The sequence below is a fragment of the Ornithodoros turicata genome, chromosome 1 (assembly GCF_037126465.1).
Source record: "Ornithodoros turicata isolate Travis chromosome 1, ASM3712646v1, whole genome shotgun sequence".
NCBI classification, from domain to species: Eukaryota; Metazoa; Arthropoda; class Arachnida; order Ixodida; family Argasidae; genus Ornithodoros; species Ornithodoros turicata.
Window position 1 is genome coordinate 71,248,896 of NC_088201.1, and position 72,089 is coordinate 71,320,984.

Sequence of the window (72,089 nt, forward strand, 5' to 3'; positions counted from 1 at the left end):
AGCTACGTCTTTGTTGCGTACTCCCAGCAAATTTGGCATATGACTACTCAAAGTATCGAGCAAAAGAGGAACAAAATGACGCACAGCAGAGAACAGATTATATAAAAGATGTCGGAAACTCCTAATAGATCTATCACCGTTGTCGCACAACTTAAACTCCCGAATTATTATTAGTATGACATTACTTTAAAGCAGCACTTGTATCTCTATTTCTTATTATGCCACTGTGGGAGGTAAACATGAAGAAGTCTTCTGCGGGTAGATTGGCAAAGGAAAAAAAGTGGATATGCTAGTCCAAAAAGTCTCGGGACTGATTACTTCAGGACGCGATATTGTGGTCTTCTGGGCAAGACAATATTCCGAATGGTTTTCTTAGAAGGTACGCCGAGTAAGCTGTGCAATTCCTCAAAATGATTTTCCACATATCGCTGGACGAAGGGACTGTCCCGAACGAATGGAAATGCGCTCGTATAAAACCGATACGTAAGGCAGGAGTCCCGACTTTCGTTTCGAATTTTCTCTTCTTTCCAGCTTTTGTGAATTGCTAAAGCACATCTTTTCCAAACAATTAACATCATGATCAAGTAACAGCATTCCTTGCAGCATATCTTCCGAGGGGGCTACTCCGCTGTCATGGCCCTGTTTGATTTCATCCACGACTTTGCATTTGCTTTATATAATAACATACAAATTGAAATATTGGTTTTGCATCTCTCCAAGGCATTTGACCGTGTACGTACCCAATAGAAAGCTGACACATAATACCAAGATCATGGATTGGCTTCGGGACTGATTCCCTGTCTGATTGAACCCCATACACCTGGGGTATACGACAGAAGTCAGTCTTGAGACTTTTGCTGTTTCTTGTCTATGTGCACGATATGTTAAGTAACATTAATTGTAAAGCATGTTTATTCGCTGATGACTGCGTAACATATCGCGCGATATATTCCGAAAAACATAGGGATGTCTGAACGTGCGTCCTCAATATGCCGATCGTTCTCTCTCTCTTTTTCTTTCTTTTTTTTTGTGTGCTTTGCTTATGGCTCACCTTGCTCGCCTTATATTACGCACCTTTGCAAAGCAGTTTAGAACACATCAACGAGTGGTGTTACAAATTGCAAATCAATTTGAACACCGACAAAACTGTGTCTATGTTGTTATATGTAGAACAAAGACTTTGCCAACATCATAGTATACTTGCAAGGGAGCTTAGTACAAATATCTTGGGGTCGCCGTCCCGTCCGATTTTAGATGGAATTTTCACGTGCGCTTAATAGGCATCACAGTCAAGAGAAAGCCTCTGCTATCTCAGAAGAACACTTCATTATGCTACTGCTTAGGTCAGACTACCGGTACATAGAACACTCGTGCTACCGATCGTCACGTTCGCGAAGGTAACTTGGGACCCCTTTGCTGCGTCTCTTTTGCGGGTTTCTTTCGAATTGTCGCCACTATACGAGTGTATTATGTGTATATATTATATAATTAACGTACGTTCCCTACTCCTTCCCAGGTTCCTTCTGGGACCAGTATTATGAAATAAATGTATAAATCGTTATATCTTCGTGTCGTCCCCTTTGTCTTCCGGATTCCTTCCCTCTACTGACTGCTCATATGCAGACTGTAATCAGCAATTATATCGCTTCCGTTGGTTAGCTGCAGTTAACTTATATCTCACGCTTTTTCTATCACAATCCCCCGTCACCGGACTTCGCAACCTGGAAGGTAAAGGTCGCTCAGGTAAGGGGAACGATGAGCACATATCACTACCCAAAGGCAGAACCTGCTGCTCAAACACGTCTTTATCGTTATCAAAGTACACGTGTCCCAGACCCGAGGGCTGATAGGGACGCGCCGACGAATGTCAGCACTGATATCTGGGTGTGCCATTCGTTTGCTCCTGCAGGTGACACTCAAGGGGCATTTTGCATGCAGAGCAAAGAAAAGGCACGTTCATGGGTTATCGGCAGGTGTGTAATCACGTGACGAGTAGCACTGAAATGAGCCGCGAGAGGCGATTAGATCGCATAGCGCCGAGATACGATTGGCGCCATCTCTCGGCAGGAACATCGGCGGGTACATATGAAAACCGCCGAACGGCAAACCAGTCCTTCTAGCCCACCATATCCCCGTCGCCCTCGCTGTGAGTATCGAATGTGTCCGGCAGTGTTCCCGAAACTTTCGAGGAATTCCGACATTTTTATTCCGACAAGTGCTATTTCTTCTTGTGGTATTCCTCGCATTGAGAAACGTTACTCATAGATGCTTTTCAACATGAATGACACCGTACTAGAAGGCTTCTCTCGAAACTTAGCAGCGCAGCATCACATAGTTTCGATTTCAGTGATCCATTGTGGTTTTTGCGTTGCTTTTAGGATAATGGACTACGTTTTGGTGAAAATATGGTCCAGTAAAGTGTGGAATCGTGTGTATTGTGTATTTCACATCCAATATATAACCATTTCTCAGGACGACTGCGTGCTGCAGCTGTGCTTTCCAACTCCTGCGTGCCTACAAAACTGGAATGCTGGAGGTCTTCAGCTCAAGGTTCGTTTTTGTAGTCATTCTAAATAAAAAGAAAAAAAAAACTTCCGAAGTGAATAAATTATTGTGCTTTAATCCGTTTGCATAATATGATCGACGCATGATATGTCAATTTGTTTCAAATTGTGGGTGAGTGAAAGCTAGCTATCCTGATCTTTTATTCAGAATGTCATGCTGGACCACTACCAGAGCGTGCTTAAAGAAATCAAGGCCTTTATGGGGGTATCACTGAAGTGTCCACCACCAGATCTCTGCCTCAGAGCCAGTGATGATGGTCAAGATTTCTCTAGCGGATCTTGTCACGTCATACTGACAACTGTAAGTTTAGCTATTTGGTCCGTATTGAATAACGTATGCGTCTTGTGGTGTGGTGTACTTTTCTCAGTGTAACCCTGACCTCAAGCTATCTTCCACTTTCAGAAGCCACCCCGCACTTCGGTTACAACACTATGAACCTATCGCGCTGTGATGTCTGCTTGAAAGGAATACAATCTGGTATGCTGTGTTGTTTTTCTTTTAAAAGGACTTCGGGCGTCCATAATGAGAGGCCTTCATAGCAAGAAAGCCAATGTATAAGAAAAGGCATATTCTTGATAAATTAATATTTTTCACAGTTCTCTTAAAGACAAAGGTACGAGTCACACTATATGTGCCATACTGATTCTCGAATTGTATGTATATTGCACTTGTATTAGCAAAGGTGCACACGTATTTTCCTCTATTTTCTTAAAGAAGATTAGACTAGAAGATTAGAAGAAAGAAAGATTATGACACATGTCATACGGATTCTCAAGTTGTTCATGTGTTCCATGTTGTTGGGGGTAACTCGTTACCAGTAACTCGATAGTGTAACTAAGGTACCCAGCTTAGCCAATTTCAGTAACTTTTTGGTTAGCTCTTTCCTTTTGAGCTGCAGTAACTTCTTGAGGAGTTCGTTCATTTCTCTTTCTTTTTTCTTTTTTTTTTTGGGGGGGGGGTAAGTTTGTCAGAGTAACTTGGAGAAAGTTCCAAGTTCCTTTTGTTCGATTCTCGTCTACAAACATCGCAGGCTGAGTCCCCCCCATGACTTGAGATGAGAGATGACACGCGCACGGCGCGTTGTTGGTACACGGTGAACGTTACAGATTATGTTTTATCCGTGCATTAGGAAGCTCAGGTGTCGTGCACCTTAACGATAAGCAGTGTATTCATAATGATAGAGGGCATTGTGTAGTATAGGGTTAAAACGTGGCACGGTTCTACGATATGTGCGTAGGGCACAACTCATAGAGGACTTGCTTTGTGCTCCTTTCATGTACCTTATTACGAGATCAAAATCATCAAATCCCTCCCTCAAGAAGCCTATAAATGTAGGCTTCTTTCGTCGTAGCAGATATTGACATCGCTTTTGTATATCAAGACTATTGTGAACCGTCTTGAATCGCCCATTGTGACAGCAAGGTTTGAATTAACCATATACACGGGTCAAGAACTAAAAAGTATATATATTGAGTAGCAAGTAACTTGAGGGTAACTTGTTACGTTTCTAAAGTAGCTTAGGAACTTCACGTCAATTTTCATTACGTTTCATTACGTGTAACTGCGTTTGAAATATAGTTACAGGCCGGTTTCACGTCAGCTCAGGCAGGGAGGCCCCATCGACCTCCTGGGTTTTCAGTATTTTTTTATATTTATAAGCTCATCGTATATTATGATCAACAGCTGTAAAATGAATAATTTTTACCGAGTAGCTTTCGTGCAAAAAAATCGAGAAAACCCGGCCCTGAATTCGAATGTTTCACTTTTGCCGTGTTCGCACGCGTATATCTCCCGGGTGTTCAAAGATATTGTAGTGAAATTTTTTTATGCTTTAGTATGCCTACAGGCCAGCTGTCAGAGCGCAAATTTTGGCGCGCAGATGCAACGCTGTGTACTATAAAAAATGGCGAACATGCTCTCTCGCGCAGTTTTGTCCCAATTTCGACGCGTGATTTCTGTGGCTATAGATGTTCCTCATTGCCATACTTGGTATCAGCTCACTCAGCTTTTAATGCTCTTTCATCTGATATATCTATCGTGCGTATATCTCTTACAGGCATGTGCTGAAACAGGCAAATGTTTAGGCATAATTCGAAAAAACAAGGATTTTGCGCGTCCGTTTCTCAAAAAGGCCCCTTTTCATTTCATTTATTTTTTGTCGGGACATGGCCCGATGTTAGAACTTCCATCTGACTTGAAAAAATTCTGCTTCAAAAGGCGTACAGTGGCGATTAGAGCGTTAAAATGCGGACGTACGGGCCGGAGCCCGGCAGGCGGCACAGCCGGATGGCGTGCCTCCTGTCGTTGCGTCCCTTGTTTGGGCAAATCTGCCTGGCCTTAGCTTCACCTGAGCTATTCGTCGGTAAACTTTTGACGTCCTGCTCAAGAAAGAATCCGCACCTCGTACATGAAAGAACTGATGTTCTGAGGCTGGAACAACATAGAAGGGACAAATACATACAAAACATACATACAAAGCCTCAATTTGCCTAAGTGACTTTCAGTGACTTTCATCTTTCACCGCACCTCGGAGTTTGTTATTTCCCACAACGCATCTGAATAAAATCCCACGTTGGCGAAAAGCGGTCTTTCAACGACTAAATTGTCAGCAAAAGCCAGCGTACACGGCGGTACGCATACTGTACAAATAAATATCGAGTTAGGAGTTCTCTTTCTTCAGGGTTCCTAGAAGTTCCTGCGAAGCTTGCCTTACTTCATTTTTAAGTTATGCAGAGGGCTTTCAGCACAAAATGCGTGGTATATGTGCTGAAGTTTCCTCTCAGAGCTAAGGACGTGCGCGGGTTCTCACACTTGTCATAATATTAGAGACATTCAGAGCAACTTCCATCTTTCAACAGTCTAACTTAACTGGCAACGAGTTCCAACTTCTATCTCTGTTCCATATAACCTCTGTTAAGTGAATATATGTGTGAAGTAAATAGTACATATGCGGGACTGGTGATTGTATACTTTCAATGTAACACTCATTTTTTCATTGCTGGTGAAGTGATGCCATAAAGAACCCATGTAGCTGGTGACTATGATGCAATAAAGAGCTTTCTATAATGGCATATTGATTTTGTTGTTAAAAATCGCGGAAATTAACTTTCGTGTGGGGGAAGGAGGTACCCGTAAGTGTGCATTGGCTGCACCTCGGGAAATGTTGGGATACAGGCTGCCGACAACGGACCATTAACATCCCCGTGTTGCAAACCGTATGCCGGACCATGGTCGGGTCGGTCTCCGCCGGCGCACCGACGTTGGGTCGTCGCGCTGTGCTGCCTGGGACACATTCGAGTGCTGCTATGCGTTGCAGATATTCTGAATTGTTTAAACACGTATGGAGATATCGGTAACATCTCATTACGGCCGAAAGTCTCATTACGGCCGAAAATCCTTTCATTCCCAAGTGTCTCATTACGACCAAGATCTCATTTCGGCCGAAGATGTTTCATCACGACAAAAAAACAAAACAAAAAAGAAGCATCCACCATATTAGCAATCACTGTGCTTATGCTTCCCAAAGTGTGTCGCAATGGTTCATGCACACAATACTGCGACAGTGTTTTACGCATCCTTCGTGAAAAATGTTTTATCCCCATACTGTGTCATACGATATTTGTATCTGTTACGCCATTTTCGATGAAGTATTTGAGCAACATCCTACTTATTGGTTCTGTGAGCAAACTGTTTGTGTGTGTTCTGAAAAGGTTACTCCACAAGGGCATGTACCAGGAGCCACATGTCCTATGACCATGATCTTTTCCCCCACTAGCTGCCTTCTACAATTTACGTCCACCTGAAGTTTAAAAAAGTACATAAGGTGCTGAACAAAACGACATATCCTCTTGTTTGATGATGACCATAAGACATATGTTGTCAACCAGATTTTTGTTTCATATATTCAAGACATATTCAAAAAATTATGGACAATGACAATTACATCATAATGATGCAGTTGCATGGCCAGAAAGGTATTTCAGGAAGTGTTTTATGTGGCTTTACATGGGGTGGAGGAGTCCCCCTCGTTCATTTTTGGGGGCACTACATTAGTGCTTATGCCACTGCAGTGATGTCACAACGTTATAAGCGCGTGTCACTCTGGGCATTCAGAATTACTCCAAGCTACAATATGTAAAATCAGAAATAGTATATCACAAAGGTAAGAAGCAGATATTACCTGCAGGCTTCATGCTGAAAGGCGTGTGCGAAAAACACTACCGCCGTGGTGGGCGACGTCGTTAGTTTAATCATACACGCAGGACAATTGCGGGCACATGGAGCAGTGGCAGCAACCTGAAAACGATACATTTTCTCATTATATATGAGTAATCAAAAATATACCTTCCCACATGTTTGGTTTTGTCGTTTGTAGGAAGCCCTAGTAGGGGAACAGCGCTTGGTTGGTCACATGCAAGCCACAACTCGAGAGGTGCCGATATTCCGATCACGCGATCAAAAATAAAAAGTCTAGAACCATGCACACTAACCGATGCAAATACTTACCCAGCATCGCGGCACACCATACCCATGTATCCACGTAGAGTGTAATGTGAAATGATATGCAGGAATGAAAAAGATGCCAACATACCTGTAATCCAGTGTCTCATAAGATTGCTTCGATTTTCTGACAGCTACCATGAAGTGCAATGCACGATTCACAAGTTTCGTTTTGCCATTCTCATTGCTGCCCATTTCGCAAGCGTCACGCAAATCGTCCTTTTGATCAGTGAAAATTACTCGTAGAGGGGGGATATATTTATTAGATCAAAGAAAAAAAAAGGGGGGGGGGAAAGGTCAGCCAAACGGGACGTCGGCTTGCTATTCCGGAAAGAAAAAAGAAAAATAAATGAAAGAATCACCTCAGCGCTAGTCACGCGTCACGCAATTTTGCATGCTATAGAAGGACGGGTGATGAATACTCTTCCTTCCGTGTTTCGACATCTTGTTGTTTTGCTACTCTCACTTCGGATGGCGTCTAGCAACGATGAGTATCTCGTTTCTCGTGTCAGCCAGCAGTTGCAGTTTACGACGTGTTTATCTATCGATTTGTGGTGGTGTAGTGTGCAAATTAGCGACGTTAGGGGCTCTTTATTTTCCGTCGTAGTCTTTGGAGCAGCGCGTGTTTTTCCTTTGAAAATTGAGTTGAATGAATCGTCACAGCCCAACGTATATCGCGCAGTGTTGACCAAGGCCAAGTCAACCAAGAATTCTCTTGAGTTATGCTTTCGTACACTGTCTGGCTTAGCAGTGTGCTATCCACACATAGTTACATTCTCATACGAGTAATTTGACTGAATGAAAACAGCCGAAGTGCCTGTAATAGATGTATCTGGGTATCTGTTCGTAGATTTGCGCCGTTTGTAGTTGGTTGCACGTTTAGGAACAACAAATTTATTCGAAGTTAAGACGTTAAGATACCGATAATGCATCACCGTACAGCAGCATTTAACCTTGTGGGTAGTAGCTCATAAGCACCAAACTCTCATAACCTCCAAACGCTCAAAACCTCCAAACACCCATATGCACCGAACACAAGTTGGTGGTTTTGAGCGTTTGGAGGTTATGAGCAGGAGGGGAGAAGCTGCTCATAAGCACCAAACGTTCAGAACATCCGAGTGCTCATATGCACCGAAAGGCGGGCGACCACAAAGGACGGGTCTTCCTCTCCCGCATTTTAAACAAGGCCTTAGGGTGAGAAAGGTACAATGAATGGAGACTACCAAGGCCACTTGATTTGTCTGAACGTACGTGTGAGTTTCAATGGGGTTATCGCGAGTCAATGGGTGTTTGAACGTGACGAACACATCCGCCGTCACTCTTCTCTTGTCATGCGCATGCAGCATGTTCCTAATTGGCAGTGATGGCCAGTAGTTAACTACATGTAGTTAGACTACAAGTTAAACTACCTGAATGTAGTTAAAAAGTAGTTATACTTGCAGAAATGTAGCGTGCAACTACTAGTTACACTACTGTTTCGAGTAGTTAACTACAGTAGTTATGTTACTGCAGGCGCCAACTACTTCCGATTTTGCCGCAAGTTTTACGGCAGGATTGTGCTTTCCGACTTTTACCTTGAGCTACTAGTTTGTTGAGAACGGAGGTGCAGAGCAATTGTGCCGTGCATGTGTACTAAATCTTCACTTTTATTACTGCTTATGATTCATATTTAGGTGTCCAAGAACACTAGAGAATGGGATTGGTGTTGATGGACAAAGTTAGGTAGTTAGAGATGCAGTTAAAATACATTGCAGTAGTTAAAGAAGTAGTTTTAACTACCTCCCCTGAAATGTAGTTGAACTACCAGTTAAACTACTCCATCGCGAACTAGTTAGTAATTGTAGTTAAACTACTGTAGAAGTAGTTAGTGGCCATCACTGCTAATTGGTGCACTTACGTCGCGAGACAACTGTGATCTGACGATGCCACAGCTCGCGTGGCTCAGTAGTTAGCGTGCTGGTCATGTCACGTTCCCGGTTCATGTACCCGGGTTCGAATCCCGGTGCCGGCTGTGCTATCTGGGGTTTTTCCTGGGTTTTCCTCAGACGCTCTCAGACATATGTCCGCACAGTTCCTTTAGAAGTCGGCCCAGGATGCACATTCCCCCAGGCCGTCAGTCGTGACGTTGCCCGCCTCTGTGAGGCCGACAACGGAGAGACCTTTCATCATCACCACAGTGTACTAAATTCGCCTACCTGAGGTAGAGTGTGGCTGACAAAACGTCTAAGAGAAAATGTGGCCGATGGACAGATAATATAATCAACATTTGGCAGGCGTAATGCACCAGTTAATACATCAATTTTGTTTACTAATATTATGAGTATCATGCCCAAGCGAGAGCAACTTTGTAGTGTGATGAATGACTGCTCATGTGATATTATTGTTTTAACAGAAACATGGTTAAAACCTGACGTTGCCAAAGCCGAAATTTTCCCTCTTTGTCCTTTATATAACATTTATCGTAACGACCGTTCCTGTCAACGTGGCGGCGCCGTTTTGCTGGGTGTCAGACAAACGATACCTTCACGCCCGATACTTTTAACTAGTAGTGGCCTTGAGATGTGCTGGGTTTGCGCAAAACTGAGGGGTGTTGACGTTATTCTTGGGGTGTTTCACCGACCGCCAGCTTTTTCCGGTTTTGTTCCTCTATTTTCTGATACTGTGCACGAAATGTTCTGCAAATTTCCGAACAACCCAATAATTACCTGTGGTGATTTTAATTTTCCCACCATTGACTGGTCAGCTCCTCATGCTAATCAATCGGAGCAAAAAGATTTCCTTGATACGTGTCTAAAGTTCGGCCTTTGCCAAATGGTATGCGAACCTACCCGTATAACTGCTACAATTTGAAACATTTGATATTTTGTACTGATCCAAATCTTTTTGAATCTGTATCTTGCATTGCTTCTCTTAGTGATCATGAGGTCGTTTTTGCCCCCTTGACCATTTCTTGTCCTCAGAGGAAGACTGTTCAAAAAAGGATTCTGCTGTACGATAAAGGTAACTTTGAGGCTATAAACACAGAGCTAGCTAGTTTTTACACAGACTTCATGGTGGGGTTTTCCGTGCGTTCTGTCGATGAAAATTGGTTGCTATACAAGGCAAAACTAATGTCGCTTATTAACTCACATATGCCATCAATTGTCATACGATCTTCCAAGAATAATTCATGGTTCAACAGTTCACTCAGGAAACTCTCTAGAAAAAAAAGCGCCTTTTTTGCCAGGCTAGAAAGACCAAAAGCGCCGACACCATTCTAAAATACCATAACTGCGTGAGGGAGTACAAGGCCGAACTCAGGACAGCCAAACATGATTTCTTTTCTGATGAGCTTCCCAGATTGTTGTCCACTGACCCGAGAAAGTTCTGGAGGATAATCAACCCCAAAAGCACAGAACCAATTTCTTTGACGGATGAGCACGGCACACCTTTACCAGACGACATAAGTTGCGACCTTTTCAATCGTGCTTTTGTCAATGTTTTCGTCAACGATGCTGGTGTACAACCTTCAAGACTGTCCCACTATGACCTTGTTCCAATGCACAACATCACCATATCTGTTGAAGGCATTGTTAACATTATCGACAAACTGAAGATATCATCATCATGTGGACTAGATGGAATTAACTCCAAAATCCTTAAAAATACCAAGTTTACATCAGCCATCTTTCTATCACAAATATTTACACAGTCCCTAAATTCAGGTGTCGTACCTCATGACTGGCACCTGGCTAAGATTATTCCTATCTTCAAGGAAGGTGACAGGTCGTCTCCGCTCAATTACCGTCCTATTTCATTGACTAGTGTGCCTTGTAAGGTACTTGAACACGTCATTTTCTCTGCGTTGTCTTCCCACCTCGAATCTAATCACTTCTTCTACGACTACCAACACGGGTTTCGGAAGAACTTCTCGTGTGACACGCAGCTATCATCCTTCCTTCATGACCTACAGATCAACATGGATTCCAACATCGAAACAGACGCCATCTTTCTAGATATCTCGAAAGCGTTCGATACTGTGAGTCACTCATCGTTGCTTTACAAACTAACTTTACTCAACTTAGACCCAAATGTATTTGCGTGGATTAGAAGCTACCTGACTGGTCGCTCGCAAGCTACGTTAATTAACAACTCTCTCTCTTCTCTTCAACCTGTGTCCTCTGGCGTACCTCAAGGGTCCGTCATAGGTCTCCTCCTTTTTCTCATATTTATTAGTGATATGCCTAATAATATATCGTCATGCGTTCGACTCTTCGCCGATGACTGTGTCATTTATCGCGCCATTTCTTCCTCTGCCGATACTGTCCTCCTACAGCATGACTTAGACGCAATTAACGCATGGTGCTCGACCTGGCTTCTCTCATTAAATGTCTCCAAATGTGCTCATATCACATTCACACGGTCTCAACCACACTTGGTTCGTAGTTACCTCCTAGGGACGTAGCCAGTCAGTAAACTTTTCTCGTATAAATATCTCGGCGTACACGTCACTAGCAACCTCTCTTGGTCGCACCATATTAACGCTATTACTAATGAAGCGAACCGATGTCTCGGGTACCTTCGTCGTAACTTGAAGTCAGCACCTAGTTCGGTTAAACACCAGGCGTTTACTACATGGTCAGGCCGAAGCTCGAATATTGCTCATCTGTCTGGGATCCTCACTACGCCAAATTAACCAGTCTTCTTGAATCCGTACAAAACCGAGCCGCTCGATTCATTACAAATACTTATTCGTTTCCTTCCAGTGTATCATCCCTTAAACACTCTCTCCAAATTGCCGGAACTCTCTACACGCCGAAGATATTTCCGTCTTTGTCTCTTTTTCAAATTCTTCCACAATCCCCAATTGCACCCTAACTTCATACCACCTGCCTCATACATTTCCGCCAGAGTCGACCATACCTTAAAAGTCACCCGACTCCGGTGTAGAACCCTTCATTTCTCGTATTCGTTTTTCCCATGGACCATAACCGAATGGAACTCTCTTCCCCAGGCGCTGGTCACCATTACACATTTTGAAACCTTCAAGAATACACTTTTTCAATACCTAGGTTTGTAAACGTTGAAGTTCATTTTTTGTGATTTCTCATATTGTAGCACATTGCTCTCATTGTACTCACTGTAAATGTCTTGTTGCTTTGATGTGATTTTCTTCTTTTTTGCCTTCCCTCCCTCATGTAACGCCCGCAGGGCCTTTGAGGTACAACCATAAATACATAAATAAATAAATAAACACAGAACGCCGTCTACTCCATAGCGGCCAAAGCTACAAATATGCTAAAGCAAACGAGTAAGCATAAGAGAAAACGAGCAGTAGGAATGAACTGAAATAAGATTAAACTGAATATATGTTAGAGGACCAACGATAGACCCAGTTCGCAAGAACTAGCGGTGCAGGAAGGAGGCTTCGCGCTGCACGGCGTCGCAGTCAGCCACTGGCGACATCGAATGGTTCTATAGCATTCAGTTCCACAGTATAAAGTTTGTGTCGTGAAGCGTACATTAGAAGTAGTGTTGGCATGTGTTACAACGTGTCTGCTTTTGCATGTTCTTGCCTATTTAGGTGTTTTTGAGGGCCTAAGTGGTTTTAGCGCGTAAATTTCCGAGTTCTACTTATAAGAGAAAGTAACGTTGTTTTTGAATGCCTAAAACGGTGGGCAAACAGAAATGAGTTGAAAACCAATCATCTAAAGAACCAATCTAGTCATCTTCCAGACCGAAGATGGAAGAGCTATAGGAGCGAGAATGTGTAGAGCATGTTCGATGGAGTTCCGAAAAAAAAAGTCCCGGAAAAGTTGGTCCCGGAAAAAATGGTCCCGCGCGGTTCTGTGCGCCCAAAAATACAGGAGCGTCGTTGTGGACATCTGATGAACCGGATCATAGTCAACCAAGTGCTATCATTCGCCCTCCTAATTTGTTAGAAATTGGAAGACATGCTTTTTTAATTAACGTTAATCTTAATGAGCAATAAATGATGCACGCACATAAAAGTGGTTCCATTTGCTGCACCACTTGTGTTGTACGAATTGCGTCTATTCTTTCTGTGCCTCTCTTTATCTTGAGGAGTGTAGACAACACGACAAGATCAGGAAGCAATTCTGCAATGTCTGCTACATTCTCCTAAAAGTGACAAAAAAAAAAACAAGTAAGAGTCGTCTTTCTTCAGAACGAACATTCAAATCGCAGTTCTTTCTTATTCTCACTGATCAGGCCATATCTTCTGTTTCGTCGACCAACTCGTGGAGTGGCAAAAGTTGTTTGGATTTCTGTAAACGCTAACAGCTTGGAACAGTGTCAATGAGAACTTGAACTGGAGAATCACAGCAAAAATTTTGAAGTAAAAATGGTAGGCATTGATGCCAACGAACTCATAATGGAATATCGTTTTTTGTCATTGAGAAAAAAGAGGACGCCAAACAAACAGACCCCAAACAATTTTGAACGTACATACAAGAAAGCCTTCAGGAGATATATCATAATCCTTGAATTTGCGTCAGCATTCTATTTTCTGACCACACCAGTTGCTGTCGCTGATGTTGAAAGAAGCCACAACACAATGAAACTGATCGATCAAGAATATCCTGCGCTCAACGATAAGGGATGTCATGCTTTCTGAGTTTGTATAGTCAACCGAAAAGAAGATTATCATATCTCTAGACTATGACGCACTGATTAACCAACTTGCCAAGAACAAGGCTCGAAATAAGGGTTTTGCGTAAATGTTCATGTAAATAGGCCTATGTATGCATAATATGAACCCTACATAAATACCGCAGGTAAATACCTGCCCATACCTACCGTATGGGCAGGCAAGTAAACAACACAGCCCACCTTTTGCTATGTGCGAGTCCACGTCTAGTTCTCCGCGCTTTAACCGTCCAGGGTCCAAACACGTCGAGTGTTGTCGGTGAGTCCAGCTTCTGCATTGCAAGTGAGCCCGGACATATGTTCGGAGGGGGCCACGTTCTTTGTTGCTACAGCCCTGGCAGCCGAGTGCCTTTCGCGCTAGAATCCACTGCTCTTTTGTCCTAGGATGCCTCCATGTCTATGAAAATAAAGCTCAAATTGAAATCCATAAACGAGAAGGCGTTCTGGCTGCATGCAAGCAGGACCAAGCTGTTACATCAACTTCAAACGGACACATTAAGCGGCCTTGATAGTCTCCATTCATTCCACCTTTCTCACACTATGACCTTGTTCCAAATGCGGGAAAGGAAGACCCGTCCTTTGTGGTCTCCCGCCTTTCGGTGCATATGAGCATTCGGATGTTCTTGACGTTTGGTGCTTATGAGCAGCTTCTCCCCTCCTGCTTATTTCCACCAAACGCTCAAAACCACCAACGTTTTTTCGGTGCATATGGGCGTTTGGAGGTTTTGAGCGTTTGGAGGTTATGAGCATTTGGTGCATATGAGCCGCAACCATCATTGTGAGCCATATTTCCTTTGTTCAAAGATAAAAGTAAAAGTCTGCGTACTTGACCTTGACCTACTCCTTGAATTGCTTACGGCGAACATCTGCAAATGTTGTGCTTATGTGCCTTCGCGCACCATACTAGGCGCAAAAGCATATCTCATCAGAATAAATATTTCAAGAGGAAGTCATTTAAATACATTGTTATTTATAGCTATTTTTCCATTCCAGTCATGTTATGTGGCTACACGAAGGATTCCGAAAAAGAAAAACAAACACAACATGGCTAATAGGATGTTGCTGCCCAGGGAGTCCTGACCAAAGAGGTGAGCTGTTAAGATTACAAATGTATCACAGGGTTCTGTTGTAAAGTGAGAAATTGTGAAGTAGTGCACGAATGTTAATTCGTGCAAAAAAGAAACCATACAATGAAAGTCATGCATGCATCATTTCATGAATTGTAATGGTCACTATTTCATATTCACATGTTTCCATTACGTGAATGAACTAGCGAAACAATATTCATTTCATGGCAATGCCTCTGTGTTTATCTGGAAGCCACATTTTTAAGGCTTGTCGTATGTTTGTCTAGATGAAGATTTATGTTGTGTGTATGAAATAACGAACACATACATATCAACACGTATGCAGCTTGTGCAAATTAAAACCAGCCATGTAGAGTCAAATGCCTGTTTCTTTATATATATATATATATATATATATGAATGTATAACTGAGTACAGATGGACGCGAAAACAAATATACTACAAGTAATGAAGAGACTTGGGAGGCCGTATAAGGGTTAAAAACACTTGCTACTTTTATTACATTAATAATTAAGGGGGGCTAGGAATAGATTTACAGTTAGGGGTCGACGTTTCGGCAGTCAGCGCTGCCTTCAACAGAACTAAACTTGGAAATAGGTGACAAGGGCTTATATACAAGGGAAAGGGGGAAAATGAGAGGGGAACAGTGCACGTGGAGCGGAGTTGGTGATGTTGCAGGAGCATTGTTGCTAATGGTCCATTGAGCACTTGCAGGAGCGTTGGCTGTCTTCCAGGAGAGTTCTCCTTGGTCGTCTGATAAACCTGAAATGATAACAGAGAGACGGCAGAAAGAACGAAAGAGGGTCGGGGGACTTGGTCTAGGAGCTAAGGCTGCGAACTGTAGACAATACGCCGGGGTCTTCGTTATATATATATATATATATATTCTGATCTCAATGAGGACGTTCGTTAGTTGCACACATTTAATCAGAAGGCTAAACCATACATAACAAAGTACGGTAAAAAAATAGTCATCATACACGGGACGGAAGCCACGTCGGCTTCGCTCCATGCATCAGCACAATAATCACTATTCCAAAATGAAAAGGAAGACGACCGCCGCGTACTAATCTGCGAAGGGGCGCTACCAAATATACTCAATTAACTAACACAAGCCTGTAGAGGCAGCACACTCCCCGTCTGGTATCTGAAGATACCACGAATTCCCCAGCAACGACATAAAGTTCACAGTTCATGATCACTTAATAAAAGGAAAATTTCACAAATGGGTCTCTGGAGAACCTTCACTAGTCCGTTCTTGTGGATCTTAAGCTCTACCTTACGTACCCTCCCGTCAGAACTGGGTAGAGTCTTGATAACGCGACCCATAGGCCACTCATTTCGCTCAGCATCCTTGTCCTTCAGCAAGAGAATGTCACTCTCTCGGATGTCTCGTTGAGCTGTCTGCCACCTGCGACGACCGTGCAATGTTGGAAGATATTGTTTCCTCCAGCGGTCCCAAAAAGGTGTTGGCCATTGATTGCACTTGTCTCCAGTGCCTTCGGTAGACATTGTCATACCCAAATTCTCCACGAGGTGGAGGGTTTCTACCAGTCTTCTGAGCGAGAATCATACTTGGAGTCAAAATCGTTGGGTTTTCCGGATCTGTTGACACCGGAGTCAAAGGTCTGTTATTTACGATCGCTGCGATCTCCGCAAAGAGTGTGACAAGCACATCGTGTGAAAGCACTGACTTGTTCGTGCCCAGAAGCACAGAGTCCAAGATGCGACGAATAATGCCCATCATGCGCTCTCAAACACCACCCATGTGAGAGGCGTGAGGGGGATTGAAAACCCACGTGCATCCTTGATTTTGCAGATATTTGCCAACATCGTTATGGCCAGGCGAAGCAGTGTTGACCTTCAACTCTTTGCACGCACCGACGAAATTGGTTCCGCAATCGGACCGCAGCAGTTTAACCGGACCTCTAATAGATATCTGAGAGCGTTGACGAAGCTCGAAGAATCCATCGACTCAATGACTTCAATGCGTATTGCACGTATGGGCAGGCAAGTAAACAACACAGCCCACCTTTTGCTATGTGCGAGTCCACCTCTAGTTCTGCGCGCTTTAACCGTCCAGGGTCCAAACACGTCGAGTGTTGTCGGTGGGTCCATGCTAAGTCTGTCGCTTGGCAAGTCAGCCATGATTTGCTTCTGAGGTCTGCACCTCAGTTTGTGGCATTTGACGTACTTGTGAATCATCGAGCCGATGCAGCTTTTTGCTCCCACAATTCACAATCCTGCCGCTCTGACTGCACCTTCAGTGAGCTGGCGGCCTTGATGCTCAACCCTTTCGTGATATTGTCGGACCAGTAGTGTTGCAACATGATGCCGAAGAGGCATGATGACAGGGTGCCGTTCGTCTTGTGTCGAGTTGTGAAGTCGTTCTCCAATTCTCATGACGCCATCCTCGTACCTCGAACCAGAGGAACCATAGGTAGTCCCTGTCCTCTTCACGAACAATGAAGCAGTAAAACGTTTGTTGAATGTCTGCGGTGATGGCGAAGGGTTCCTTACGGAACCGAATTAGTACTCCTAAAAGACTGTTTCCAAGATTAGGTCCAGTAAGAAGGACGTCCTTTAGGGATGACCCTTGAAACTTGGCGCTCGAGTCGAAGACAACACGTATCTGTCAAGGCTTCTTCGGGTGATATACGCCGAAAATAGGAAGGTACCACACTTCTTTTCCTTCTTGCCGTTCCGGGGCTAACTCAGCATGTCCGTTGGCAAATATGTTGCCCACAAACGTAAAGAAGTGTTCTTTCATATCCGGTCTTTTGTCCTAGGTACGGCAGAGCGAGGCAAACCGAGTTCGTGCTTGTTCCCTGTTGTCTAGTAGTTGACTACTCCTTGTGCGAAAGGGAAGCGGAGCAACCCAACTGCTTTCTTCATCCTTGGTGAATGCCTTGTTCATTATTTCCAGGACCTGCTTGTCCTCAATCGAAGGAGCGAGCTTGTTGTCGTCCTTCGACGTCTCAAACACAGAGTCACCCAGCCCTTGGATGTACGACAAGGTATCGCATGACCCCGCTGTCATCGGCATCACGTTGGCCATCGCATCACCTTGTGCGACATTCTCTTTGATGTACATGTGACTTGGACACGAAGTAAAAGTGCTCGTGCGGCCGTTCTCTAGTAGTGTAGTGGTGAATGTACTGATACGGTCTGGCTTCCGCATCCCATTGATGCGCACGATACCTACTATCACCCAGCCGAGATCTAGCCTTTGGGCATACGGAGCATTGTTGGGACCATTCAGTTGTTGCCGTACTTTGTGCACCTGCAAAACGTCCCTGCCGAGTAGAAGCAGTATATCAGAGTCGTCCGTCAGAGGTGGGATTAAACTAGCTATTTTCTTCAAGTATGGATGATGGTGCGCCACTTCTGGCGTAGGAATCTCATTCCTGTCGTCGGGAATTTGCATACATTCTATGAGTGTAGGTAGTGGAACTCTACACGTCCATCGCTGGACTCTACCACATATCCACTTGCTCGACTTCCCGATGACTCAACTGTCCCAGCGCATGTTTTGAACGTGTAGGATTCATATCCTTGCACGCCGAACACATCGACAAAGGCCGGTTGCTCTGATCGTCCAGTACAGCGTACATCTTGATTGATAGGTCCGTCTTATCCTTTGGGTGCATTCTGACAAGACGTATCTTCGAGCAAGACCTACCCCAGCTGTTGCTTCCGCGCACACTTCTGCATTTAGACATCACTTCAGTTAACAAACGATGAGCGTCATCCTCCCCGCCGTGCAGTACATCACCAGCGGATGTGCTGGTGTCTTGGTGTACAGCACATTGGTGGAGGGCAGATGCATGTCCTTCACTCCCACATACCGCGCATTTTATGACCTGCACACAGTCTCTGGAGAAGTGGTCTGACGACGAGCAGCACCTTAACCAGATCCCGAACTCCTTGAGCAAAGCCTTCCGTTCCGTCAGAGTCTTGTTTTGGAAGCCGAGGCATTTGTTCAGCGGATGTGGTTTCCGATGCAGAGGGCATTCTTTGCTTGCATCTTTGACAGTCTTGCCTCTAGATACAATAGGGCCAGGATGGGATGCTTTTGACAGAATATCTGTTTTCTAGACAGCGACTGATGTCCTGTTACTGGCATTCCTAGGTGAGGTTCTGTCGTCTCTCAGACGAGTAGTGTTGGAAGACGTGGATGAACCGAAATGAAAGCTTGGGTCGTTTTTGGTCTTTACTATGTCCCGAATGAACTTTGCAAAGGAGGAGAATGGAGGGAATGTTAACTATTTTCTTCTTTGTATCTTGACTGATGGGTGATTCATTTTTCCTGAAGCCCATATGGTAATTTTCCCACGATGGGGTTCACACCTCGAGCTGTGTCTTGGTAACAGAGTCCTGGTAGGCGAGGATCTGCCTTTGCTGATTCCAATTCTAAAAGCAGGTCTCCCAGTTCTCGTAACTTGCGGTGGTCACTGTTGGAGATCTTGGGGAAGGCTTCAGGTCTTTTCAGGAGAGCACTCTCGATGGCTTTTGGACTACCATAACATTTTTCCAGCCTCTCCCACGCCAACTGCAACCCTGCAGAAGAATTGCCTACGTGCACTGATCTGAGCCGTTTCACGTGTTGCGAGGACTCGTTTCCCAACCATTTCATCAGAAGGTCAAGTCCTTCACTTCCGGTGATACCCCAGTGTTCGATAGAGTTTTTGAGTGATGAGTTCCACGACATGTAGTTTTCGGGCCGATCATCGAATTTGGCGAGGCCAGTGTTAACCAGTTCTCGTCGGAGAAGAAACTTTGCCAAATCTGTCGTCGTTCTGTCGACGGCCTCTGTGAGTGCTACATGGTTAACAGGCTCGTGGCGAGCGTTGGCCATTCTAAACTCTTCTACTTCAGACCTTAAAGTCGTGTGAAGAGGGTCTATTTCCATTCGTTGACCAGTAGGTATAATGCTCGCAGGCGTTACGTTCAAAGGAGCAGAAGCACACATTTCTAAACAATGCGTACCAGTTCCGAGCGTGCTTGCCTTGTGAGCTTGCTTCGGTATATCCGTTTGCCAAGACGCGTGTGGATTACCGCGTAGAAGACTCGTGCTGGTATTGGTCTGTGCTTCGTGTATGCCTCCGCCGTGAACATCATCAGTTCTTTGAAGCTGTAGGCCGTCTGTTCCACGTGAACTTTGTCCAGCCATACGTGAACCATCGTCTAGGTTTATAGTTCTGTGTAGCAAGTGCTCCATCCGCTGTAACGTCGTCGAGTTTAGCGTTTTCTGTGTCAGCAGATGCCTCAAGTGTCCTGGCCTGCGCCTCGACCACAGCTGCTTCCTTTTCTTCCCGAAGTAATTGTAAGTTGGTCTCCCATTCCACTCTTTTGCGCCTGGCGGCAGCAGCCATCCTTCTTTTCTTCTTCCACCGTACGAGCTCTTTCAAGCTTCATTTCTGCCTCCTTCCTACTGTAAGCAGAGCGGTCCTTGGCAGCTTCAGCGTCGGCCCTCGCTCTCGCTGCTGACGAACTTACAGAAGAAATGCTGGACCGCGCATATCTCATGGAACGTCTTGAAAACGTGGAATGTCCGGAATAATTAGAACGAAGCGAAGCTGTTTCCAGAAGGCTCTCCAAACGCTGCTTCGCTTCCATAACTGTCCTCTGGACCAAAGTGTCGCGTTCTCGATCAAATAGCGTTTTGTACGTCTCGTACTTGGAGGCTCACCTCCGCGTCGATCCGTGTGAGGAAGGTAAAATACTTTTCCGAGATAAGTTGATACCCCTTGAAGCTGGCTCTTAATTCGTCCAGCGTCCGTTGTATGTCCTCGGCAGAAGCAGCATGATGGTCCTGAAGCCTCACGTACGGAGAGCAGCCGTCAGAGCGAAGTGTCTTTTTACTATTCTGATCTCAATGAGGACGTTCGTTAGTTGCACACATTTAATCAGAAGGCTAAACAATACATAACTGAAAGTACTGTAAAAAGACAGTCTCCATACGCGGGACGGAAGACACGTCTTCTTCGTCCCATGCATCAGCACAACAGTCACTGTTCGAAAATGAAAAGGAAGACGACCGCCGCGTACAAATCCGCGAAGGGGCGCTACCAAATATACTCAAATAACTAACACAAGCCTGTAGAGACATCACATAAACTGACGTCGTCTGAGATAGGTGTTCTTTTTTGGCCAGTGACTGTTGGAGGACTCCAAAAAACGTCACAACAAAGCCAATATTCCTCTAGCTCTCCATAAGTAGCTAACTTCACATAGTAGCGTGCTCCACACCAACATCAACACTACCTTGTGGGTGTACAGATTACACAATATGCTGTATTGTGCTGTGGTACGATAACATACTGTTCACCCTCTCACATTGGGAAGTGAAGGAAAGACCCGTCGCCGAAGATGCGCAATGAACAAAAACAAAAAAATAGTGTTCCTTCACGAATGTTTTGCGGACGATCTATCGAACGGATTTTTGTTCTGAAAATGGCTCCGGTATCAGGTGACCGAAGGGTCCAGATGTTCTCATTGGGACGACTTCGTAGCTTTTATAATTAGAAAGTTAATGGTTGAAAGTTAATTAAGACATTACCTTAGGAGTTTGCTAATGACCTCCTAAGGAGTGCCCTTCAACATATGCTATATTACTCGGAAAAAGTGATATACGAGTATATATATTTAAAAGATATGTTCGCATTTAGCTGGGGCACCCTGTATATAATAAGGGCCCTAAAGGGTGAACCGTATGGCACGAAAAACTTTCCGAAAACTGTCCGAACCGAAATCGGGACCGAACTTTTTTCTGTGCATCACCGCATGCTACCGAAATACACTCCGAATTTCGGCTGAAGACTTCTGGCCTTGGGGAGCTTCGCCTTTCAACCATCCAGGTCAATGAGATAATCCCTGTATTCATAGGAGTAGAAGTCACACACACACGGCAACAGTCAACCCCATTGCTACGTCATCGTTGCTATGGTTCTCCTTCCGGCTGGATAGCCATTGGTTGCTTCTACTTTTTCGGTTGGCGTCACTTCCTATTTCGGAGGAGAAATCTGGCTTGGCCAGATCGGGCCGAATTCGGCACGGAATTCTGTTCTCCGAAAAAAGTTCGGTCCCGAATTCGGACGCTTTTCGGGCCATGCGGTTCACGCTTAAGGGCTCATGCATGGCTTTTACCTTGCCTGGCTGCAACATTGCATATCAATGCAGGTTACAATGCACATTTTGACTTTTGTCCGTGATAAGACATCTTCGGCCGTATTGAGACTTTGGCCATGAGACACTTGGGGATTAAATGATTATTGGCCGTATTGAGACTTTCGGCCGTAATGAGACATCGGCCTCAATGAGGTACAATCTCGATGCTTTACAGGTGATTTTAGTACAACGCTACTTTTCGAAACCTAAATCACTCTTCAAAACGAACAAAGGAGACCCTCGATGTCTCTGATTGTATTTCATTACGGCTGATGTCTCATTCTCGTAATGAAGCGTGAACCATGTTTCGAGAGTTATCGTGTGCCTGAAGCCCACGTAGAGAGTAATATTGCCTAAAAAGACTATACAGGATGTTTGCTCTAACGTGTCCAGAAATTTTATTTAAAGCCAGCGATAAAAGAGAAACGAGCGCTACTTTTCAGCTACTTGACTAAGAAACAGGTGCTACTGGTGAAGCAGTACCTGTTTCTTACTCAAGTAGCAGAAAAGTAGCACTTGCTTTTCTTTTAGCGTTCGCTTTAAATATAATTTCTGGACACGTTAGAGCAAACACCCTGTATATACATATCAACTGAACATGAAGGGAATTGACGTTCTGAGACTGGAACACACAGAAAGGACAAATACATACAAAGCCTCAAGTTAAGGGCACACAAGCTAATGGCTGGCTAGCCTTTTCAGTGACTTCCCTCTTTCTTTCATTATATATAATTTGGCAGGTATGATGCAAGTTACAGTGGCATAAAATCAACGACAGCGACAGAGCTGCGAAGCTAGTTCCATAGTATATCACTCCTGCTCGATGACAATACACAGACAGGACTGTGTATATAAGCTCACCTGTCGCTTTGCGGGTCTCATGCGGGGTTTCCATCACTGCAGCTTTGGCGCGTCTGTCCCATGCTCATCCAACGTGGCGTGCCCGAAGCTCTTCAGAAGATGTACACATCCTAGGACGGCCCATAATGCCGCTATTCGCCTCCGCTCACACAAGCAATATTGTCTCCGCTGCTGGTATAGGCCCGAGTAACCGCATAGGTGGTACATTGCGTTCTGCGCCCTCTGCAGGATGTTTTGTAGTCAGCGGTAGGACGCTAAGTAACGAAGTCAGTGAAGGAGTGTGTGGAGGCGGGGTAATTGGTGTAAATTCATCGTGACTAAGCAGCACAAGGACGCGGACAAAGAACGTATACAGGACGACTGCTAACTCTCAACTGACAGTCTTTACTAATCGAAACATGTTTATATACATGAAAAAAAGGGGGGAAGCCTGTTTCTAACAAACTGACATCGTCGGATAACTGCAATGTGTTCCCGAGATAACTTATCTCCGCGGGGGAGAGGTTTAGTGACGGAGCGCTTACGCATTGATCATCCTCGTGTTTAGCAATGAAAAAGGCTTCTACTATCTCCCTCGTAAGCTGCTCATTGTGTACTGATAGCACGTGTGTTCGCGTGAGGTCTGGTTTGCACCCACAGTCACGGCAATGCAAAGCGAGGTGCCCGGATGGTGTTCTCTTAATGGATGCACCATGTTCCTGAAGTCTAACATTAATACATCTGTCCTATATAAACGCGTCCGCACTGCAGTGGGATTTGGTAGACCACACGTTGCTGGCATTCCACATGTGAGTTTCTATGTTCGACGGCACACACTTGTTTGTTCTTCGGACGGTTAACCTTGGCGCACAGGGAATTAAACTTGATGGGCGCCGATATGACAACGGGAACACCATGCCTATTGGCGACGTTTTTTATATTATGGGCTATGGCGTGAACTATGGCGCGATGGAACAGCAGATACTCCCTCGCTCGGTCGGCATGGCGATGCAACTATCGCACGTCTCCATCAATTGTCACGTCCCGATGCCGTCGCTGAAGAACTTCCTGGTGCGACAGCATAGTACACAGTACAAGTACCACATCAGGAAAAGGCACAGGAGGCACTCGCTACTCATAAAACTCACAGTAGCAGAAAGCAAGCAATGATGGCGCTATTGTGGCGCCGCCTGTTAGTAATTGAACCAACTGTGCGGTCACACAGGCTGCACACTGTCGGGAACAACTGGGGTATCGCCGTACAACACACAGATTGTGCTACATCACTCGTTCTTCGCGTGGTGTAAGCGGTCCAAAAAAATCGAGGTCGTGTCGTTGATAGCCTTCAAATGTTTCAAATCCTCCGTTTCGGACATCACGCAGCCGGAAAACGCCTAGAGTCCCCGAAGCTGTAGCAGACGCTTCGACCTGCGCGGTGTTGCTCACCTCGATCATATGATCCCAGGTCCAATGAGGAGCGTCCCTACAACTCACGTCGCATAGTGACACGCGTGGCGGTGCTCATCTCGTGTCTATCGTGAAGGCGAAGGAGGGTGTTTCGCGCACGGGAGATTCCGGGGGCTATTGCAGGCGTCCCAATTTCGCTAGGTTGTACTAATTGTGGGAAACTGTTTTCGGGCCCCTAACCTTCCATACCGACCAAAAACAGAAACAAAGTTGCATGCCTCTAGACTGCTCCTTTAAGGGGGACAGTTTCCCACTTTACACCATGATACATGAAGAAATGATTTGAGGGTGTTACCACCAGACCTGTAAAAATTACTTTTCCAAAGTAATTGAATTACGATTACAATTACATGTTCAGAAAAGTAATTAAATTACAGTTACAATTACTCATTTTCTATTGTAATTAAATTACGATTACAATTACTCAAAAAGTAATTGCATTACACTCAATTACATTCACAAAGTTGACTGCAACGGGCAAACGACGTGCAAACTGCAGGATTTGATGTACACATTTATTGCGCATGTTCTGAAACATGGTGGTAGTTGTGCTTGTGGTAGAAAAACATGTTAGAGAAGTCTTACACAAGGCCAAGTCTCTTGCCACGTTAAAGTAACACCGAACATCATAGTCAAAAGGCTTTCTTTCTTCGGGTATGTGAACAAAGTGCAGATTATGAGTGCAGCTTGTAACGTCCATTGCCTTTCAAGAGTAAGGTATTCTCAAAGTTCTTGTTGTCTGTAAGGCTACCACGTCTCCTTGCCATAACAAGACCACCAGCCGAAAACAGACGCTCCACTGGTGCACTGCTGCGCAGCCCAACATTGTACTTCATGAACAACTCGAGCACACAAGGAATATCTTTCAAGCACTCTAACGACTCTGAAGTGCTGGTCGGTACCCATAATTCGTACTCCTTTTCCCATGGCGCAAGAGTTTTTCTCCTTCCACATTCAAATGTAAAAAATCTGTACCGAAAAAATGTACCGATCTGAATCGAGTCTTTGGGTAATCACTGTGAAAAGAAAAAACGGTGTGGAACTGGCCCAAACTTTAAACATTGGGCCTTCCCAGATAGCGTTGAAAGTAATTCCGAAAGTAATTCAAAATGCGTTACGCGTTACTTGTAAAAGTAATTCAATTACAGTTACAACTACATAAAACCTAATGTAATTCTGGAAGTAATTAATTACTAAGAAAGTAATTAATTACAGTAATTCAATTACTTGTAATTAATTACTTTACAGGTCTGGTTACCACTGCTCTAGGATAACAGGCTTGGAGCCTATTGCGCATCGACGGAGTCCTCCTCTCGGTGTGTACACAAGCCGTAACATGTAATTGTATTGCAACCGCTGATCTCTATAGTATAATGGCTGGATCCCGCATAGGTTGCGCCACAGCGGTCACCGACCGCCATATTGGTGGGCCCAGCGCATCCTGTCGTCTGCTTTTAGTTCAAGCGGGGCTGGCCGCATTTCTTAAATTTCCTTTAAATCAGAGGGCTTGCCATATGCCAGCTTTTGGGTGCACTTCACGCGCGGGCAGAGGAAGGGGGTTAACTTTTCACATTTAAGGTCTTCATTTTGAGGAAAAATCGTATTTATTCGTATCGCATGCATTTGACAACTCGGACTTACTTGCACTGCTACTTCGCTGGTGCAAGTCCGAGTAAGTACCAGTACTTAAGTACTAAGAAATTCTGTTTCTCTGCTGTTATGATTCTCAAAACCATGCATTTTCTACACAATGCGTTTGTGCTATACAGGTTCCCTCATAGTCGCCCAGCCGTGCTGAAGAAGTGGGTGCAGAACCTGCGTCGCAAAAATTGGGCCTCATCTAAATCTTCAGTGCTCTGCAGCAGACACTTTGAGGAGACCTGGTTCCTCGCCATGGTTCCAGCATGAAGACAAACTGAACGAGCGTCGAAATGCGGGGTAGTTGGTAACAGCACATTAAGTACATAATGATAAAAGGAATAGCAGCCAGGGACAAGGACAAGGAGGCGCATAAACGAACTGCTGACTCTTAACTAAGAGAAGTTTACTTGCTGCACGGGCTTAAATACAAAACAATAGAGAGTGTGTTCAAAGCGCGCGAGTAGTATACGACTTGTCAGAAACAACGGCATACCTAAACTACGGCACCCCCCTGCCCTGAGCCCTGCGCGTATTTTTCCCAGCGCGGCGCGTCCCTGCGCGTTTTTTTCCCCGCGCGGCGCGTTTGCGGAGGCTTGTCCGCGCCATTATAACATGCAGAGACATGCAAAGAAGGGTCATACACAAAAAGTACGAGTGAAAAAATATATTTATTAATGCCAATTGTAATGCCAATCAAGTTGCCAATTGTAAAGCCAATAGTGCTGGGAATTGTGCCAATTGTGATGCCAATCAGGTGAAGGAGAAAAACCCAGCCGAAAAACCTTCACGACCTGTAATAGAAGAAACACGAGAAACGTAATAAAGAATATACTTACTCATTACCAATTTTGCAGCTTCCATATGGATATGACTCAACAGCATTAAATAGATATCTCTTATCATCATAGGTCATGAGTGCAAGCTTAGTTGTTTCTACTGTATACATGCATTGGCGCTTACTACATATGGTCCTTTGTGGATGACTTACCTTCACACTATTAAACAAAACATCTTTATATACATCGTGATGCAATTCCTTACGAGCAATACTTTTCTTAACACCTTTTGCTCTAGCAATTTGACTATCGTCACTCAATCGGATAGAATACATTTTTGCTTTCAGAGCCAACCACCTCTTCAATTATCCTACCTCCAGTCTCATCCTTGAATCGGAACAGAGCACCCTTATTTTTATTGCTATAGAGTGGATGATCAATGGGATAGGATGAAAGATCGAGGTGATCATCTGCAATCTTTTTTATTTCCTCTTCATACTCTGACGTATGAAACACACCAATGATAGAATCGGTATCCGAATACATGATGGTGATAGGACAATTCAACTTTTCCAATAGAGTGCAATAGACAAATTCATACATTACCAACTTACTATAATTTAAAATACAAAAACCAATCTGCAATGGAAAGCTACACTTTACCTTCCTTTTCTTCATCTCATACAACACACAATTCTCCGACAAAATTTCGAATCGAATGCAGTCGTTCGAGGAGCTATATCTTTGGGCCTCTTCTTTGCTGAATGCTATCTTAATTGATCTAAATCGCCTGGGGGAAAGGAGCGTCCTGCCATAAAGGGCATTACAGCTTAACTTCAGTATCTTCTTCTCAAAGTCCGTTTACGCTGCAATGCGTCGCTTAATGTTCATTTCAATGTATGGACCAAAGACCATACCCTGACGAAATTTCAACACACTATGAATTTTGCTCACCCGCATACCTAACCTACAATATAGACTCAGCAAACGATAATGTACAACATACTCTGTTTTATCATTACCAGTGAGAAGTAACTTACCCTGTGCCGCAGGTTTGCAATTCAGCTGATCTTTTAGAGCCAACTGATACTCAGACAACCAGCTCTCGTCAACCTTTTGCTTCATTGGAGCTAGTGGGAAATACCTGGTCTTCTGGTGTAGCTCCGGTGGGTAGACGAGGTCGCACACGTAAATGTAGCCATACTCTGCATCCTGAGGATGGTTAATGATGTCCAAACTCGAAAATTCGGATTCGGGCACCCGCTCGAATCCTCCAATAGGCAATGGCAATGTTTGGCAACTGGCATACAGACTGTTTGCATCCCAATAGGAGATATAACTTTGTGGTTTCTCTGGGTCAAAGTTTGCACAATATTTGTTATTGGCAGCAGCATACCTCAATCGTTGTTGACAAATACCACCTCTAATAGAAGACTCGATGGTTCGATACATATCTTCATCTGTAAGCAGCTCGATCTTGGCCTTTGTATACTTGAGAGCAGCCTGCCAACTGAATCCAGGTAGACTGACAAAGTGCAGCACTTCCAAGCCATATGTCTTCATAGAAAGCTGTCTAAAATGCTGCATAACATCTAACAGGAGCAGGACATCACATTCCAGATCGATCAAAGTATAATCTTTCAGCGATTTGCAATCAAAATGATCATATGTTTCCCGAGCAAAAGCATAGTCATCATCGCTGATGTGTGTTCCATTCAAATCATCATAAAAACCATCTTTTGCTGGCAGGCATTCTTCATTGTAGACTTCAAAGCTTTTGATCCATGAATACGACTGCACGAGGTACGAGGTACACGCCCTTCCTGGTTAAACGTACGAAGTCATTACCATACACCTGCTGTAGGCACTTAAATGCTTCAATTCCTTCCGACACTTTCAAACTATCTACCAAACAAGAAAGGAGCTATTTAAAAATTGAGTGGTGTCCCTGAATATGAGATTGCCATATTCAAAATTGCGAATCTTCTCAGAACTCGTCGCGATGAGTTTGGGCGGGGATTTCCACTTCAAAGCATGGAAACAATGCAGTAGGGAGCTGATGTCATACTGAAGGTTGTGGATGAGCACTGGAATTTTGCCGCGATTGCTGCAACTGATGTTACATTCGTTACAAATGGTAGCCAAAAAGTTGCTGACACTGCTTTCACGACTGTGATCGTGATGACGCACCTTTTTCCTACGAACACTAAACAACACACCACAATACTCGCAGTGCGTTGCAGCGATATGTTTACGAGTCTCTTCGTCTGTGAGTTTAATGGGTGCAGGGCAACGACTGATATCGACCACCTTGTTATGAAAACGTAGCAGGCAGTCGACGCATCTGGAAGCGGCATCTGGGCCTAAATATTTTTCATTTGCGAGTATTTTCGAATCATATGTTCTGATTAGAATGCAACAGAAGGAACTCATAACATGCTTCTGCACAGCACTTTTCACATTCGTATTAGGGTCGACGACAGACTCTGTACCGAGTCCGATAATATATGGAAATGCAAACATGTGTCCAAACTTGTCAAATTTTAGAACATTCTTACCTGGCTCTGGGAACTCCAACAAAAGCTCCTCAAAATTCCTGCACACTCTCCTATGTGACACCAACTTTTCCTGCGTTCTAAATCCCCTCGATCATTTTTCACAAAAAAACATTTCTTTGCATCCAAACAAGGTACTGAAATTCCTTATCCCAAAAAAGTGATTATCAAATTCTAATAATTGCACTTTATCGTTAAATGCGAGACGCGGAACACGAGCAGTGTGGATACTCCCATCCTGATATGAGTACACATACACTTCAATTTGATTCCGTTCTTCAAATTCTGCAATCTCCGAATACGATACCGGACCGTCGGGCCACCATCTGACTCTAGCTGCGGGATTCGATTCGAGATCAACCAGATACTTGCGATATCGTTTACAATCATTTCCGTGTTTTTTGAGGATGCAATAGCGCTAAAGTATTGTATTTGAAACACTCATTGTCGGGGCATTTTACATCTGTGAGTGTTTTCTTTCTTTTTTTCAATTCAGCAGGAATTACAGTGTCACAGCCAATCTTCTTTTTTTCAATCATGCTTATGTTCAATTCGATTTCGGATACATCCCGGGAGACGTAACCGCTACCTTCACCCTGATAATTTTCAAGGTTGCGCGCTAACTCGCTAATCATTTCATTTAACGCAACCATTATATCCGCGAGACTATGAATTTCTCGCGACACGGCACTTAGAAAAGCAAAGTGGCTGCTCATCGAATCGCCAACTTGCTTCACCATCAATACTTTCACGCGCATATAAAATTTAAAAGGTATGGGGTGCTGTTGTAATATGGAAACTATATCGTGCTGGTAATGTACCAGGTATTCGAATAGATCCTCGACAAAGTCGTCATACGGTGACGCCAACAGGACGTAACGTCAAAGGTACCCTTCAAAGACCGCAGCGGATTCAAAGAATGGAAAGTATGGTACACTAACACCAGGATGAGCCACCGAAACGTGTTCCGCGAGATCGTTCACAACAGGCTCTGGAGTATCCGGATTTTGCACGGCATCTGCCGGCGTATTATCATCAAAAACTCCATCCATCAAAACCTGATCAAATTCTAAACCCCACTCTTCGTCAAACAAAGCAGGATCTAAATTTGGAACGTTAGCTTCATCCTCCATACGACGAATTACCTCCTCAACGCAATCGTACCCACAGATTCCACAGCGAGGCACTAGAACAGATATTCCATAAATTAAAATAGGAATAATACGCAAGAAGCAGACTTACTCTTCAAAGATTTCGACAGCAGCACAAATGAAACAACCAGGGGCAGTAGAATTTGGTGGGAAAAACAAGCCATCAGCCAATATTTTATAGTAAGTGTGGGCAGACTCGAAAATTGTGTATAGACAATCGATAACCAATGGCATACCACAGATAACCAATAGGCATCCTTTCCATCGCATTCTCTCTATTGTCAACAATGGAAACAGACGTGTGCTATTCACTCTCCCTGGAGGACTGTGAGTTTACGACTTTCTTATCTTATTCCACTTACTCTAAGGAGATTTTTTTGTTTTAGATTACGAGTGCCTCCTGACAGGCGATTTGCCAATAATTCAAACATTGAAGACACCACCCAGACGCTTCTTTATACAAAATGGTGACCATCTGAGAAGATGTCGCTGCGGTGGATTGATTTCAACAAAATCATCAGACTGGTTAGATCGTAATATCAGGCCATATCTTGGGTGCCACCCCAACTCGGAATCAGCATGAACTCGGCTGAGAGATTTCACTTGACTATACAGTGGATGATGTACAAAGACCTGTTGAAATTAAACTTGTCCTTGAACTGCAACGGACCTGACAGTGACTTCAAACTCATATTGCAAAGTTTACCGTATCAACTCAGAACAAGACGTGGACAACTAAGGAAGAGACTGCAAAAGTTTGTCGCTGTGAAATGTGACTTGTTAAGACGCTATCGCGATGGTGAACAGATTTCACCGGCCCTTATAAATGCCGGTTTGAGAAGACCAATCCTTCGGAATTATTACATTCAACATTCGCACTACATCGTCCAGCGAAAGGAAGACGGCTCTCGCAAGATAGTGAGTCTGGAGGATTACCTTCAAAGAGCTTGTACATTGAACAAATAAAAACAATTTTTTAAACGAGGTATTCCTCTTCAGTCATTTTTATTACCTTGAGATCGTTATGTACAAGGTTATTGTCAAATAATGACATAATGCTTTTGAGTGAATAATTCTTGCAAAGACGGGAAGCAAATACGGAAACAAAGAGACCGCAGTGGGAGCTGTAGAGACTCTGTATACACTTGTCACAATATTCGTCAACAGGTAGATCTAGCAATTCTTCTTCAATTGGTGGTAGACCAAAGCTGTCCACATAGATGAATCTATCATTGCGATCCATCATGTACAACAACCAATGTTCTCCCGGGCCGTCGTGTGGATGCGTATTAATGACAATGAAACCTTCTTCTTGAAGTGGTGAAACTCTGTCGACAGCGTAGGTTCCTCGATACATTCTCACAGTTTGAGGATTCATTGAAAACAATAATTCAAGGTCTAGAACGTCCATGATTTAATCCAAGTGAACTGCAAGGTCGGCATTGACGGTCAATATCTTGGGTCTCTCACTTATAAGTATAATCGACACCGCGTGAGGCAATGGTTTTGCAAATTTAAGTTCAATTCTACAATTTTCCTTACGTATTGGATTAAAATAACCACCAACGGACTCGTCTGCACTGAGGTTCCAATGCAATATGAACGAATTAGTTTTATAATTCTGATAACGTAGCTCGACGCTTCTATCATTCAGTTGAGATAAGAATTCATAATAGCTCCCTCTGCATAGATCATTGTCCCAATCGTACGATAGTTGTTTTCTATGTCCGTCAATCGTTAGCGTTACTGAACTCACATTGAAATGTTCAAAATTGAACGGACTCAACTTGAAGTCACCCTGATAGGCTTCGGTTCGTGTCATAACTATTGAGATACGATCTGGAATGCGGTCAGTGTATAGATTATCAAATACTCCATCCACCGAGCCGGCAGTTAATGTTTTAATTTTGCTCTCTAAACCTCGCATAGTATAGCATGCTGGATGTTTCTTTAATATAGACTGGTGAGAGAGGAACGTTGAGTTAGTGACTTTGATTTTATGTAACGACAATACCGCATTGTGTATCTTGATTTGATGTTGGTGTGTTTCTCCTGGACCCGTCAATAAGCGATGCGTATCGCTAGCGTGTACGGCTGATACCCTGACATCCAACCCAGGTAATAATAGCTTAATTTGATAGTTTACCACCACTTGTTCTAGAAATGAGTGCTTTAGCAACTTTGGAATTTGGATCATTTGCAGCATATTCACCTGAATCATAAATATACAAACCACAATCATCTACTGTTTTCCGAAGATGAGTATTCGTGTGCAGCAAAGTGTCAAGCATACATCGATAGGAATTCAGACAATTTGATGATACTAATCGCTGATTGATATATACGTTAATATATTTAAACATTGCGGCTCCCAAGTTATTCACAGGGAATACAACATCGTTGACTATGCCATCCGCAGTTCTTGTATATGGATCACTTCCATCACTTCCCAATATCTGCATAGTTAGTTTAATGTACATGCTAGAAACATCAAGATATAGATCTGAAAGATTGCTTATATTCCATTCAATTGTAGATTCGCCACCGGTAATTGTCGATATGGGGTAGAACAATTGATTCTCACATGATTCTATAGAGATTTGAGTTGGCGGGATTTGAAATAGCTCACACTCTCCCTTCAAAACCAGTTCGGACTGGGCGTGGACTACATTGACCAGTGACATGTTTGCGACTGAATACAAGTATCACCCTCTCCTTTGTTTTATTTTTCAGTGCTTGCCAGACCACTTATATGACTCTTATTTCCGCTTTTCGCGAAGGCTTGGTATTATCTCCCAGGCAGTGAACCCCAATGCGATTGTAAAAGTTGTCGCGAACGACCCGCCGCGATCAGTTATCTTCCCTTATTTCCGTTTTGCCATATCTTGGCACCCACTGCAAGCCTTGGATGGCTCCTTTTTCATAATCAAACAATGGACAGATGCATTGACGAAAATATTTGTTTATTTGTTCCGCACTCCAATCGGGTTGCTTGTCAAAGAGACCTTTTCTTCTTTTACTAAGTCTGGGATAGTGCAACTGATTGAGAAATATACATGCACTGTGGAATTTAATTCATGATAAGTTTTCACATGAGATTTGTGATCCTTGTTTTGTAATCATAGGCCGATGTATCATGTCTCTAAATTTCAATGACCGAACCTTCTCCGGCAATTCTATCCATCGAGTGTTGAATTTGTACAGAGTGTAGTCGAGTAAAACCTATTTGGTGGTCAGGTCTCATTCCATATGAGAATTCTTACACAAATTGTGGAATATTCGTTTCCTTAGCGATCATTGTTCTCAGTCTAGCCATGCTAAATGTATAGTGTTTTTCATTGTGATGCGAAGAATTCATTATAATGATGACAAATATTACAATTATTGTTTCACTTATACACTTGTTTATTTCTATAAATTACAGTTCTATTTCAAACTCTGAAGTTTTCGTTTGTTGTCTTCACTGATGAATTCCGAAGACATTAAATAGTTTATTCTGATTATTGGGCGCTTGAATCCAGCGTTGATTAACGCAGGCGCTATGTTGTCGCCGTGTTTGTATTGCTTCAACAACTTGCACTTTGTCGCGATGAACTTGCACAGTCTCTTATTGATGCTTCCTTTCTTTGTATGAAGGTTCTTGAATGGCGTACAAGAGAGTATTAGGTGAAAATCGTCCGGTGGTCCACCGCAATTGATATGTTTGTTGAGTTTCAACAGGTGATAATACATCAGACCTTGCACGACAATATTGAACTTCTGTTGATTCGACATCGTTGCAGAGACTGGTAGAAGAAAATAATTGTGTTGCCGTGGTAGTGGAATATATCACGTGATAAGATTTTATGTACTTTCCATCTCAGATATGTGTAATTTCAACAAACCCGTAATGAATCGTGCGATATAGACCGCTTGTATATGATAATTTGATCCGACTGCTTTCTTGATGTACGCAATGCCCATTGCAACGATTACAATTACATCTGGTCTAGTATATTTCAATTCTTCGTTGGCAAACCTCAAAAACTCCGCCATCAATCCCAATGGCCCTTCCGACGTTGATGTGCAGATATTTTTATAAGTATTGTAGATTTGGCATATCAATTCTTGCACCTTCAGTTCTGTAGTTTGTACCATCTCTCCGAATACGACCATGTCTAGGACGTATTGAAATTCAGCGATAATGAAGTCGTTTCGCGGCTCCTCCTTTTCGAAGCAGTTTTTTATCACATCTTCCCATGACTTATGGTATCGAGTACAAAATCTGTCCATCTTTTCAAAGTAGAGCAATTGTCTCTTCTGTTTTCAAGTGCACGTCTACACTTAATTAAAAGCATATCTATGTTTATTTTATTGATTAAAATTTTATTATCTGGTTTAGAATGCTATAATCTCCACCTGTCGTGAGAATTATTGTTTTGACTTTGTTTCAAGTATTCGCTCGTCTGATACTCTATGAGTTGTGAACTTACTGCCTGAAATAATTATTGTCTTGTATTTGTTTCAATTGTTCACTCGATTGACATAATATACCTCTAAGATAAGAATGCCTCATAACTCTGAGTTGCATTTCACATTTGATATTTCTGTGTGGTTCATTAGAAATTTCTGTTGTAAGATATTAAATTTGTTTCTCGTTTTTGATTGAGTATCGTTGCTACCAATTAATAATTTGGACTTTCTCTACATCTTCAATAACAATATCGCATCTCTACAAACTTAGCCGATTTGTCAACCACTTTGACGAAAGATTTCCGTTTCAGGGAAAGGATGCGAAAAGATAGTGACCAACGCGAGTGATATCGACATCTATTTGCGCTGCACAATAAAATATATCGCGTTTGAACTCTCTCTTATCTGACCTCTAGAGCGTTCTGTTTGCTGGACGAATGAATATAGCCCCTAACCCTTTGAGTGATAAAGCATGCGCGGTGCTATGGTGACATAGATAGAGACATAAAGTCTCCCGGCTTTGAGAAAAAGAGTGAGAACCGTGCATATTTCCTACGTCTTGGATATCTCCATCAAGGTTCGTAGTGTTTGTTAGAATGAAAATTGTAAATTGATCGATTTTATGATGGTTCAATGATAGATTATTTTCCTTTGTTGATGTTTACGTGTCGCCGCGTGTTCATCTGTTCTTCAGCGTTAAGTCTGTGCTATTTCGCCTTTGATAGATTGATTACCTATTATTTCTCTATGTGTTGGATGGGATTGTGTTGTTTCTCGTTATTTCCTTACGTCTATGCTGTTCACTTAATAAGAAATTAAAAGTTGAGTAATGTTGGAATATGAAAGTGAGATTCCCTATTGCGCTCGAAATATTGTGATATTCACGCTATTGCAATGATGGTTCTCACGTCTCAGACTTTTTCTAATACGATTTGTAATTTGATTGTCATCATATTGATTAAGAATATCTTCTTTGTAGTGGTATAGATTTTATTTCCTCTTGTCGTTCGTGTCGTTCTTTGTTCTGTTTGTTCGCTAGGAGCGTGCTATGTAGTGAAGTTAATTTTTAATATGTCTATTTTCTGATGAGTTTGACAATGTAGTGGTATAGATTTTATTTCTTCTTGTGTTCGTGTCGCTCTTTGTTCTGTTTGTTAGCTAGGAGCGTGCTATATGGTGAAGTGGAATATCTTCTTTGTATTGTCATAGATTTTATTTCCTCTTGTGTTCGTGTCGTTCTTTGCTCTGTTTGTTGGCTAGGAGTGTGCTATGTGGTGAAGTTCATTTGTAACATGTCTATTTTCTGATGAGTCTGACAATGTAGTGGTATAGATTTTATTTCTCCTTGTGTTCGTGTCGCTCTTTGTTCTGTTTGTTAGCTAGGAGCGTGCTATGTGGTGAAGTGGAATATCTTCTTTGTATTGTCATAGATTTTATTTCCTCTTTTGTTCGTGTCGTTCTTTGCTCTGTTTGTTGGCTAGGAGTGTGCTATGTGGTGAAGTGGAATATCTTCTTTGTATTGGTATAGATCTTATTTCCTCTTGTGTTCGTGTCGTTCTTTGTTCTGTTTGTTGGCTAGGAGTGTGCTATGTGGTGATGTGGAATATCTTCTTTGTATTGGTATAGATTTTATTTCCTCTTGTGTTCGTGTCCCATAGTCCTCCATTGTCTCTGCTTTTCACATTTAACTGCATACAACTATCAGAACTTCCCGCTATTGCAGTGATGGTTCTCACGTATAGGAATATTAGACGTTTTATAATACAATTTGTAATTTTGATTGTAATCGTATTGATTAAGAATATTTTAAATGTGCTATCAATTCTGATTCATTGAAAATTTGTGATTACTGTTAATAAAAATATTGTGTTTGATTTGTGATACCTATTCAATGCTAATGTATCATACCTGTAATAAGTATTGTTACGTGTATTGTGTTCCTTCTATTTCAGATTTTTGGCTAAGTTTTTCCCATTCACGCAGAGTCATAACATAATTCCTAATGACGTTAATAAATATATTTTCACTTGTACTTTTGTGTATGGCTATCCTTTGCATGTAAACTGCACACCTGTTGTAGCTGGAAAAATTACGATTCAAGTCGACTCAGGCTGAAAAATGACGAAAGTCGGTGGCCCAGGCTGAATGGTAAACGCGCACGCAGCCCTCAGGCCACGCGACGCCCTAGTAGGAAAATGGTGGAAGAAGTCAGCCCAGGTGAAATGGTAAGAGCGCGCGCAGCCCTCCGGTCACGCTCCGCCCACCACAGCAACCCTCCACCCGAGCACCGCCCTGTTACAGTTGGTGAAGGTTTTTCGGCTGGGTTTTTCTCCTTCACCTGATTGGCATCACAATTCCCAGCACTATTGGCTTTAATAAATATATCTCATCTTGAATGGCATTAATAAATATATTTTCACTTGTCCTTTTTTTGTGTATGACCATTCTTTGCATGTCTCTGCATGTAAACCGCTCACCTGCTGTATCGGAAAAATATGTGAAGTCGGCCAAAGAAGTCTGCCCAGACTGAAAAATATGCTACGATGAGCGCACGCGCAGCCCTCCCCCACCGATAATCACGTGGACAACCCTCCCCACATGCGCCGCGCAGGGAAAAATACGCGCAGGGCTCAGGGTAGGGGGTGCCGTAGTTTCGCCCCCGGCTCGGTTCTATCCGTCTCTCTACTACTCGCGCGTTGCTCGAGAAGTTCTAGAGGCCTTCTTAATCACAACATCAGAAGAAGATCACTGTGTGAGCACACCCTCTTTGGCTCTCTTATTAGCCGAGATGGAATACCTTGGGACGTCCACGGATCGCAACCAGCGTGTGTTGCGCATCTAGTTTTTTGTTGTCCTTTTTCCTATTGTGATAAGGTTTTGGTGTCACCTTCCTTGTGTCTAGTTTTTTGCATACCAACTTGTTTTGTATTTAAGCCAGTGTAGCAAGTAAACTTCTGTTAGTTGAGAGTCAGCGGTTCGTTTGTGCGCTTTCTTGTCCTTGTCCCTTAGTGCTATTCCTGTTATCATTATGTTCATGGAGACACGGTTCCATGCAGACCATGGCACTGTGGCGCAATATTCAGACTTTTTAGGAACCAATAGATACTAGCTCGTTAGGTGCTTCTCATGCACCCGAAAAAATAAATGAATGAGAACATGAGAGAGAGACATGAGAACATTTTCTAGTTTTTCACTGCAGTGCCCACTGACCTCTATCATGACCTCCACGAGCACATGTTCTAGTGCTCGCCAGAAGAAAACCACGTCATTCGCCTGATAAAGTTTATAGATTACTGCTATGGCAAGCTTCGACTTCACCATCTTGCAGAGGAGCACACAGAGAACGTGAATAACAGACAGAATGCCGTAAATGCAGGCTAGCTGGTGGATAAATTCCATGATAGGCAAGCGTGAGCGATGGGCAAGAACACGTAAACAAACACAAACACGAAGGCTCAAAACCAGCAAGACGTTAAAATTGATAACAACGAACTTCATGAACATCTAGACGGTGCGAGGGAAGACAGAGAGAGGGGGGAATAGGGAATTGAGGACAAAATGAGTTGAAGGAGGTCAAAGGAGGCGCTTGAAGGCCGGGTGGATACATACAGACGGCACACTAATACAATTGCCCACACTCTGTATGGCCAACGCTTCTCTCAAAAGATGTTTTCGCCTGTCTGGTTCCCACGCCAGCACCGCCGTCTGGACCACAGGGGTTGACAATTATTACACATTCTTAGATGATCCAACAAATTTGAATCTGGGGTGTTTTTATGCTGGCCCAACATTTGGTTAACGCATTGAGATGTTTGACCTATGTATACAAAGCCACAAGCTAACGGGATTCTATATACAACATTTTTTGCACAAGGAGCAAACTTGATGGTTCTGTGTTCAGGTCGCGTCGCGAGCCAGCAGAAGCATTCTGCTGCCGTAGATAGTCTTCAATTGCGGTGGCGCGACTACCGCGCTGGGGGCGGGGGGCGTCGGGTGAAAAACCGGGAAGGCCAAGTCGTCGGTAGGGACGTCGGCGATAGACGTGGTTGGCCTCTCCGCAGTGGTAGCAGAGCGGTCTGAAGTCGGGAGTCCGCCAAACGTCCGTTTTGCGAAACGGCTGAGAGTGTGGCGGGATGCTCGGAGTAGGTTGGACAGGCCGAGGAGGCGTCCAACGGTTTCCGTAGTACGACGGACGAGTAGGTGGCACCTGTCTCACAGCGGCGGCGTAGGTTGGTCTCGGTACTTCGGCGTCGGGGTTGGCGGTTGACGATGTCTGGATTGCCTGCTGAACCTCGTCCTTGATGATCGCACCCAGTAAACAATATATGTCTCAGAAACGTCCACACGATATCCCACTTGGGATTTTGGGATATCCCAGGGACTAGGCTGAATAGCCCGTTGACGTCTCTGGGACAGACAGAGGACCCGTATTTCTTCCACATTTGCTGATCCAGGGAAGGTTCCAGGAATGTCTGTCAGGGATATTTGGACATATAGAGGACATATACGGGACGTATTATTATTATTATTATTGTATTTTGTAGCTTTTTTTGCAATTTTTACTTATTCTACGGAAAATACCACTCTGCAAGAGAGAACATCGTACCAACGAACTCTTGTTTATTGAACACAAACCAAGTACAGTGATGTTACATGCACTGTAAGAAACGCTCTTTCTAATAGTACAAAATATGATATTACAACATAAATAGGCTAATTATTAACAATATAGGGTGACACGGATAAGACGCATATAATAAGACAATAATGGTCATAATAATAATCACGTGATTGCTACGCCACTTCGCAACCGTCATCCCTGAAAGATAATCAATAACATAGTTAATTCCATCTATTGGGATAGCAGCTCAAACACTGCCATAAATAGGCGTAAAGAACAGACACTCTGCAAAAAGTGGGAACAAATGCAAGACAGTGACTTACCGCAGTTTCTCATGCAGTATAGATGGTTACATGCGGAAGCAGCCTAATCACTGGCAGACCCAAGCGACGTCTTCCGGTTTATGCATGGCTCTTCAGTGTTGTAGAGACACCAGTAACTTTACACATGTGTGAGGCTATCCACGGTTGTGTGTGGATACTGTAAAACAGTCATGTTTTATTAATCTAGAGTCACATCGCGTCCATGTGACATTTAAGAAAGATAAGCAGTCATGCAAAAAACAAGGAACTTTGAAAAACAGTGCAGTCGAACGTGAAAACATAACTGCTATCCTTTATATGAAAGACAACTGTAGCTGAGCCAAGCTTATCTACTAGCAGGCTGCACATAGTTAATAGAATTTGCTTCACCATTGCTTTCATCATTCCCAATCAAATCATGAATCAAAGAGATGTGAAGAATTGGACTTGCACTTTGTAGCTGTACACACACAATCTCACACAGTTCCGCCGTTCGCATGAGTTCGTCAGTGATACGCACCAGACTCTGCAGGTAAAGCAAACTACAGCTGTTTACTCAGATACAAAGCTGTCATTGCTCCACACATCTACAACATGTGATTGTTGAAAAAAAAGAACAACGCACAAATCTTAAGTGAGGCAAAAGGAAGAACGAACTCACCTTAACTGCAAAGCCGGAGAACAAAGGAACGCTAGCTCTCGCACACCACGGCAATCGTTCTTATGCACAACGTAGTTGTTCGACGTACTGGCCAGTACTGCCTCGATGCTCCCGAGATTCCAGTACAAAATACGCATGATGCTGAGGTTCCAAAGACCCTTCCGTGTAACATGTCATATCCTACCGAACCGCTACGACGACGCGCCTCGCCTGTTTGAAACGGCGGTTGGGGAATGTCGATGGCGATGAGGCAGACGTCGTTACGCTTCGGCTCGCGCTTGTTGGGAACTTCATTCTTGTTATATCCCTGAACATACGTGACCGCTCATTATAATTCCCGTGGAAAAGGTAAAATATGTTTTTTTCTCTCTCTCTTTTGTTTATTGACTATGGTGCGATACGTGATGAGTCGTTACAAATATGATTAGAAAAGGTATGGATATGAGGGTATAAAATCAATATTGTTATTATGAGGAAAGAGTGAGAAATTGCCACGTCTGAGAATGCTAGAAATGGCTGTTATCGACACAATAAATCCTTGTAAGGTAAAGAAATGTCATTGTTGTGATATTCGTAGTATATCCACAGAATATTCACTGGGGGATATTTGTGACGTCTCATGGTGGATATACAGCGGACGTTGTGAGGATACGCGTGACATCTGTGACGTGTGAGACCAATTTGGGAGGTCTGTGGGATATTGATGGTTTGCTGGGCACCGATGGAAGACAAAGGGTCTTGAGCCTTCTCAGGACAGAGGAGAGCTCGTACTTCTTCGCGTACCACCTCCCGAATCAGCTGTCTGAGCGATCCGACGTCGAGGCCAGCGGTCGTGGAGAAAGCCTCGTAGCCCTGGTGTCGTTCGTTGACGGTAGCGCGAGAGAGCAGGGTCCTCTCAATGCGGACGGCTTCGTCCAGAAAAGCGTCGGTCGTGGCGGGTGGATCCCGGGACAGGGCGCGAAAAATTTCTTCTTTTACGCCCCTCATGAGTCGCTGAACCTTCTTCTCCTCGGATGCTTTGGGGTCAGCTCGCCGGAAGAGCCGCAACACATCTTCGACGAAGCCTGTAACGCTTTCGTTTGGCAGCTGGATCCGTCTCTGGAGGAGATGTTCAGCGCGTTCAGCCCGTTGTTGAAAAGCGAACGCCTCGCGGAGTTTGCTTTTGAAGACGTCCCAGGACGTGAGCGAAGTCTCCCGGTTCTCGAACCATGTCTTTGCGCTGCCTTCCAGGGAGAAATAGACGTTGACGAGCTTCTGGTCGTCACTCCGGTTGTTGAACTTGGCGATCCGCTCATAGTGGTCGACCCAATCGTCCACGTCGTCGTAATACACCCCGCTGAATGTCTTCGGCGACCGTGCAGGGGCTATGGGCGTGGCAACAGGTTGCGCCATTTGGGTACTGGTCTCCGCAGTCATCTTCTTCTTGCGTTTAGGGGGTTCTAATGGACCGAATTCTGCAGGCAGACCGAGCTGTCTTCTGCTTTGTCGCAGTTGGTCTTCCAGGTCGTTCGACAAGGAATGCCCCGCACCTCCACCAGAAATGTCACGAAGCGAAATGGGTCGGCGAGTCGTCGAATAAACAGCGAACGGTTTATTAGACTACTTGGTAGCAAAACACAAGAGTGATAGCTCTCTGAACACCAGTCCAAAGAATAAATGCTCCAGCTTGGAGCGCACAAGCATTTAAGCGTCGCGCCGAAAAGTCTCGAAAGAGCACGTGCGTTTGCCAGACAGCAGCTCTGGAACCAACCTCCACAACGCACCTGTTCTGAAGCGATGCAAACCAAACAACGCGAGAACGCCAAGGTCAACCCTCATTTTCTGTCCCTTACGGATGACATTCAAGTGCAGTACCACAGAGTCCCCAACTCTAAATACAACGCTGAACGGCAAGCCCTTCCCCTACCACACATGACACATCAGATATAACAGCCCGCCGCTCTTAATGCTGGAGCCATCCCCACAACACCACACCTGCTCTGAGGCGACGCAAAACTAAGAGCGGGAGCGCCGCAGAAGCAGCACTCTCGTATCGGAAACGGACCCGTATTGTTCTGCTGAGAGGAGACCGCCGTTCAATTCTGCGACGCCTAGTGACACCCCTGGCTTCCCGCCAACGGACAACCGACATTCTTCCCCCCTCTATGTTGAGCAGAGTTGATCCAACGCTCGCTTTCCGCATGCCACGAAACACCTCTCGTCAAGATGCTGCATTAATCCAGCGAATGCGCCTCGATGTGGCCTTTACAGCTCAGTGGCGTTACCGCTTGAGACAAGTTGACTCTCCCACCTGCTGCCACTGTGGTGCTCTTGAGGATCTGGAGCATATTCTTCTTCATTGCCCTCACTACCAACCTTCCCGAACCACACTCTCCGAGTCTCTTCGTCAGCTGGACTCTCGCCCTTTCTCCCTATCGAAATTGCTTGGTCCCTGGCCCAATCCAGCCCTGCAACGCTCTGCGCTCAAAGCTCTTCTGACATTTCTGGACACCATCGGACTTCGATCGTTATTGTGAGGGGGCTCGTTGTTATATTCCCCCCATTCCAACCAGCAATGGGGTAAAGTATCGCCTGTGGCGATGAAACTCCCCACTCTCCAAGGTCAAAAATAAAGTTGTTTGTTTAGTTCCCCTCTCCCTCCCACCCACCAGCAGCAAGGTCACACATACAACTTAAACCTTCCCGCCACTACCGTTAAGCTCAGATTATCACAGGGCACGAGAACAGGTACGCTGAAAATGGGGTACCATATTCATGTCTAGTCATGCATACTTGCAATGCTTACTTCTATGGGCAGTTCTAGTTGTTGCTGTTTAAGGTGCCGGTGCGGATGGTGCGTCATAATGCCGAAAAAGATCGAACGCTTGTGCTGCAAGGAGCTCGAAAGCGCAGCCGAATGACAGCAATATGAGTGCATTACAACCCACGAACATTTCCAACTTCTATGCCTCAATACGACTGTCCTGAAGGTGGCATATTTTGAATTCCGTGGGCAACGCGAACCTATGAGCGACCATATTCACAAGTAAGTCACATGTGGCCCTGTCGAACGATGTTAAAATTTGGGCGCTCAAAATTGGTTTGGTTCTGCTAAAAACTCGCTAAGAAAAGTCGCTAAAAACTCCAGTACAGGGCGCAGCACATAAAAGACGACACAATACAGAACTGTGAATTGGAGAAAATCAATATAGGCCTTGAGATGGAGCAGACGAAGGCTGTGGAGCACCGCCGACCTGAGCGGATGCCAGTCTAGTCAGACCGAGCGCGGTGTTCAGAGCTTCACGGACTTGAACCGAGATAGCGATAATAGATTCCAAGTACTGATCGCAGCCCGCGCATTCTGCTTCCAAGGATGCTTCGTCGATAAGGGCCTGGATCTCTTGGTTGAGCTGAGTCAAGGTTGATGCTTTTGTTTCGAGAAACGTAAGCTTTGCAGTAAGCTGAGCAGGATCGTGGGGCGATGTAGCTAAGAGAGTTTTCAGATCGTTGATGATACGCGTCACAGTCGCTCGGCTGGAAGCTCGCATCTTCTTCAGCCGTTCAACGTTATCCATGGCAACCTATGGCAGTCAGTAATCCTTGTACAAAATCGCTTCCCGGGTTTCGGCACCAGATGTGGAATAAAGCCAAGGAGCCACAGAGGTGACAGAAGAGATGTGGAAGAAAAGAGAGAAGAAGGAATGGAAAACCCTCGCTCAAGTGCGATCACGAGGATGATGCGTAGTGACGTCATTGGGTCATCTTCCTCAACAGTACCTGTGCACCGAAATGTCCGTACACCGAAATGTCCGAAACCGAATTCTCCGTGCACCAAAATGTCTTACACCGAGATGCCCTGCACCAAAAAGCCGACCATGCAAAAGAAGCATTGGTTTTCCTATAGCAAAGGAAACGACTTCCACAACGAATGTTACCTAATCTGAGCTGTTTTCTCTCTTTGTATGGGTATGCACGCATTATTTTTAAGGTTACGAAACCCAATGGTTTCTTAGACAATCCCCAGGGCAATCACCCCGCAAACGACACAAAGAGGAATTCCCCAGAATCCCCAACTTGAGCTTGAGTACTCTACATTACATTCACAATGCACAAGGGCAAAAATACGTATTTTTTGCGTCTTTCTTCCCTTCCTGTCCCAGATTATCTGCCAATAGACCTCTACCCGAGAAACGTCATCATGACGTTGGTAAACCGAAACAAATCGGAAGGAGAGGGCTGGGTTCCACGAATGGGCACTTGCTCGCTGCCTCCTATTGAAAGAAAAGTAGGACCAAAGGTCACGTCCTTTTCAGGGACCGTCGTAATCCCCTCAAGACCGCGGCTTTCGGGCGCGACCTTGTTCGCCTCTAGCTTCGAGCGTAGTTCAACTCTACCAAATTGGTGGCGCTGTCGAACACTATGACGTCATTTGTTTACAAACACGGAGAGGTTTATTACAATGCACAAGGTCAACCAGGATCTGAAGGAAACCCCAGCATGGCAGGTGTGACATCAGCACTCAGCGTCACCACTATAGAAACAGTGGAGTTGCAACCAAGTGCAGTTAGAAATCATGACGATAGGTGGCTACCGATACCTCGATTTCGCTCATGCAATCGGGACACTTGGAGTGATTATAGCTTGGTTGCAACTGCTCGAACCATTCTAGATCTTTCAGGAATCTTTGTACGGGTAATTTTACGCTCCCAGTGAACGTCTTGACTGTTATCGGTTGGCAGAACGTTCGAAATAAACCACTTGGAAAAAGTCAATTTTCCACGTTCTTCACAAAGCCACAGTTTATTAATAACGCGACATACCAAAAATGTCACAACGGTCCACCCATCTTACATCAAAAAAGAACACGATGCCAAAAGCCATACAGTGCAGTGTTTTTTTTTTTTTTTTTTTCATGTCATCGTGGTACAAACAGTAGCTATAATCGAGCAAAACGTCAAGTTCGTGGCTACATAGCATAACAACTACGCTCTGTATCGAAAAACGGAGAACGGTCCACGCTAGCCACCAGCAGTACCTTTCAAATGACGCCACTATCTTGAAGAACATGCATAGACGCACACTTTGGAACGGAGGAGTGGAACCGTAGCCTTATGTCATGCCATTCCACTGGGATTGTAACAGAGGCGAGAGGTGGTGGGGGTGAAGATGAAAAACTGCTCGCCGTGGTTGGCCATGCTGAAAGCGGGCAGACTCACCACCAAGACGCAGAAGAAAAAACTTTCACTAAAAAACACAATAAGAAATTAAAAAAAGCTCTACGCTGCGCTACACTACAGGCGTGATATAAGCCGCGTTTCCTTTAGGAAGGCGACCAGACCAGCAGTCCGGCGTCGTCGCTCGCCAGGCGAGTTGTCACCAAAGATGATGTCAGATGTAGAGATGCTGGGTCAGGGTTGAGCAGCTCTCTGCGTGCTTCGTTGTAGGTGGGACATTCAAGCAAGTTGTGGTTTATGGTTTCCGAATTTGAAGAGCACTGTCGACATAGAGGTGTTGGTGTAAGTCCGAAACGGTGAAGCCAGCTGTGCGTGAAGGCGGATACCGTGCGGATCCGGTCAAGGATGGTGGCAGTGGTTCTGCTGCAGGTGCACGACAACAGAGGGGGGCGTGCGTGGGATATTGCACGTCTGGTGGCTCAACTGGATGACTGTATGAGGGATCTGCATGGCGGTGTGCTGGCGGCAGTCTTGCGGGATAGGAAAGGGCTTTGAGAGTAGAGCTGCCTTGGCCTTGGCGTGTTCATTGCCTGGGAAGCCAACGTGTGCAAGAATCCATTGCAGGGTGATGTTCATTCCTTGTTTCTGGGCAAGCTCCAACGCACGTCGTGCGCTCTTCACCATTATGACTGATTATCAACATCCGATAACTTATGAAGTGCAGCTGAGGAATAGGTGAGTATGACCTCTTGACTGCGCTTATGAAGAGACGAAGCGATGGACTCGTGTAGTATGGCACATAGTTCAGCAGAAGTAGATGAGATGGTGTGGGAGTCAAGTCTTGAAGATCACTGCAGGTAGCGAGAAGGAATAAATTAATCGCTGGAGGGCGAGTCTGGGGATACCGAGCCGTCGGTATAGATGAGACTGTGACAGCTGTAGTGATTACAAATGTGGTCAAGGGCCTTGTGGAGTGAGACGACTGCTAGCGCATGCTTTTTTTTCTTGAATGCCCCGTATGGTGGTAACTGTGGTAGGGAAGAAATCTCTTCAGGGTGGTGAAAGCGAGTTTACAGAGTCAAGGGGAGGTTGCAATTTGAATTTTTTTCTGAGGTAGAACTTGCACAGTTTTCCGATGTTCGTGTTGAAGCAGCTTTTGATATGATTTATGACAGAAAGTAGCTGACTGAGCGAGACGAAGCCTGTCCAGTACTTCATAAAGGCATGTCTCGGCGTGAATGCGTACTGGCCATTCTTCTGCTTCTAGTAAAGTTTCTTCGGTGCCCGACGCCCGCGGAAGACCCAGAGCGATGCGTAGACCAGTCCGATGAAGTCGTTCTAGGCGCTGCCAGTTGGTGGGAGAGGGGTCAAGGAAGGAAAGAGTGTAGTTCATGCGGCTTAATATGAGGGCTTTGTATAGTGAAAGCATAGACAGAGTATGATTGTACCAAGACTTGCCACAGAGAAGTTTTAGAACATTGAGGAGCGGCTGACAGCCGCGTACCACGTGGTCTACTTGGTGGGTCCATGACAGGTGGGAATCAGAGATGATGCCGAGGTAGCGTGTCTTGTTCACACGTGGAATGGAGATTCCTTGGAGGGAAAGTGCAAGAAAGCTATTTGGGATATGTCTTCCCTTGGGGGTGCAGACGAGGGCTACTGACTTTTCCGATGAAAGACTGAGGCCTTTAATGCCGAGGGAGTTTGAAATGTGATTTAGTGTATAGCTTGAGCAGAAGCCTGTAGGTAGGGCTTGAGCTTGCCATGAAAGAGGAGGCAGATGTCTGCATAGATTAGGTATATGGCCGTGTAAAGAGTGTCGGGAGCGTTGACATGAAGGTCGGAGACTGCAATATTGAAAAGGATGAGGGAGAGAACTCCGCCTTGTGGGACTCCTCGGGTGAGAACACCAGAATACTAGAGCAGCGTACAGAGACAGAATCTTTGGTAACCTGGCCTTGGGTCACTGCAACTGCAGAGCTCTGGGATAGAGCGGCCACCATGCACGCGAACTTCTACGGCTTCTTCGGCTTTTTACTAAGTCACGACATTGCGACGCACACACAGACGTAAAAAGAAGACGGTGGAATGGGGGATAACATATGGATCTGTTCGCGGCCCACAAGCTGGACGCTGCACCTGACATGGCCAGATGAAGAAAAGGGTAAGTGGCAAAACAGACAGGTCGCAATGTCATCCCGAAGATTGCCCTCGATTTTGTATTTTGTCGAGACTGTTTCCACACGTGTTCACAACAAGCGGCAGCATGTCAACATCCTGCCACCCCTCGAAAGAACATGGGTCAGACCCGGTACTCATTGCGATGTTCGCCGCCAGTCAAGCGCTTATCGGAGCAAGGCGACGGCAACGGGAGGTTTGTTGGAAGTCGCGAGCACGGTACGTACTTACGAATGAAACGTCATTCCCGTGACAGAGCTGTTTCCGTTGAACGAGAGCCGCAGCCGTGGCAGGAACACGTTACCATAACGTTGTTTCCGCGTTGGTGCTCACATTTTAACAACGACCTTCGAAAAACGCAAAACCGCGGTGAGCAACGCGATACAAAACCGAAGCTTTGGAGAGGATCATGTATTGGCAGGAAGTAATGGCGGTTTTGACTCGAGCGACCGCCAAAGGGGTCCCACACACATCTGTTGGAAAAAACCGCTGCTCCATGCAGACTAAAGATCGTTAGAACTAAAGAACTTAAGCTTCGCGGGCAACTTATTATCCCGGTTACGAAACTGAGCATTATTTTCTTAAACACTGTTTTTATATCATAAAATACACAAGTACCTACTAGTACTAGGCTACGACGAATGGCGAAGGCTGCGGGACGAATCTGCAACGCATTTGAGAATAGCACATGATGACACATCGCGTCAAGGTGTACCGTTCGACCGATATTGTAACACGTGATCACGGCACGAGAGGCACGTCGAAATGGCGGGCGGCAGTTTTCGACGAGCACCTAACTGTGTCAGTTTTCCAGACTATACCGCGTGTGCACCCAAGCACCGTTGCCATCATCGCGGCAACTCCTCGATTCCTTGGGAGTAGAAAACAACTGGGCTGCCGTCTTTCCCACTGCAGGATACCTTCCTGCAATGCTTCATCTGTCTTGCCCCTTATACCTCTGATATGCCCCTTACTTTCTGTTCCCTCTAACCCGCTTTGACGTAAACTCGCATTCGGCATTAGCCACCTCTCCACCCTAACAGAATGCCCATAGGACGGGGGTTTAGTCAACTTAGTCTCATGAGTCAGCGGTTGGATCTTCCCGTCAACGCAAGAGTTCACCCACAATGTCCTAGAATTCTTAAACCCATAATTCCCCAACCCTTTAAATGCACAGCCATTGAGGAGGACGGTGCCGAGGAGAGGAACAGACTCTGTTGGAAATATCGGCGGCTCTCGATAAGAGGCTTTTGCTTCAATCTCCTTCCCAGATGTTATCTAAGGGGTCGAAACAACTGATAATCACTGGCGACTAAGTCTGGACTGGAAGGGGCGTGGGGCAAGACCTCCCAGCACAATTTGGCAAGAATTGCTGCTGTCAAATTGGCCGAACGGGGGCCGGCTATTGTCATGGAGAAGAATTATATTTCCAGACGACATCCCAGGTGTTTTCTTACCAATGGCGTATCGTCGTATCATACGCCGTCATTCATAAATGGGCAGCAATAGTCGGTAATAATTATGACTCCTTTCTAGGAAGAAACATATAAATTTATAACAGCTTTCATGTCCCAGAAGACATTTCCCACGGTCTTACCATTTTCCCGGCAGACGGCTGCGCTTTACTTTTCTTGGGTGTCGAAAAATCCTTATGTCACCACTCCATGAGGCTTCTTTTAATCTCTGGGGTGAAATTGTGACATCCATGCTTCATCACACATGATAACTGATGGCAAATTTTCGGCTCCTAACTGATTCAAGAGCTGTCGACCGATCGTCGTGCGTGTCCACTTCTGACCGCATGTCAGCTGTGGGGGAACTCATCTGGTACTAGCTCTGCCGAACAGTAATCACTCTCGAATGATGAGGGGGGGGGGGATATGTTTATTGAAAAAAAGGCGAGTAACGGTTAGTCAGGCATAGGCCGACTTGCTATTCCTTCCATAAAAAGAAAACGAAAAAAAAAGAAAGAAAAACACAAACACACAGACAGACACACAAAAGGGCCTTAGAGGCTGTTCGAGAGGCCGGTGTCACGGAGTAAGCTCAAGAGGGTAGTTGTAACTACCCCCTGGTTGTGCAGGACCGGGCCGAGCAGGGTGGCCAAAGTGACGTTAGGGTAGCCAAGGTGCACAAGTGGCGTTGGAGGATGAGTCTTTGTGAGAGCTACCGGTTGCAGGATAGGAGGCAGTGCTCAATGTCGGCTTCCACACAACAAGTTGCGCAAGTTCGTCTGGCGCATTTTATACGCGATGGTCGAATGATGGTCTGAACACTGATCACACTGATATTCACCTCGGCCGCTATGTCCCGCATTGTTGCTCGCCCGTTCTCAGGGGTGGCTTGTTAAAGAGACTATGAAATTTCCCGAACCCTCATACTTTTTTTCGATGGAAACTGTTCTTCCCGCAGAGAAACTAATATGCCACAAATTTTTCCGGACGAAATCGCTCCACTCTGCGAGGAGCGCGCGCTGGAAATGTCTCTTCCGCGTTCCTCCTCTCCCGCGCATATTTCCCTGCCGATGGTGTAACTGTACGGACCGCTCTTCGGTTCCCCGTTACGTCACCGGTGTTGCACAATGGCAAGTAATGCCGCGAGCTCGCGTTGTGGCTGCCGCCACTACCGAAATCTGCCGATCGCGCGAAAGCTGCTGTCATGGAGATTTCCACTCCCGATGAACGCATACGCGGGATCCTACGGCGCATGCTCCTGGCGGGATTCCTCGGCTCGGCAACACGTCACGATGACGTGTTGCTGAGCCGGCCGTGGTCGCGTCAAGTTACCCGTTGTGTCTCCGCTCGGCAGCTCGTCACGGCGCGGCGCTAGCTGTCCTCCCTTCGCCGCTCCGTTTAAATTCGCTCCCGAGAAATCCGCTCGCGCGACGAAAGTAAGATTTCGGTTCTAGACTCAGAAAAATGTCTTCTTTCGAACGAAACGAAGAAAAAAATCGTTTCATAATCGTTCCCTTTAAGAAGTACGGTATTCACTGGCATGATTCTGATCGGACGACCGTGTCCATGCGGTTCATTTGTCACCGCCGCCCTCGGTGGCTCAGTCGGTAACGTGTCCCACTGCTGATGCCAATATCGCGGGTTTAAACCCGGCCGAGGACGATGGTAATTTGGTGGAAGGGTACAAGTTGCTCAGACACGCCGTCTTCCGGGAAGGACGTATGCCGTGTGTCGAGAATTCGGCGTACGTTAACGAACCCACAGGTGGGCAAAATTAATCCACACACCCGACCACTGTGGCGTCGCAAATGATCGCAGTTGTCTGGCGACGTAAAGCCCCGAATTATAATTATTATTATTATCATTTGTCACCAGCTCTTGTCCTTAGCCAAACTGTTGACCATTCGTACGCATGACGAAACGCACGTTTCGTCGCAACGCGGATTTCATTATGCACCTATGTTCCATAGCCAGAGACGCAGTGGTCGCTGCCATGATAGGCGCAACTGGTGTGCATATGTCAAATACGTCATGCTGGGCGCAGAAAACTCCAGAAGGAACAACAACAATTATGTTCTGACGATGAAGTGGGGAGGTTTTCCACCCTATAGGAGCGAGAAAGACAGTTATTCCAGAAGGAATACCTTAAGTGCTCCGCAAGTTCTATCCTGCTGAAGTTATTCATGAATTTTATTTCATAGAAAAGACTCGGTCAACTTTGAACGACTCTTGTACCACGGAAACAAAACATGTTAAAGCGCAATGCTGAGACGACCAGTGGTATAGCCTTAGCCTGATACCCGACATACGACACACTTCCTTCCCACTACTGAGACTATTGATGCCAGGCATTACGGAATATTGATAAAAGAAGTTTAATCTCTCAAGTCGTGGTATCGTTGAGTGCCTCTCCAATTTACCACTACATCTCAAACGCTCTGCAACTTTTCTCTAATCAATTATTATTGTTTCATTTTGCACATGCTTGTATTCTATCTGTCATTAGATAGAGAGGCACAGCGGGCAGGGTCATACGTTGATATCTTCGTGGGTCCACAGAGGAGGTCGTAGACGAATTCGCAACAGGGGTCCACGGGGGCTTTCAGGTTGTTTACCACCAATAAACATCCAGTGCCTGTGAGAACAACGCATAGTGTTGTTAGAAAGTCGCCACTACGACGTTGCTGATCTTCTTGATCAGAGGCATTAACTGGAGCAAACTGTTTCTTCCTGTCCGCGCATTTAACATAATCCATCGAATAACCCTCGATTATGAAGCTGATAATGCCCACGAGGTTTTCCCGTTTACTGCGCCATCCTGCACGATGAAAATGTGTAATAGGCTTTGTACGAAGCATCGTACATATTTTCTTCGTTCATCGCTCGATGCATATTAAATTCAAACTTAAAGTAGGAGCGAAATGATATGTAGGACTGCTCGCAATCTTGCTTTAATCCCCCCCCCCCCCCTGGTTTGCGACATCCTTATGCCGATGCCGCCGGAGCCTCTGCAGCTGCGCAAGCAGCCCTGATCTTTAAAATGCGTTTATTTGACATCTATAAGCATTTTCCGGACGACGAAATTAGCCATGTTGATTGTCGGTCCATGCCGAACATAGTGGTATATGTTTCATGCATGGGATTCCCGATGCGACCGTCCCTTTATGACGTCCGCTGTCCACGTCGAGTGAGTTTATTTTTTTTATTTTTTTGTGGCTCTATCTCCTGAAGCTCACAACGAATAATAGTGTGAGTCATAAATACTGATAACTTGAGAAGTTTTTTTTTTTTTTTTTTTTTTTTGCAGAAATGGTACCCCTCGCGGTATCCTCGATATAAAAATCGAAATCGAGTCCACGAAATCAGAATGAAATCCTCGAAACGAGTTCCCGTACGTTCCTTGGTTCCTTGCCAACGTTGAGTCAAACTTTGCATCCAGGCGCGATACCACCCCTTGGGATTCGCGGCAAACAACTCCAGCTTCCACCTTATTTTGGTTACGGAACCACCAGCCACGAAGAGAGTGAACCATGGACCGCAAAAGGTGGCAATCACAAGGAGTGAGGCCTAGGCTATACCGGGTGTTTCACGAAGGCCCCCCGGCTAAATAATTCGTAAACAGGTGGCGATATCGAAGAACTTCTTTTTTGTTTTCGGTAAAGATCCCTGAGTAGCGCAACAATGCGGTCTTTCGCTCAACTACTCGACACTAGATTGCGTGTTCACCCGCTCGGTTCGCACGCGGGGGTGCCGGAAGATAATGAACAGCCACCAGTGAATTTTCGGCGTCTCGTCTCTTTCTCTGCCTCCTGGTTGGCAGCGCGTGTGCGTTGTGTCGCTGGGTGGGTGTGGTGGTGCCCCTTTATCACTGTGATTACAAGCGCTGGCACCGAACTGGACAGAACGAATACGCCGATCGAAGCACATACAGCGGCAGCTGTTAACGAGAAGGTTTCAGAATATCGCCGTGTCTGTGGAAGAAAAACTCACTCTCCTCTCCGCGCCGGAAAGGAGGAAAACACAGAATGACATGTGTACGCGCAGGTGTGGAAAGGGCAAGCGCTGCGAGAGAGCCGCAGCTGCGTGCAGGGCTGAGGAATCAAAAGGAAGCACACATTAGAGGTTTTTAGCAGATCGGAAGCGTTCAACGGAAAAACAAAAGCAAAAAGGAAGCTTTCAAATTCAAGATCAGCAACGTCATGCCAGCCACTTCAAAGGAATCGGGACTTTGCAATCTACTAAATCTCTTCTAATCTTCCCGATCCTTCTAAACCTCCCTACCGCACCGGCGCCGCGATAACCACACAAACAAGGAGGGTGAGTAGTGTGACGCCACACGGACACCGCCGCCTCAAATGTGCGTTTTTCGCATTATCTTGATTCCCTGACGCTTGTACAATTGCGATAATTAAAAGCTGAACATGATAAGCTGCAGAAGTGTCGAAATCAGGTGAAACTATATCGGGGAGCCACAGAACACACGAAAAGGACAGCGGACCGAGGAAATATCCTGAAGAGTCTGTCAATCGCGGAACATATAGCGGCAAACTCTACGGAATGAGAACACGAAAAACGTGCTCTCTGCCGACGTCCCTCGACGTCGCGTTGGGCATCACCAAGTGGCAGTACCGTGTATGCCAAAGGGGTCTCGCCATTAATGGGACCCGCCTATATCTGAGGCTCCGCCCACTTTTTGAGGTATCTAGCCAATCACAGGTCGAAATACAGTTGTCTATTATTACATCCATCCAGTACTTATACCTCACCCTTATTTACTGGGTGCCACCATTTTGGAGAAACTCGACTGATTCCGATTGAAACGGATATCATTGGTGACAGACCAAAACGACGGATTTTGCGCCCACTTTTATCAATGCCATCTGCACGGAGAGGGGCATGTTGGGAAGGCTCAGAATTGCAGAAATGGTTGCTGGCAGAACTGATTGGCCAGGAGAGCGGTACAACCGCTTCTTCGTAACAGACGACTGCCGGTATGAAGTTTTAAATCACGTAATGTAAGTAGATCGAATCAAAAATGAGCAAAGATGTATGTATAAATAAAATGCAATTATATAATTGAAAATCCTACGTATAAGGGGTCGTCCTTCTTGCTATTTTCTTGGTATCACGGTCTTAACTAGGCATAACGTTAGCGACGAAACATCCAATTTTTGCGTAAATAATGATGGCGGAGCGACAGTTGAAGCTGCTTTTGCAGATGCGTACATGGAAAACGGTAACCAATGAAATTCGCCTAAGTTTGATTGACAGGTCGAGCCCCTTTTTTAGGCTCCCCCTAATGGCCAGACTCCCTTTGGCATACACGGTACTGCCAAGTGGGAACTGGGCATTAGAGCCTTAGTGTGTTGTATCAATTGTTTCACATGTTATGTTTTATCATCTTTTTCAGAATATCGAAACAAACATGACAGCTTTCGGCGCCGACAGTGGCAGGTGACGCGGGTTCGAATCACCGCACCGGCTGTGATGTCTGAGGTTTGCCCTGGGTTTTCCGGAAGACTTTCCAGATAAATGTCGGTATAGTTCCCCTGAAGTCGGCCCAGGACGCATACTAACTCACCTGTCCCCAGTCCTTCCTGCTGTCCTGTCTCCATCTGTGCGCGTCTGTACGCCGGTCATAGTCACATTTGCTTCGCGGCGCTAGCACGGAATTAAAAAAAAAAAAATGACAGCCTCTCAGGGCGTGGAAAGGAAAGCATGAGGTGCAGGGGCTTTTACCGTTTTCACATCAAACCATTCGAAAAGTAAGGCAAGAGGTAAGTCGTGAACAGCGTATCTAACCTTGAATTTTCGCATCACGTCTCGAACGATAACTGTTGCGCGCAACCTATCATGCCGCACTGGGGGTATCATGCCGAGCGTGTAGTGATGGCTTATGCAGTAGAAGCATATGTTGCGGACAAATCAGCCAAGAGAGAAAGCAGTTCTTCATATCGGGACGTCTTCTGCAAGAATTCACTACTTCCTGTGGGGTTACATAAAGGAGAGGGTGCATGCGACATCGACCCGCTAAGAACGGCAACATTGAAACAAAGAATAATAAACTGCTGTGCACAAATCACTACGCAACAACTGCAAAAAGACATGGCTGCAACAGGAGACCGCCTTCACTGTGCCCTGCTGCCGAAGGAGTGCATTTTGAGCATGTCCTGTAGTTTTTCAATTCGCAGCAACAAACTTATCACTCTCGTGTTCACCATTTTCGCCATCTTGTGTTTCGGTTTCGCCAGACTGCAGGTCCAGCCAAACTATGTTTGGTGTTCGGCTTGGCCTGTGGTTATACAGAGAGGACGTGTGTGTAGGTAAGCTAATGACAAAGAATGCAATTCCTCTCCTTGGACAAGGATAATAATAATAATAATAATTAGGAGTAGATTTACACGTAAGGACAAGGATAAATGAGAACGGCCTTGCACTTCGGATTCCACTGCTAAAAACTGCGTCAATTTACAGCGGTGACGAAGGCCTGCTTCAGTCCTAAGCACATTCATTCTATCGAGTTCGGTGCAAGGGCTTGCAATCATCGTGATAAAGGGGCACTACCACACCGACCCAGCTAAACAACGCGCACGCGCTGCCGGTCGGGTAGAGAAGGAGACGGGACGGCGAAAGTTCACTCGTGGCCGGTCCGTATCTGCCGGCACCCCACGTGCGAACCGAGCGGATGAGCACGTAATCTAGTGTCGGAGAGTTGAGCGAAACAGCACATTGTTACGCTACTACGTGGCGGAAATCTTCAAACCGAAACCAATTAATTACTCGAAAAAATCCCTAAGTGTCGAAGCGTTTTTTTTTTTTCCTGGAATATGTTTCGCTAAAGGTCCCGACACGTAAAACAGAGGTTCCGAAAGCGTCCGTCGTAAAATTTAAAAGAATCAGCGTATGCACATGAGCCGCTCACTGCTCAGTCCTTGCCCGATGTCTCAAGGACATTTACCAAAAAGAAAGTTCTTCGATAGCGCCATCTGTTTACCCATTGCGCGGGGTCTGTGGCGCCAGACGACGTGGACGACATCATGCGAGAAGCGCTGTGCAGACACTGAGCGAGCTACCGCCGAGGCGCGCGATGTGCGACGGCCAGAGGGCATGTGGCGAGAGTGCCCCCTCCGCCTCAGGCTACTATACCAAACTTCTACCTTGGTGTACTTCTACCTTGGTGTACTATACCAAAGCGTGACGCGACGCGGCTTCACCGAAGCCTCAGTAGCGCGTTAAAGAAATGCTATCGCATTTAATAATGGCACAGTTCTCTATGCATGAGGCACGAACCCTTGCTTGCGTTTCTTCTTTTCTGTTCTTCTTTTCCTTTTCTTTTCTTCCCCCATTTTCGTTTTTTGTTTTTTGAATAGCAAGCCGACCTCCGTCTGGCTGACCTTTCCTTTAATTTTTCTTAATAAACATATCCCCCCCCCCCCTTGCTTTCGGATGAAGCACAGAGGAGACCGCAACAAGGATCATCTTGTTAATTTTTCGACACGGACGTTTCTCACGTGTCAGCGGGCAGGTACACAAATCATCTCACCAACAGTGTGGCGTCCGGAATTGGCGTTCATTCAGCTTTCCCTGTATTACACTATAGATATATCTATAGTGTAATATCTATAGTGTAACAAGTCTATAGGCTTGTTATCAGGCAGGAAAACAGCTTGATAGCAACAACGTCTCGAACACTGCCCCCAGATGAAGTGTCGTGTGTCTCACCGTTCAGCTGAGGAGCTTGAACCACTAGACATTTCCCACAGTTGATGAACAATGTCACGTAATCCACGTAACCGAGGCCGGGGTCTGAAAAAACAAGAAGGAAAGGACCACAACCGCAGCATTTGTGCAGGTCAGTCGAGCGTGTGCATGCATGGTGATGTTGAATTTGCGAAAAAGAAGCACCCAAAGATTTTTGTTAAAGGAAAACACCTGTTCTGCAATCTCATTGCCAACATGGCGTTGCGATGACAGTAGCCTATTTGTTCCGTGAGAGGATGATGAGGATGATTAAAAGAAAAAAATAGGCACGTAAGTTGCGGCAACAACGAAAGAAAAAAATTAAGGTAAAAATATCTGTGCACATTGGCATTGAAATGCGATATCATTTATAAGCTTATCGCGCGTATTCTCCGACGAAGGACGGTAGAGGCACGTGGAGACAGAAGTAGCTCACGTACTTGGCAGCCACAAGCTTCTCCATGCCCCTGACGAAGACACAATCTATAACACTTCCCGTACGCGCTGTGGGAATTTCATCGTCACTGGTTAGATGTATATAGAAGACTCCCTCATAAAGTCCGCGTACCAGTTGTTCTGGTGCTTCTTAATGTCCGTATTGAAGTCTCCAGTAACAATCATAGCCATACCGCGTTTCTTCAGGGTGTTGCTTGCAGACTAATCGAAGAGTTTGACTAGAAAGGGGGCATATGTAACGTTAAAGGAAGGAAGGAAAGAATTTATGACTAGAAGGATCCTCTTGATCTTGTCTTTAGAGGACCCCGGTGCAATGTATACCAGCATAATAGCGGGTGGTGGCAAATTTGTAGTCCACTTCTGCGACGCATACATCACCAACTTCGTCTGCAGCGGCAAGGGCATGTTTCACCTTATCAATTTTGAGAGTGACTGCCATGATCGCTAAGATAGTTTCTTCATTTCTCAGATGGCGGCACCGGCACTTCGGTTGTCTTCTCTCTTGTCATGAGAAACGCATCGGAAGCCTTTCATATATCGCGGTAGGTTGGTCAAGATCACCGAGAGGGCGAGGACGTCGCACCTGGCCAGTACCGGGTCAGTCGCTATGTGCATGAGGCTCTGAACGTTAAGGGCCTCTACTGACCATGTTGTCGTTCTCCCTGCGCCACTGCACCATTTTTTCCTCTGGCACACAGTTGTCGCTGTGCCTCGGCACGCTTACTCTTGAACTGGAGAAGTTCGTCCTCCGGCAACTGATTGCGCCGGCGCGGCATAGTTGCGACCACGGTGGAACACTGCAGGCGCGCCTTCTCTCTCGGTGGTTTTGTAGCCGCGCTTGCAGGACTTACGCTGCTACATATCCCACCTCATAAGCGTAGACTACGGGGGGGGGGGGGGGACAGCGGGGCTCGTGCCACACCCAGGTTGCTGTATCACGCGGGGTACGTCCACCCTCCCTTCACCCCGCGGCGTTTGCATGAACCTACATGGCGAAACGAAAACGCGGCAACGAGATTAAGATACATTTGTGCCTTCGTCTTGTTGTCGCGCGTTTCGTTTCGCCATCCGTCCTCACCAGCCTGCCCAACATTCTGCCCTTTAACATGAACCCAAACGTTTGTGAGATTCCTGAGTGGGCGCCAGCGTTGTTTCTTCTTCTTCTTCTTCTTCATTAAGGGTTAGGGAATGTTAGCCATTCGCGACAGACGATGGCGGGGAGGATGCTTCGTCGCGTGCACCGCGAGCCTTCCTTGTACGTACGGACGACAACATACGTGAACCTACTCAGGGAAAGTATCACTTCGCCGCTTGTCTGGTCTGCTGAAGACACCCCGTGCTTGACACGTCAGTCTACGAGAAGGGACAGTTAGCCTGACATGCGGAATGAACAAATATCTCATGATGAGACCACGGTTGTCTGCTGAAGCATCTGAAACTCCCAGCTCGCCATGTCCACCTGCTGGTATTTTACTTAACAATGGCAACGCCCACAGTCCGTTTGTGGCCGGCTAGTCCACTGATGCGGGCCCATCAGCAGCTATTGCAGGAGACGTTCTGGAGCCGTCTTCAGCTGCCGTGGATGTGACTCCAACTGAAAAAAAAAAGCACTCGTGGCCGTTATGAAAAGATCGAGCCGTCATCCACCAAAAGCTATGGCGGGCTGGGCTACCTCAAAAGTTGGGAATCCACCTACGAGTGGCTTTCGTACAATGCAAAAACTGGTACGGTGCATTGTGCCATCTGTGTCACTGCCAGGGACACAAAAAAAATCCGCTACCACATCACGAGACAAGGATTCATACATTGCATTTGTTGAAAGTGGTTTCCAGAACTGGAAAAAAGCACTGCAACGTTTCAGAAGCCATGAAATGTCAACGCTTCGTCGCGCAGCTTCCACGGAATTGAGAGCTACAACCACATGACTTAACGTAGCGTCTGCGCTCTCACAGTGAAAGCTTCACGAAACGAAGGATAGTCGCCGAGCTCTGTTGGCACTATTGTCCTCTGTTCGCTTTTAGGCATGCCAAGGTCTCGCGTTACGCGGTCACGATGAGGATGAGGGTAACTTAAGGCGACTTTTAATGTTACCCGAAGCCGATGTAAGGTCTAGGGGCAAGTTGATTTCCCCGGATGTGCAGAAGGAAATGCTAGACCTATAATTACCCACATCATGCTTCACTCCCTAATGAGAGATGTGCGGGATGCAGTGTTTTATGCGGTGATTGCTGACGAGACTTACGACATAAGCACGCAGGAACAGCAATCTCTTTGTCACAGGTACGTTAAACAAGGTCTGGAAGTGGAGGAGGTATTTGTTGGATTTTATGTGAACGCGAACACCACAGCAAATACCATCTTCTCGGTTCTTTATATATAAGATATATGCTTTATCGATTCCATCTTCGAATCGGAAACTGCTGTGGGGAATGCAATGACGGAGCTGCAAGTGTTTCCGGCAAAAGCAGTGGGCTTCAAGGCAACACAGGCCAAGAGCTATATACGTCCACTGCCTTGCACAAACACTGAACCTGGTGTTGCAAGACTTGTACATGAAAACTGATGTGTGTCGCGACTTTGTAACCTTGTTCACGGACCTGGTAAATTTTGCTAAAACTTCTCCAATGCGCATCAGTTGGTTCGAGCAGTTTCGAAGGAAGGGGCATCTGCCCTCAGGCAATTCTGCAGAACCAGACAGACGCTAAGCCTCCTCAATTCGGTCGGTGTCAAGTAACTATTCCGAGCTATTCCAATTCCTTTTCACGCTGTCATCGGATGATAAGAATGACACCGGGGCAAAGACTAGTGGGTACTCAAAGGCCCTCAAGAAATTCGATGCCTACTTCATGCTTAGGCTCATGATCCTTGTTTTTGAAAGACTGGAAAGTGGAAGTGCATCAGAAGACCCAGGTTCGATTCCTGGCATCAGCACCTATTTTCCCTGAGTTGTTGGAATTCTCAAATTCTGCTCTTCAGAAGAAGAGCCTACAGTTTAGCCATGCAGAGCTGAGAGTAAATGCCGTTAAAGAGTGCGTTGCTGAAGTCCGCGACGAATTCCCTTGCTTTTGGGGCGACGTGTTAGGTAAGTCTGGATAGGTCAATGCTGAGAGTGCGAGCGTTCCGAAAAGGCAGCGGCAAGCACCACGTCGTTATGACGAAAGATCGCAAGCACACGAGCTTAGATCCCCGGAAGATTTCTATCCGCAGCGGTAGTATACGGTTATCGACACAGTGCATTCCATCCCTGTGCACTCGGTTTCCTCCCAGAATGTGGGATCACGTGACACGAGTCGAAAAGTTCTTGACGGGAGAGGTTGACAGCACTTATTTGTGCGAGTTCTAGAAAGGAGACCATGATGCAGGGCACCTTCAACTTCACGGAGATATGCCAATGGACATTGAAAAGCAGCGTGTCGCAACCTTTGCTTCCTTGCAGGACGTGAAAGAGTTTCTGTCGGGAAAGGAAGGCGAATCGCTAAGGACGCTACTTCCAGAAGTTGTTAAACTTCTCCGAATTGTACTCACAATACCTGTGACCTCCTGCACGTCAGAAAGGTCTTTCTCTTGCCTCCGACGGGTCAAAACTTACTTACGCGCTACAGTGGGGTAGGCCAGACTAAACCATATCGCCTTACTTCATTGCCACAAATAGCTTGCTCGCGAAGTGGACCTAAATGCTGTAGCAAACGAGTTTATCAAACGAACAAATCTTAGAGAAAATACGTTTCAAATTGTAGACTTGGACGACATTTTTACATACCTTCTGAAGAGTATATTCTAATGGTGTTCTAGTTTCTGCATCTGCTTTCTTTATCATGTGTACCAACACACACACACATATAAATGGGATGATGATGTGGTGGGTCATTCACCGCCGTTATGGCGGTACACTGCCCCATTGCGCTTGTGGAAGGCATGAGAAAGTGATGATGATGGAAAGGTGTCCTTTTACAGTACGTCCATTGGTTAAGCGCTGGAGAGGAACTCAGCAACAACCCGTAGGCCTTGTATCTGATGTGAGGGGCCCGACCATGACCCGAGAATTTTGTCCAAGTCGAGCTGGTGTTGATCGAGGCGTTGCAGAGCAGTTTCCCTGAGGGCGCGCTTGCGATCGTACTGTCCGCAGACCAACCAAAACCACACACACACACACACACACACACACACACACACACACACACACACACACACATATATATATATATATATATATATATAGTTGAAATAAATGGGAGACAGAAGACAAAAGTAGGGGAAGTAACAAAAAAAGGGTTTATTAAAACTTAAAAATCATGAAAGTTAGGGAGAATGTCTACGTTACGGCGGAAGCTCCGCCTTCTTCGGGACAAAAGAGCTAAAAGCAAAAGCTAAACAAAAGCTAAAAAGCCTTTTAGCTCTTTTGTCCCGAAGAAGGCGGAGCTTCCGCCGTAACGTAGACATTCTCCCTAACTTTCATGATTTTTAAGTTTTAATAAACCCTTTTTTTGTTACTTCCCCTACTTTTGTCTTCTGTCTCCCATTTATTTCAACTATATATATATATATATATATATATATATGTGTGTGTGTGTGTGTGTGTGGTGTTGTGGTTTTTTTTGTTACTTCCCCTACTTTTGTCTTCTGTCTCCCATTTATTTCAACTATAATTACGTAGCCGTCCGATCCAACTCCAACTTTTCAAGATATATATATATATATATATATATATACATACATTGGAGGATGATGAGGTGGGCGATTCACCGCCGCTGACCAAAACCACCACCAACAATAACAGGTATATTCTGATGATGAAGTGGGGAGGTTTTCCACTCTAGGAGTGGAACGCTACCCCATACCTAGGGGGTCTAATATGAGTGGTGACAATGATGAGTGATGACGATGAGAGATGATGGGAATGATCGGAGCGGCGATGGCGATGCTGAACGTGATCGTGATAGTGGGAATGTCCGAGAGCGCTGCTGGGGTCATACCCAGCAAACCAGATGCATCCAGCAAATGTCCGTAAGATATCCTTCCCGGGACATTTGGATATCCAGTGGAGTTTGCCACATATCCGTTTTACATCCATGCGATATCCCAGCGACTAGCATTTCTGCCATGTTTGTAGATCCACTGAAAGTCCCTGCGACGTCTGTCACGGATATTTGGATATATAAGGGAGATTACGAATATCGTACATATTTTGCTTTTAAAAATTTTGTGCATCACATATTTGATGTTCGTAGAGTGCGTAGAGAACACTGCAACTGCGTACCAGCAAATAATATTTGTGTGTTTTAACCCATTTGATACTATTGTTCCCATTTGGGGAACAAAATATTACCTTAACCTGACAGGATTCATCACAGTACAGCAATACTGTGGGACCTGCCAGCATAAGAACCAGGGTTCGGAAAAACCCGGGTTTTTTTAAAAAAGCCCGCCCCAGTGGGTTTTTTCGGGTTTTTCGGGTGGGTTTTTCGGGTGCTGGGATTTTTTTTTCGAACTGCTGCATATGACACGCAACAGCCGTTCTCCACCTATTTTTCATGCTTCTGGAAGAAATAATTGTTTGCCGCTGTAGAATTTACGGTAAAGTAACCTCCGAAGCAGTCGTCCCTTTTCCTTCTTTTCTTTTTTTTTTTCCTTCGTTTCTGTATTTCACCCGCATGTGGGCTTTATTGGGTTTTTCAGCCCGGGTGGACCCAAAAAAACCCGGGTGGTTTTTTTTAAACTGGGTCCATTCGGCGAACCCTGATAAGAACCGAACCCCGCCCGCCTTACTTGGACCACTTGGGAAAACCCGCAGTAACCTCTATTTGCGAGCTGGATGGAACATATACTGAAATACAAATCGTTACACACACGTTCGTTAGGGGTAGCGTGGCGTAAACCATTTGTAACGGTGATGAGGATGTATCTTCGCAATTCCTGTGTTTCTGCATGAACTCACAGTATACCCAACAACATTTCCAACATACCTTCCTATCAACTACTGTGTTTTTAATTCAGGTTACCGCCTCTATAAGGACAAACAAATCTTTCCTGGATCTCCCATAGATATCCCTAGGATATGCAGGCTGCCTGTCATGGGACATTCAAACATCCAGAGCGCGATATCCTTCCAACGTACCAGGGACATCTGTTGTCTACTAGAGTAAGCCCAACACGCATTGAAATTGTGCGATATCCCATAGATATCCTACAGATGCCGAGATATTCAGGACATTCGCGACCTTGGAGGGATGTTCCAGGGATATTAATGGTTTGCTGGGTAATGAGTCCTTTAGGCCTGTCGCCTCAAAAAAACCAACTACATGACATAAGGCCGCCCTGGAGTGGGCCGCGGTGTCCCAAGGGCCGAGGATGGTCGACAAGTTGAAGGGGCGGCAGCCAAGGGTGGCAAGCTGTGACTGCAGTGTACGCCTCTCGTTGATATAGGTCCGGCAGCGGAGGAGTATGTGTTCTACGTTGGCAAGTACATCACACTCGTTGCACATAAGGCTAGCCTCACAGCCTAGCTGGTAGCGATAGAACGTAGTGAACGCCGCATTCAGACGTAGCCTGTGGATGAGCGACTTCAGAGGACGAGGAAGCTTTGCAGGCAGCCGGTATGACAGCGTTGGGTCTACACTTCCCAAAGAGGACCTAGTTGGAATGTCGTGTTGCCAGTGTAGGGTAGACCAGGAATCGGACAAATGCCTGAGGAGGGATCTTCTGTCTCATCTCGAGAGTATAATGGGCATAGAAGGCCGTTGTTGATGTGCAGCGGCAGCGTCGGCCTCGTGGTACCCAGTTAGTCCGCAATGCCCTGGAACCCACTGAAAGGCAACGGAGTGGGAGCGATCTTGTAGGGACTTCAGGGCGCACAGGATATCTATCACCACTGAGAAAAGGGAACCGCGCATGCCCATGTTTTTAAGGCACAGGAGAGCTGCTTTGGAGTCGGTGTAAATACCCAGTGCCGCGGTTCATAGTCTTCCGCATATGTCAAGAATAACAAGATAGCATAAAGTTTAGCGGATGTCGATGAGGTACGATGAGACAGACGACACCCACGTGTAACGGACTCTGATGGAATGGCAAAGGCTGAAGATGAAGTGACCCTGGTCGAAGATCCATCCGTGTATACAGCGGTACTGTTGCGGTATTGAGCCTCGATGAAGTCAAGGGTAAGTTGCCTAAGGATATCATCAGGATAGCTCTTTTTGTTGTTCTTGAGGCCGGGTATGGAGACAGTGACAGGCGGCGATGGCAACGTCCATGGAGGCACTTTGGGTGCCGTCGGGTCGACTATGAATTTGGGGATATGAGGTCTGAATGATGTCACAGCAGCATGAACCGTCGCGTTCCGTCTAGCGTGAAGCTTACGAATCAGAGAGTGACGGTTATGATGGGCACGTAGACGCAGATAGTGGCGTGCAGTTTCCCGACTACGGAGAATCTCAATGGGGATGTCCCTGGCCTCAGCCACTCCTAGACGTTTTTCAGCGCCTCGCGGGACCCCGAGACATACCCGAAGGCTTCGCGCGAGCAGGGCTCGAATCCTTTGCATCAGTGTCTGAGGAAGTCCGTGCAGGACGCGAAGACTGTACATCACTGAGCCACGAACCAGGGCATTGTGCAGCATGAGGAGATCCTTCTCGTCTCGCCCCCATCTCATACCTGCGAAGTGACGAATGACGTTGACCCAGCGTTGGACTTCCTTTTCAATAACGTCTATGTGGCGCTTCCACGACAAATCCATGATAGAGTTACGCCGAGAAACTTGTGATGTGTCACCTCCTCCAGTGGGCTTGTTGGGGAATCGAAACTAACTTTATCTTCTTTGTGTGTGTTGAATGGGTTTGGGAACTGTCCTGAAACGAAAAGGACGAAGAGGAAGTTTGCACGATGATGATGATTAAAACGAACGTTTTTAGACGAAACATGACGCTTGTCATCCTTTTCTGATTGGCAAACTGAGAAACGAACCGGGTCATCGTGTTGCAGAACACAAATTTATGGTGCCGAAACCCGGGAATTCCACTGAGATACCGACTAGAGAGGGTGGATTGAGCATCAACAACGATGGATCGTCTAAAGCAAAAACGAGGAGTTCTACGTACAGCGGTGACGAAGCTTATCAACGAAATCGACGTGTTACTGGAAGCACCTACTACAACGACGGGTGAGCTTTGCACAAAACTTGATCTTTTGAAGTTAAAAGAAGAGACTCTGAAGTCTTTAGACAACTCTATCGAGGCTCTTGTGGTGGATGAAGACTTCGCTGATGAGATCCAGACAGTCTTTTCTTACGAAGAAAAAATATGTGTAACGAAATCAAAAATTTGTCAGAAACTGAATGCGCATGAGAGACCACCTGAAGTACAACCGGAGTCCACAACAGGCACGCAACAAACACGGGCAAGAAACCCCACTGATACCAGGGTGAAACTACCAAAGTTAGAAGTACCGAAGTTCAACGGAGAACTTACGCTTTGGACGACGTTTTGGGATCAGTTCGAATCCAGTATTCATACAAACGAAACTTTGCACAAAGTTGACAAGTTCAAGTACCTTAAGAGCTACTTGACTGGCAAAGCAGCTACCGCTATTAGCGGGCTGCCACTTACCAACGAGAACTACGATGCTGCGATAGACATTTTGAAACAACGTTTCAACCAGAAGCAACTTATTGTAGAGCAACATCTAGACCGCTTGTTGAATCTGCCAAAGGTTAACGATGCACAGAATTCCGTACGACTTCGGGAACTATATGATGAGATCCAAGTAAGGATACGAAGTCTACGGGCTCTTGATGTCGACCCGAAAGATTACGGAGTCATGCTGATGACTGTGTTACGGAAGGCCATACCAAAAGAGGTGACTTTAGACTACAATCGCAAGTACGCGGGAGCTACCCCCGAAGGCAAAGAAGAAATTGAGAATTTTCTAGACTTTCTCAAAGTCGAAGTGGAAAGTCGAGAGAAGGACATGTCGTCAATCGACAAGCGCATGGAAGGCGGACGTCATAGCATGGAACGAAGGGACACAAGGCGACCTTTCGAGCGGCAAACGACCGGAGCCTTGGCGACTGGAGTGACAGTTCGACAGACAGACTGTGTTTTATGCAAAGCAACTGACCATACTCTAGAAAACTGCAACGGCAACCTCGCGGTTGAAGACAAGAAAGCTTTACTTTCACGAGAAGGTCGCTGCTTCAAGTGCGGAAAGCGGTATCACCGATCAAGAGACTGCAGAATCGCTCCTCGTCTAAAATGCTCACACTGCGGTGGGCATCATCTCACGGTACTATGTGAACAGCCCTTGAAGAGACAAGGCAATGAAGAACCCAGGAATTCTCGTTTGGGTGAGTTGTCATCTACCATGTCTGAGTCCGAAATCAACAGAGACAGCGGCACGATCCTTCTACTGACAGCTCGGGTATGGGCAGAAACTAACGCAAAGCGACAGTTTGTGAGGATAATGCTTGACGGAGGAAGTCAAAGGACATTTATTAAGGAGTCCCTTTCACATCTGCTTGACTGCGAATCAGTAGGGGAGGAGGTGTTGACGATATGCGCCTTCGGTTGTAGGCCGTTGAAAAGAAGGTGTCGTCGTGTTAAAGTTTGGCTTCGCAGCCAATATTCCCGCAAAGAAGTATGTGTTGAAGCTCTGGAAACACCTGATATTTCAGCTAATGTGCTACACCCACCTGATTGTAATCTAACACGAACTCTAGCCGAGAGGGGCATGCAGGTGGCCGACGTTGTACTTACGGGCATAACCTGTAATAGCGAGGTCCAGATCCTCATTGGTGCAGATTCCTACTGGGCAGTAGTGACAGGCGAGACGGAACCAATCACAGACAAGCTCTTCGCGATTAAAACGATATTCGGCTGGACAGTTCAAGGCCCTACTTCCTCATCGCCGTCTGACAACTTGGACACCAATGTAGGTGTGCTTAGAGTAACAGCGGAAAGCTTTGAAGACGAAACTTCTTCCCAGCTGCGAAGATTTTGGGAACTTGAACACATTGGGATTCAGCACAACGAAACCGAATGCAAAGAAGATCATACTAATGAAGTGATGGATCATTTTACTAAAACAATTACAAAGAAAGACGGAAGGTATGAAGTTTTCCTACCTTGGACCACGAAAAAAGACGAGTTACCTTCAAATCTAGAAGTAGCAAAGACAAGACTCCGATCGCTAACGAAACGCCTCATGAGAGACAGTGGGGTAATTGAAGAGTACGATGCTGCTATTCGCCTCTATGAACAAAACAGACATGCGGAAAAGATACAAGCGGACGACAACTCGACTAACACTCAGTACTACCTTCCTCATCGAGCCGTGATTCGACGTGAAAGGGACACCACAAAAATAAGGATTGTATTTGATGCTTCGTCTAGTGTCGCTAGCGAACCTTCTCTCAACGATGTTCTTCATGCTGGACCAAATCTTAATCCCGAGGTCCTTCACGTTCTGCTCCGCTTTCGCAGGAACACAGTTGCACTGATCGCTGATATTGAGAGAGCCTTCCTACAGATTTCATTAGCCGAAGCTGACCGCGATGCTTTAAGATTCCTGTGGTACACGACAACACCGAGAGTGGGACAACCATTACCTGACGTTGAAGTTCTGCGTATGACACGGGTCCCATTCGGCGCTACTTCAAGCCCTTTTCTTTTAGCTGGAACTGTGCGACACCATCTACAAACATCGTCTGAAAAGTACCCGAAGACTTGCGAACTCCTCTTAGAGAGTTTCTACGTAGATGACCTGGTAACCAGCGTCGACACAGTTGAAGAAGCACAACAGCTTTGGATGGAATCAGTCATCATTTTTGAAGATTGCTGCATGAGATTACGAAAATGGGCAACCAATGATGAACAGCTGTGTGCAACTCTGCGGCACTACGAAGACGAAAGGTTGATCTCACATCACGAGAGGAAGGTGTTAGGTCTGGTTTGGGACGCGGAAAGTGATACGTTACGAGTTGCGCTAAATTCCGTGATGGACTTTCTGCTGACAGCTAACGTCACCAAGCGTAGCCTGCTTCAAACGGTAGCGCGAATATTCGATCCTCTTGGGATTCTCGCACCATTCGTTATAAAAGCCAAGATCTTGTTCCAACGTGTCTGGCAAAAGGAACTAAGATGGGACGAGAGTCTCCCGCACGACATTCTGGAAGACTGGCAAAAATGGTGTCATGAACTCCCAAAAGCCGATGAAATATGGATTCCAAGGAGCATTAAAAGTACGGCGCAAGTACTCAGCCAATCCGTACACGTATTCTGCGACGCCAGTTTACAGGCATACGGAGCGGTCGCCTACATCAGGAGCCAATATGCCGACGGATCATGCACCGTTCAACTTTTGTTGTCGAAAAGCAGAGTTGCTCCTTTGAAAAGCATTACATTACCACGTCTAGAACTGCTCGGAGCTCTGCTAGGGACTCGCCTTTGCAACTATGTCAACCAGAGCTTCAGCGACATTGTTAAGGCCACACTCTGGACTGATTCTATGATTGTACTTTACTGGGTACAGGGTCAAGCACAACGCTACAAGCCCTTTGTGGCCAACAGAATCTCTGAAATACAAAGTCACAGGAATCTTTCAGATTGGCGACACTGTCCTGGAAAAGAAAATCCAGCAGATCTTCTTACACGTGGCGTAAACGTTGAATACTTGAAGGCAAGAAGTGTCTGGTGGGAAGGACCGCCATGGCTGAAGGAAACAGAAGCGAGCTGGCCGAAGCTGGTTGACGTGCGCGGAATGCTAGGAGAAAACTTCCGTGACGAAGAAGTCAAGACAACATACGTCATGCTCCTGCCATCTCGTCAATTGAAGCCAATTCTAAATCTGAACGACTATTGTTCGCTGGATAAAATCATCAGGGTAACGTCATGGATGTACAGGTTTATACAGAATGCGAGACAGAGAGAGCCTAAAGAAAGGGGCCCCCTCACTACGGAAGAGCTACAGCAGGCCGAAAGGTACTGGATCAAAGAAGTTCAAGAGGAGGTGTTCTCAGAAGAGTTGCAAGCACATTGCTCACAACCAGCGAAATCAACGTCAAGTCTAAGAGACTTCCACCCATATTTGGACCCGAATGGACTTCTACGGATAAAGGGAAGATTACAACGAAGCAACGAAACCGAAGAAGTGAAGCATCCATTGATATTACCAAAGCAGCACACGTACACGCGACTACTTATCGAAAAGACGCATCAATGCTTACTGCATTCTGGAGTTCGTGACACGCTCGTTGAGCTAAGAGAACATTATTGGATTATCCAGGGTCGTCAAGCTGTGAAAAGTGCTCTGTACAAGTGCATGTGGTGCAAGCGGCAACGTGCTCAACCGACGTTCCAAGACGTTGCCCCGCTTCCTCCTGATAGGATAAACAGGACTGGACCTTTCGAGGTAACGGGAACAGACTTTGCGGGACCCCTCTTCTACAAGACTGTAGGCAACAACTCAACGAAATGCTACATCGCTCTTTTTACGTGTGCTGTAACAAGAGCGGTACACCTAGAAGTTGTCGACGATCTCACAGCAAACCAATTCCTCATGGCATTTCGCCGGTTCGTAGCCAGAAGGGGATTATGTAAGATTATTTATTCTGACAATGCGCTTGCCTTTAAGCGAGCTTCTAAGGATTTGAAGATCCTCTGGAACAATATACGTAGCCCTGAGGTACTCGCCTACTTTTCCAAAAAATGTATCCACTGGAAATTTATTATCGAGCGAGCAGCATGGTGGGGAGGGTTTTGGGAGAGGATGGTGCGATCAGTGAAGAATACTCTCCGACGATCACTATCAAAAGCTTTACTCCATCATGACGAACTGATCACAATTCTGACCGAGATTGAAGCCATAGTAAATTCTCGACCGCTCACCACTGTTCATGATACACCAGAGGATTCTTCAGTGCTAACTCCTGCTCATTTCCTGGTGGGAAAGAGACTGACGACGTTGCCAACTGACAAGGTGACGTCCACAGCGTCAGACTGGAGCTCGCTGAACAAGAGTTACCGACGTCGTGAACAGCTGCTCAACTCCTTCTGGACCCGATGGAGGAAGGACTACTTGCTACAACTTCGGTCTCATCACACAGCGAAACGTGGAAATGCAGTAACTTTGAAGCCCGGAGATTTGGTACTGCTCATGCAAGATCGCTTACCAAGACATCTGTGGAAGATGTGTCGGGTAGACACCATTATTCCCAGTGCTGACGGAAAAGTAAGAGCGTGCACAGTCCGACTACCAGACGGAACGTTGTTACGTCGACCTGTGCAACTTCTCTGTCCACTAGAGATTGTTTAATCAAGTGAGCAACTACTCACTGCGGGGGAGGATGTTGGGGAATCGAAACTAACTTTATCTTCTTTGTGTGTGTTGAATGGGTTTGGGAACTGTCCTGAAACGAAAAGGACGAAGAGGAAGTTTGCACGATGATGATGATTAAAACGAACGTTTTTAGACGAAACATGACGCTTGTCATCCTTTTCTGATCGGCAAACTGAGAAACGAACAGGGTCATCGTGTTGCAGAACAGGGCTTCCACCAATATACAGGCGACATCTATGCATGTCTTTGCGCGTGAAGGCTAGAACTGCGCTTTTCTCTACGGATATCTCCATTCCTGCGGAATCCTGCCTGGAGTAAATAGAGGCGATTGGCATCTAACGTGCGCTGAAGACGCTGACGGAGTGCTGGACGGGAAGTGCCTGTAGTCCAAATACAGATGTCATCGGCATACAGGGACAAGTTGACTTTCCGCTGAATACAGGTTTCAATGCCTGGCATAACGGCATTAAACAGCACCGGACTTAGGACGCTTCCTTGTGGTACCCCCTGAGAGATGGGGAATTGCTCTGTGTCGCTTTGGCTTGTCCGGACGCAAATACCTCGTTGACTGAGGAAATCAGCTATCCAAAGCAACGTTGTACGTGAGAGCGCAGCGCTGTATAAAGCATGTAAGATTGATGGATGACTGATGGTGTCGTATGCTCTCTTAACATCAAGAAATACCGCGGCCGAGATCTTCCCGCCTCGTCGTGCCTCTTCCACCGACGTGACCAAGTCGAGGACAGAATCTATCGAACTGCGGTGCCGTCGAAACCCAGCTTGCTCTTGAGGGAAGAAGGCACGGCTTTCGAGCCACCACTCAATTTTACGCAAGACCATTCTTTCCATAACTTTCCCCAAGCAGCTGGTCAGAGTTACCGGGCGAAATGATGCCAATTGGGATGGGTGTTTTCCGGGTTTTAGCAACGGTACTACTTGGCCGACTTTCCACTGCCTAGGAACCTGTCCATGCTTCCACGAGTGATTGCAGATGTTCAGCAGGGCCTGAAGGGAAGTAGGGTCAAGGTTTCGAATCACCGTGTATGTAATGGCGTCCGGGCCTGAAGACGACTTCTTGCATGAAGCTGAAATGGCTGACGAAAGTTCTGCCATGGAGAAGTCTATATCCAAGGCAGGGACAGCTGATGGGTTAGCAGGCTCGAGAATAGATGTCACATGGGCTGTATGGGTCAGGTACTCCTCGGTGCTGGTCACATTGGCTCCCTTCGTAATGATATGCCAGAATTCCCTGGCCACCTCTTTCTCAGACGTAGATGTTAAGAGCGCAGGAGCTCCAAGTGGGCTCCTAACTGGAGGGCTCTCCTTTAAACTTCTTGCGACTCTCCAT